Raw genomic sequence first — 72,089 nt, 5'->3', positions numbered from 1 at the left:
AGAACCAAATTGTTTTCTGAATATATTTTTAATATATTGGTTTCTGGTATCCTACAATTTTCACAATTCTTCAGTTTTCTGAAGATAAATAGTGCCCATACCAAAAAAAAAAAAAAAAAAAATCCTAACAGGATGAGATTGAAGCAAGAACCATTTACCAGTTTCTTTACAAATGACCTTTCCACTAGCTTAGTTATCATCTGTGGTGGGCATTACATAAACACAATTCCCCATCTCTTCTTCAGAAATACCAGAGTTCCTAACCTTCCAATACTCTTTTAACATCCTTGCCCTAATTGGGTTTTATCCTATGAATGATTTGTCATTTCAAGTTTTCTCTCACCCAGGCACCCTGCACATTATTCTCAAACCCATAAAGCTTAGTGGTATTCTCTTTCAGTGTATTCTGATTCATTTATTAAGGCAGGAATGAAATTTTGAGCTGCAGAATCTGTAAAATAAGTGCTTCTGTAAAAGTTTTTAACAGCATCAATCTTCTTTAATTTTTCCTGTAAGTTTCTGGGTACCCAACCAAAATACTGTCTATATTATAGTCACAGATTTCTTTCCAGGGTGCTGTCCTTAAACAAGGATTAGCATCAATGCCTTTAGCAAATAGTCAGCATAGAATTCCATTATATAGCTCTATACTATGGAAATTTGGAGTGAAGATGGCATAAATTTTAGATTTGAGAGATTGCCAAGTAAAAATGCCTTATATTTATGCTGTATGCAAAATAAACTTTCGTGAGAAATTCTGTGCAACTGAACTAATTGGCAATATTGCATTTATAACCCATGCACGTATAGCATGATTATTAAAAGTGTATCATATACAACATGAAGGCCTCTAAATGTAGTATCAGATTTTTAATGATTCCAAATCTACTTTCTCAACTTGTTGGACTTCATTGACTTGAAACTTGGAGAAGAATGGCAGAAACTGGTTTTGAGTCAATAGATTATACCAACTAGAAGTGCTGATTCAGTAAAAATTAAACTCTAAAATAAAATTCCTGACTAGTTAGTTGTCCAGTGAGCACTAAGACAATACAGTTTTAGAAATGCCAGGGTAGGGCCTCACAGATGGCACAGAGGTTAAAATCTTAGCGCTGAGTCTCATCAGCTCTTTGTAGATGTTTGTGATCAGTCCTTTATCATTAGTGTTGTATGCAAAAATTTTCTCCCAATCCGTAGGGTGTCTCTTTGTTTTGATTACTATCTCTTTTGCTGTACAGAAGCTCTTTATGTTTGCCTTTGCTATCACTGCATTGGGTGATGTGTCTTTAAAGATGTTACTGAGGTATATGTCATGTAATGTTTTGCTTATATTTCCTTCTATATATTTTATGGTTTCAGGTCTTATGTCTAGTTCTTTAATCCATTTTGAGTTGGCTTTTGCGCATGGTGTGAGTTAGTAGTCAGCAATCAAAAAAGATAAACTCATTCAGTTTGCAGCAACATGGATGGAACAAGAAGGAATCATGCTCAGTGAAATAAGCCAGAGAGAAAAAGAAAAATACCGGATGGTCTCACTCATAGCAGGAATTTAGAAAACCTAAATAAGGGACTGGGAAAAAACCTAATTATAATAAAAATAAAGTAAAAATCAAAATCAACAAGCAACTATAGACCAGAGACACACGGGGGGGGGGGGAAGGAAGAGGGGGAAGGATCAAAACAAGGGGGGTGGGAATTGTATGGGGACTATAACCAATGTGAAAATGCATACATTTTATACATTGTGCAAAAATGAAAAATGATAAAAAAATGTATAAAATAATATAAAATAAAATATCTCAACACTGTTAAGCTATCACCAGCCACTGTGCTTATGAGTTCAATTTCCAGCCAGGGAGCTGACCCACATGGCAAAGCAGACCTCTCCTGTCTCACCTGTTCTGCTCCTCACTCTGTCCCTGGTGAATCCTCTACCCCCTGCACCTCTGGCTTAGCCACCAGTTCTTGTATGCATAAATAAATAAAACAAATCTCTCAAATAAAAGAAGGAAAGAAATGCCAGGGTAGGAAAAGTTCATATCAATAAAATCATAAAAAATTATTGATGTCTTTTGCTATCAAGTTTTCTACCAAAAGTTATGTCTACCAATATGCAAATTAAGTATTCCAGGTAATAAGCTGAATATTTGCAGGTATTTTAATTAGACAGTGATTCTACTTAGAATTTCCTTGGCTTTGTCTCCAAATTTTTAAATGTTAATAAAAGCTATTTCAATCAACTTATTAACAGAACATTTGAAACTCAAGTTTTAATTAAATATTAAATTCTAACTTAAGGGGAAAGAGCTGGTGATATCTGACCCTTACTGTGATCTATGAATGGAAATTTAGAGCATTAATTTTATTCCTTCCTCCCCTCCTTCCCACACACTGTCCTTTTAATCCTTTCTCCCTTTGTGTGGTTTAAACAATGAATTTTTATTTTCTCCCAGTACTGGCAGCTAGAAGACTAAGATGAAGATGTGGGCACTTTGGTCTCTCCTGGAGGCTAGCCCCCTTCTCTGTGGCTGTGTCCTCAAATAGCTCTTTCTCTGTGTTGCCCTGGTATCTCCTCCTCTTCTCAAAAGTACATCTGTCTGATTGAATTAGGGTCCCACAATTATTAGTTTTTTAACCTTAATTATCTCTTTAAGGCCTGCCTCCAAATAACCATATTCAGGGATAGGACATCAAAATATAAATTTTGGGGCCTCCCCTGGTGGCGCAGCGGTTGAGCACTGGGCTTCGAAGCTGCCCACAGCCTCTGCAGCGCCGGTTTGATCCCTGGCCAGCAGCAAGGGTCCCACATGGCGCACAAACCTCTCCTGCTGTGCCCACTGCTCCGCTCAGCAGTGTATTTCGTCAGTCTGCCTGTTCTGTTCCCTGTTCTGGCTCTGGTGAATTCTCTCACCCTCCTGAGCTTCTGCCTATACCCAGTGCTCACATAAATAAATAAACCTTTAAAAATATCTCTATATATAAATTTTGGAGTGAACATAATTCAGTTCAGAGCATAGATGTAAACAGGATTTTGTTTTATTGATAAGGTTTTCTATTCCCTGTGATTACATAATATTTTTTCACAAATTACAAAATTGAAGAAATTAATGCAACAGAATTCATACTAAAGAAAAATATCAACATTCTAGATTACATGCATTGCCATGTTCATTAGATTCTGTCTTAGCAAATTTGTGACTTAAGTTTGTTTCCAAATTTCATTCGCCTTTGAATCTTCTTTTAACATTGTTCTCTCCAGCTAACTTTTTTCTGCTGATTTTGTATTTTGTCCTTTACTCAACCATCTTGACTTAACTATTGAGGACCTAACTTGTCTCCACCTTCTACAGAGTGCTCACCTTTCTTGTTTCAAATCCAGTTGGAGGAATAAGTTTCTCTGTTATTTAACCACTTAGTTCTGTTTGACATGGTTGACCACTCTCTTTCCTTTTACCAGCTTTATTTTCCCTACTTATTCTGAAAACTTTGCAAATCTTTATTTTTTTATATATTTTACATCATTTTTCATTTTTGCATAATGTATGCATTTTCATCTTGGTTATATTACCCATACAATTCCCACCACCCTTATTTTGACCCTAATCCTTCCTCCTCCCGCCCCCCAGTTGTGTGTGTCTGGTTTATAGTTGCTTATTCATTTTGATTTTTACTTTATTATAATTAGTCTTTTTCCTGTTCCAAACTTTACAAATCTTTTAGTTTGAAGTTTAAACCTCTACTGAAACTCCAGACACACATAACAATTTGACTATCAGACATTTCCATGTGGATATCCCACAAATATTTCAGATGCCACATGTTCAAAGTGAGATCATTATTTCTCATGCTTCCTCTACCAAATCTTCACATTTCTGTCTTAGTAACTTACTAATTTCTTATTCAATTCTCCAGTTATATCTTTGATTTCTCTCTTCCTTCCCTAACAGTCTACTGTATTTTACTGATTGCACAATGTATATTTTCCCCCACATTATTTTAAAAATTATTATTATTATTTTTTTAAGATTTATTTATACAAGCACTGGGTATAGTCAGAAGCACGGGAGGGTGAGAGAATTCACCAGAGCCAGAGCAGGGAGTGGAGCAGGCAGAAGGACTGAAGAACACTGCTGAGGGGAGCAGCGGGCGGCAGGAGAGGTCTGCGTGCCATGTGGAACCCACCTCTGGTGGCCGGGGAGCAGCCGGGGATCGAACCAGTGCTGCAGAGGCTGCGGGCAACTTTGCAACCCAGCGCTCAACCGCTGCGCCACCGGGGAGGCCCTTCCCCCACATTTTACATCTCTAAAATTGTAGTGCTTCAAACAATCAATCTTATTATCTGTATCATATCTTATTAACTGGCAGGCTTTTTCTCTCCCAGTACTATATAAAATGATACATTTAAATCAATGGAGTTTTAGAATTCATGAAATAGAATATCATCCAATCTGGTAGGTTATACAACTATATGTCTTTGAATGAAGCCCACTTTTCTCCATTTCCTATGCCACCTTTCAAGGCCATAGTACTATTGTTTCCTGAGGATTATTGGAATCATAATCGGCTCTTCCACTTGGGTTCACTAGACACCAGAGTTACCCTCCACCACAATCAAGATGAAGAAGTTGCCACTTTGAAACTAAAATGATCTTTTAAATTGAAATAATGATTTTGTCTTTCCCAGACTTAAAACATTTCAGTGATTTTTTTTTTTGTGTGTGTGTGTGACTCACATAGTAAAAACCAGATGCTTTATTATGACTAACAAACATCAGCATCAACCTAATCTATGTGTAGTTCTTCAGCTCATCTTGTAATCATGAAGCCAAGGGTTACTGGGAGCCTCAAACTGATAAGGGGAGAAACCCATTTTGCATCTTCAACTATCTATGTGCACAAATACAAGAAAGCAGATTCTTACTTTGAAAGATCTTTAATTGGTGTGAAAATTTCCTATCTTCTTGTGGGCAAATGCCCAAAGAGGGTTCTACCCAAAGAAGGTGCCTGAGGGCTAAATGCATGCCACAAGTCTAAGACAACTTTTAGTGTGGAAGCACAATAAAGGGGTTAGGCAGGTGACAGAAAACTGGGACAGAGGGAGAGATTTGAAATTCAAAATCTACCACATAACCCACCACAAGGTCAAGATAATGGCTGGCATTGTCACTGCTAAAGATTAGGAGCAACCTCTTTTCACTCACTTCTCTTGTCCCAGTGTATTTCCTCCACATCTCTCCCCAACTTGTTTATCCAAATTGTTCCTTCTCCACGATCCCTCCTCACCTCCATTTAGGAAGTTTGGTTCATGGCATACTAGGGGTTGCAATCAAGGAGGCTGCAAGTAAGTGGGGATGGGGAAAATGATATCTGTTCATGGTGCAGTGATGTGCCTCCCCCTTTCATGGAGATGCATTCTGTAACAATCTCTCAATACTTTCTTTATCCCCTTTACAACCTGTAAATGTAATGAATTCATTTCAGTTTTCCAAATATGGCTTTTATGTCTCCTCAGAGACTTTACACATTAGAACCCCACCCTGCTTCATTTTCCCTGGCTAACTCTTATTCATCTCTTGGGTTTCAGCTCAGACATTAGTTTTTCCATGAAATTCTGCCCATTTCTGTATTAAAGACATCTCTTCCATAATATTTGCTAATTTTCTAATAGCATTTAACTCTGCATGAATTACCTATTAGCTATGAAATAGGTTAAATTGTATATTTATTAGTATGATTTGTATTTCTTCCAGTTCCTTTCCCTTCTCCCAGTAAAAAGCTAGATCCTTTGCATAATCTTTGCCTTGGGGACTTTTGCAGGGCTGAAAGACATTAACTTTTTCAAAGCCTAAACTCACTGAAGAGATTAAGATAGAAATTGAGATAGGCATGAAAATTAAGGAGTTTTCTCTGTGGATTCTGCAAGAAGTGAGACTTATCCCTTATTCTCTGAAATCATCCACAAGAAATGCCAAGAAAAGAGGTTTGTACTATTTTTCCTAGGGAATCTGTTTCCTAGATCCAGAGACCACCTGCTTCATCCAAAATTGCAAGAACCTAAGGATGATAGGCAGAGATCCATGAGTGGATGAAATGAGGAGGGGGACAACATGGAATGAGCCAACGAAACCTAATATGTGTGGTTAAATTAAAGAGAAAGAGGAGGCCTCTCTGGTGGTGCAGTCACTAGCCACTGCAGCATGAGTTCAATCCCAGGCCAGGGAGCTAACCCACATGGTATAGCAGACCTCTCCTATCTCACCTGCAATGAATGTCTCACACTCAGCAGTGCATTTCAGTAGATCCACCTGTTCTGCTCCCTGCTCTGTCTCTGTTGATTCCTCTTACTACCCACTTCTGGCTTACACCCCAGTTCTTGAATGCACAAATAAAAATAAATCATTAAAAAAATAAAAAGCAAGTGTAGTACCTCTGAAGATGGGGTGGGGGACTAATCATCTTACCAGACTGGTAAAGAAAGAGCTAAAAAACAGATTAGACTGATGTAGGGTAAGGAAAAAGTATCAGGCTTTTCTGCCCTCCCACCATTAGGATAGATGACAGAACCCTGTGGTCCTGAATGCATGCCTGATGGCGGGCACCTGAAGTGGGTACATCTGGGCTAAGACTGGGCTTTTAAGGGCGGCAGCGCAGGGACGCCAGCAGAAGCCAAGAACAAACGGAAGCCAAGAGAAGAAGAGAAGCAGAGAGAATGCCAGAGAGACCAGATAGAGTGAGGATTTGCTGGGGGCTGGTAGGACTGCCAGCCTCCCGGCCCCCCAGCACCCCTGCCTGCCATATGCTGGGTAAATCTAATAAAAGGCCTGCAAAAACCACTGAGGACTCTGACTCCTCCTTTACCCGGTCTGCTGGATCATAGAAAACCTGCTCTGTGTCCTGTCCTGACCCTACAACTGACTAAAGAAAATTAAGAAACGTTGTATGTTGTGCATGGTCCAATTTGTTGACTGGATTCAAACTCATAATATCTACATCCCTCACCACATTTTCAGAGATGTTTCCCCCCTACTCCTCTACCTTGATATTATAATATATATATATATTTCTTTTTGTCAAATGTCTTTCTGACATCCTTTTTTTTTTAAAGATTTATTTATTTATACAAGAACCAGGGTACAGTCCAGATGCTTGGGAGGGCAAGAAGATTCACCAGAGACAGAGCAGGGGAACAGAAAAGGCAGACTGACGAAATACACTGCTGAGGGGAGCAGCGAGTGAGTCAGGAGAGATCTAAGGCGCCAGGTGGGACCTTTGCGGGCGGAGCCGGATTGAATCGGCACTGCAGAGGCTGTGGACAGCTTCACAGCGCGTTGCTCAACTGTATGGGCCAAAAGGGGAGGCCCTCCTTTCTGACATCCTTTTATATTAACATGTAATTTTTTCACTTTTAGTCTATTGATGTGATGGATAACATATTACACTATTAGTTGATTTTTGAATGTTAAACTACAGTACATGACTAGAAAAAATCCTACCTGTTTTGGGTATATAATTTTTTTTAAAAGATTTTATTTATTTATATAAGCACTGGGTACAGTCAGAAGCGCGGGAGGATGAGAGAATTCACCAGAGCCAGAGTGGGGAACAGAATAGGCAGACTGACGAAATACACTGCTGAGGGAGCAGTGGGCACGGCAGGAGAGGTCTGCTGCGCCATGTGGGACCCTCGCTGGTAGCCGGGGAACAAACCGGCTCTGCCGAGGATGCTGGCAGCTTTGCAGTCCAGCGCTCAACCGCTGCACCACCAGTGGAGGCCCAGTTTTTGGTATATAATTTGTTGTACAATTCATCTTAAACTTTTTTTGGATTCTATTTGCTAATGTTTGTTGAATATTTTTGTATTTATGTTCATGAGAAATGTCCATAGTTTTTTTTCTTATCCTTTGTTTTGTTTTGGTAATTAGGATGATATTAATCTCATGGAATGAGTTAGGAAGTAGTCTCTCTGCTTGTATGCTCAAATAGAGATTGTGGAGAATTAATGTGATTTCTTCACTAAATGTATGAAAGAATTCACCAATGAAACCAGGTAGGGTCTGGTGCTTTTTGTTTGGAAGATGACAATGATAGAATCTCTTTAATAGATATGGGCCTATTCAGGTTGTCTATTTCTTTTCAAGTCTTGGCAGAGTGTGTCTTTTAAGTGATCTAAGTTATCAAATGTGTGGTCCAGTTGGCTTATAATGTTCGTCTTCAGGTCAATGACGTTCTGCTTCTGTTTTTTCAATAGTTTATTTCCTGTGTTTCACTATGCGTAATTTACATTCCTATATATTTTCAAGTTTCCTAATTATTTCTTTTGTAATCTCTACTATGCATAATCTCATCTAGTTTTGTTTTAATATTACTCTTTTAGAGAAGTTTAAAGTTTACAGTAAAATTGAGCATAAAGCATAGAGTTCCTGCATTCCCCCCCTCCCCACACAATGCCCCACCATCAATGTCTCTCACTAGTGTAGTATATTTTTACATTCAATGAACTACTCCTACTGTTATAATGACAGTACACCATTGTCAACTGAAGTCAATTATAGTTTACATTATATCTCATTGTTTGTTTTACACTGTCTATGATTTTTGCCAAATGTATAATGACGTGTATCCACTCTTACAATATCATATTGAATAGTTTCACGTCCTTAAAAATTCCCTGTGCTGGGCCTCCCCGGTGGCACAGGTGGTTGAGCACAGTGCTGTGAAGCTATCTGCAGCCTCTGCAGTGCTGGTTTGATCCCAACTGGCCAGCGAGAGTCCCACATGGAGGGCCAGACCTCTCCTGTCATGCCCACTGCTCCCTTCAGCAGTGTATTTCAGTCAGTCTGCCTGTTCTGTTCCTCACTCTGTCTCTGGTGAATCCTCTCACCCTCTACACCTCTAGCCTGTACCCCAGTTCCTGTATACATAAATAAATACATTTTTTTAAAAAAATTCCCTGTACTCCACTTTTTCTTCTCTTTCATTTCTTTCTGTCCCCCACCAAATTTTGGGCAACCACTAATTTTTTTTTTATTGAGATATCATTGACATATAACATTGAATACATTTTTTATGTACAATGTATTTATTTGATATGTGTATATGTTACAAAATGATCACAATAAACTTCATTAACATCTATCACCACACAGTTATAAATTTTATTTCTCCTGTGATGAGAACTTTTAAAATCTATTCTCTTAGTAACTTTCAAATAGACAGCACAGTACTTTCAAGTATAATCACCATGCTGTACTTTGTATTCCCAGGACTTATTTATTTTAAAACTAAAAGTTTGTACCTTTCAGCAACCTTTACCCATTTCACCCACCCATTATCTTCTCCTTCCTGCCTCTGGCAACGACCAGTCTCTTCTCTGTATCTATGAGCTTTGTCTCCTCCTTTTTAAAAAATGCATACATAAGTGAGGTCATACAATATTTGTCTTTCTTATTTCATTTACAATTAGCTTCTCTATCTTGAGGGCTTTTTTTCCCTTTCCCCCTCCTTCCTTTCTATCTCAAAGAATATTTTAATTTTTAATCTATCAGTTTAAAAATATTTTAAAAGATTGAAGAAATGTCTCAGTAAACTGCCTGATCCCACACATCAAATACTCGACTAGATTTGATGTTGGAACAGAAAAGGGACATTTGTGGCAAAACTGGTGAAATAAGATCTGTACTTCAGTTACTTGTATTATACCAATCTTAACAGATGCTGTCAAGAGTAGCTCTCTTTACCACTCTGGCTCGCACTAAAGTTTTCTCTCCAATTGACTTTTGTACGTGGAAGGGCAGCAATGTTAACTATACCAACTTAAAAGGGATAAAATTTGAATGGCACCTCTTTATAAATAATCTAACTGGAATTTTTTAGTTTTCTCTCACTGATATACCACACTCTCTTTTTTTTAATATGTCGTTAAAGGGAATACTTTAATCAATTCATATAACAATTGTCCTTGGAATTGAATGCTGACTGTCCCCCCCATGCAATTTATTTCTCCTCATGCAAAAATCAAATAACAAAGAGGTTCACAGCAGAATTCTAATTAGCAGGAAGAAATAACTGCTTATATAGAATGGGAAAAGGGTAAAGTTTGTTCAGTTCCAGTGCATTTTCTGTGACATTTTCTACTTTTACCAAGCCCAGGAAATGAAATGCTATCACAGCAATCATAAGCAAGCAGTCTATCAAAGCTCACATGTTTTTGAAATCAAAATTTGAGTTATTCCACAAAAGGACATTGCTGGGCTTAGAAACTATGGAATGAAATGTGAAGTGAGAAATGAAGAATAAAAGTAATGAAAGTTAATAAAAGTAATTAAAAAATAACTAATACAAATATTCCAAATAATAGGAACCAATAATATACATAGGGCATTTGACATTTAGAGCAGATGATTTTTCAAAATTTGCCATATGGTAGAAATCCTCTAAAATGGTGCCCTGCAGCAGGTCATCTGCCTGCCTGTGACTAGCCAGTGTTTTTTTTTTTTTTTTTCCATGAACCTTCTCCCTTTGCAAAGCTGCAGGGCATCTCCCCTCCAAGGCTGCCTGCCTGTGACTATGCAGGCCTCTTAGCAAACCTGTTCCTTTTGGGGGCAGCTCCTTCTGCCCCTCCTTGTGTCTTACTCTTGTCTCCCTTTTTATAATAAACCTGCCCTTTTGGATATAAAAAATAGGTAGGTAGGTAGATAGATAGATAGATAGACAGATAGATAGACAAATAAAACTGTGCCCAACAATTGTTGCCTCCTGATATTCACACTATTGTGGTTGGTATGTATGGCCAATAGAACGTGGCAGAAATGATGACATGTAGTTCCAAGTTTATATTGTTTTAAGATAAAAAGCATGTGGTTTCCATTTTGGTCAGTCTCTGTTATAGATCCCTTGCACCCTGAGGAGAGGTAAACCCCCTGGAAAGAAATCAGAGCCTTCTGTTACCAATGCTTTGAGTGGTTCTAGGGTCAGATTCCTCAGAGCCATTCAAGTGACCAGAAACTAGGTCAATCCCACAGTTTCACTGCAAACTCCTAAAAAAAACACAAACCAGAGTTACCTAACAGTTAAGCTGGGCCTAGGTTGTCAACTCTCAGAAAGTTTGTGAGCTAATAATAACAGCATGGTTGTTAAATTGTCCATCTATCTGTAAGAACCTGTTATGCCAAAAGCCCTGTTCTAAGATATGACATATGTATTAGATCTAAGATAGAGATAGAAGATAAGCATTAGTCCTCTTCTGAGGAAATATGCTGGGTGGGGAAGGCATCTTTAGATCTATTATCCTGGAAAATAAGCAAATGTCTCTGGAGAAAGAATATTCAACCTTTACTATTCAGGAATATCACAAAAAATATTATTATTATTATTATTTTTAAATCTTAAATCTCCCCAGGAGAAAACAGTATCTCTATCTTCCAAGGCTGTTTTGCTGTTAAGGCACTGAAACTGCAGAAACATGGGAATTCATGGAGAATTGTGTCCCAATAGGGGTCTGATCCATACCCCAAGTACATTGATATGGTTCTCTGGATCCTTTCTTCCTTGTCACTAATTACTATTCCAATATCTTGATTGCTCCTGGAGGTCTGTCACCCTTCTCACTTTCTGCTTCTTATACTTGTTTAAAACCTTAAGCCTCAAAAAGAGTTACTTTTGAATGCTGATGGAGTGTTGCAAAAAAATACATCCTAATTCAGCAATCAAAAAAGATAAACTCATGTCATTTGCAGCAACATGGATGGAGCTAGAAGGAATTATGCTCAGTGAAATAAGCCAGAAGGAAAAAGAAAAATATTGGATGGTTTAATTTATAAGAGGACTATAGGGGAACCAAATAAGACATCACTGTAAAAAAATAATAATAGTACAAAACACAACAAAGCAAAATCAGACAATTACAAATCAGAGACATCCTTCAGGGGAGGAGGAGGGAGAGGGATCAGAGGGAGGAAGGGAGCACAGGAGACTGTGGTGATGGTGTAAGAGTGCCTTGTGGAAGGAAATTCTATGGTGACTCAACCTGAGGAGCTGGGGGGAAGAAATATTGTTTAAAAAAAATAAATAAAAAAGAATCAGTTTGAAACTCAAAAAAAAAAAAGAAATCCTAAAAGGATGTATATAACATGAACTCCTTTCCCTTACTGTCTTTGACCTTAGAATTGAAGGAAAAAATAATTTTTTAGGGCTGTCCCTGCTTTTTCAGAAAATGAAATTGCGTACCTAACTTCTACTTGCATTTATCTCCTAATTTAATTTTTTTTTAATTTGTGCCATGTCCTTTTTGTCAGAAAGTGTTCTTAATGTAAGGCATATGAGGGGTTTCTTTCTTTAGGTTCTAATTCTATGCATATTTCTAATGATTCTTTGGGATATGGGATAAGAATTGAAGGAATTTAGAGACAAGTTATCAGCTCATCTTCTTAGCAAGGACTCTTTCAAATGTTGTAGAAATTGTTTCTAAAGAAAAAATTAACTAATCCATTTAGCGGAAAATATCATTTTTTTTTTTCTGACCACAATTCTGTTTTCGTTTTCTTTGAGAAAACAGACCCATGAATGGTTCTCAGTAGGCTATGCCCATGGAGATTGGATTAAATTCAATAGTTACTGATTTTTTCAAAGATTTATTTATTTATGCATACAAGAACTGGGGTGTAAGCCAGATGCGTGGGGGATGAGAGGATTCACTAGAGAGAGGGGGGAGTAGAACAAGTGGATCTACTGAAGTACATTGCTAAGGGGAGCAGCAGACGAGACAGGAGAGGTCTGCTGCACCATGTGGGTTAGCTCCCTGGCAAGCCAGGGATTTAATTCCTGCTGCAGTGGCTGGCCATAGCTTAATAGCACTGTCTTTAACCCATGTGCCAGTAGGGAGGCCCAATCATTGATTATTTACTACATCTAGGTAATTAGAGACTCTATACATGTAAGCACTTATAATCTGTTTCTTATATGCTTATAAGGAATACATGATAGCAAATTAAAAAACTAAATAATTCCATAAAGTTTGAAAACTCTTTTTCCTAGTGGGGAAAAAAAAATACTAGAAAGCAAGCTAAAGTTACCAACACTTCAGATCTTGAGCAAATGAAGATAAAACTCAGACCATTTAACATGAAGTACTTAAGTGGAAATTTTAGGATAGTACTTCTTTCTGGAGCAAGAAATTTAGTCTTTGATTTATTTAACAGCAACCTATGTCTATTACACAATAATAAATTCACACATGAGAATATCCACATATCTAAAAGCATATTTATGTATAAACTATAAGAGATTGTTATCACAGGATACTGTAACTATATTAGTAGCATGCAATATGATGCAGAATACAAACATCCAAGATATCATTAATGTATAATTTGAAGAGAAATTGTAACTTATAAATGTTCATATTTCTTTAGTAGTGACAATTATAGGTGTTAATGCTAAAATAATGCTCTCATTTTAGAAGATTCAGTTTCTTGCAAAGCTCTCAATAATCTTACTATTTTACTTCTTCTAAGATGTATTTGCACTTTAAGTCCAATGTTTAAAAATTATTTTCCTATAAAATCACAATAGCCTCTGAACAAGGCTGTATAAAATTCTATGATCTAATTGGCAATTAAATCCTAACATATTTACCATGGTAGTAACAAAGTGCATCAATATAACAAAAAGGCTTTATACACCGGATTATACAATTGGGAATTCTTGTGTAGGCTCATTGGAAAGTAATTTGGCTCAATTTCTTTTTTTCTCTCACAAGGACAAAACTGCATATTTTAGCATTTAATAAAATGTTCAACAAGTTAACTATATTTTTTACACAAAAACAATTCAAATGATAACAATGGCTATAGGTATCATCATATTAATGAGATATTTTCATCAAATTTAATAAATTTAGTGGATTGTATCTAAACACCCCTAGTCCTCAATTTTCTTACTTAATAGTACAGAGACTGAGAAGAAAACTAGAAAGTTACAGAAAGAATTCCTCAATTTTTTTTATATATATTTCTACAGAAAGAAGCAAAGATAACTGAACTTTATCTGTGCTTAGTAGATCCAGTGCCATCTCCAAGGATTTGCATATGGGATCTCATTTAATCCTCCACTGTGTCTACATTATTATCCAGTCTTACAGAGTAGGAAACTGAGGCTCAAAGAGGTTAATCAGTCCTGTTAACCTAGAAAATAGAAGTGATTCCTGATTTCTCCTGCAACCCTTATCCACATCCAGTTAACACTGATCTATTTTTATCTTCCCAATATACTTTTAATCCTTATTGTTCTTGTTATCTCTATATTCTTCTACTTAAGTTTTTAATCTTCCTTTGGTGTAACGCAATAGCTTCTGTCTAGTCTCCTGGGTTCATCTTCATACTTAAAACAACCACTGTAAGCATCAACAGAACACTGAATTTAAAATGGAAGTCAGAAAATGCCATATCCTGAAACAACCATGTAGTATCAAGTCCAAATCTCTGGGACTTGCATGCAAAGGCATCCACATGGTGCCTAAAGGCTTCCATATACCAGTTATGGTGTTTGTCAGGATTCCTTCTGGGTTCATTAAAGTTAGGCCTCTGGTTAACTTCTGACTACACAAATAAAAATGTCAGAAATTATAAAAGTTAACAAATCCTTAGTTCCTTTACAGAAAGGATAATCCAAGTTATTTTAACTATTAAAATTATGGGAAAATATACAAATTTTCATAAAATATTGAAAATATCTTTGATTCTTCAAATATTTATTTTTAAATTATACTTATGGTAAAACTGAACATCTAGAGAGGAATCAAAAAATCTTTTTTTTTATTATTGGGGCTGGGATTGGGAGTTATCAGCTCCCCTTTTCTTCTATGCTGTTAATAAAGAAGTCTCGGGGAACCACAGGACTCTACAAACATGTTTGAAAGTAACTGATTTATTGCAGCCATATCACTTTCTCCTTAAATCATAATACACTTCAAAATAAATTTATTCTTATTTTTCAAGCTGTCCTTGATTTTTATAATAGTTTGGCATATGACTTGTGTAAATTCATTTGAAAAATGTTTGGAAGTGATGTCAGCAAGATGGTAGGCTAGGAGGTTCCAGGTCATATACCTTCATGGAGATACCAAACAAAGAACAATAAATAGACCAAAATTTGTGAGAACTTTAGAAACCATTTTAAGAGTTATTGCAACCAAATAAAACCCTAATCAAGAAAAAACTGCACTAAAAACAATAGAGAATTCGAGCCTATTCAGCATTTGGCTCATCTTTGCCACATCCATCCCTAGCATAGGATATCTCACTTTAGCTCTAAGGACATACATAGACTGCATGTGAAAGGATATAAAGAGAGATTTCATGCAAATAGTAACAGAAAAGAGCAGATATGACTATATTAAGATGAGATAAAAGAGACTTCCAGTTAAAAACTGATATAGAATATATGAGGACATTATAAAATAACACAAGGGACAATAGACTGAGAAGATGCAGCAATTACAACTACATGTCCATGAAATATCAGATCTCCTAAATATATGAGGCAAACATTGGCATAATTGTTGGGAGAAATAGACAGCAACAGAAAAATAGTATAAACCTCATTACCTTCAATTGGTGATAGAAAAACCAGACAGAAGATCAATAAGGAAAGACAGACATTGAGTGATACTATGGGTCAATTGAAATTAATGGGCATATACAGAATGTTTCACCAAATAAGAGCAGAATACAGTCTGCTTCTCAAGTGTTCATGAAATATACTTTAGGATAGACAACTTGTTAAGCTTAAAAAGGTCTTGGGGGCTCCCTGGTAGTGCAAGGGGTTAAGACACAACCTATGAAGCTCATTGCATCAACTGCAGCACAGGTTCAATTCCCAGCCAGGGAGCTATCCACATGGCACAGCAGACCTCTCCTGACCTGTCCACTGCTCCCCTCAGCAGTGTATTTCAGTCTATCTGCCTGTTCTGGTCCCCACTCTGTCTCTGGTGTATCCTCTCACCCCCCACAACTCTGGCCTGTACCCCAGTCCTCGTAGGGTATGTATAAATAAAATAAATCTTTAAAAAAAAGAAAAAAAGCTTAAGAAGGCCTTAATGGAAAAAAAAAAAAACTGGACTCATACAAAGCAGAAAGAAAACTTATGAGTGGGTGGAAATTAAACATCCTATTCCCAAATCATTATTGGGTCAAAGAAGAAATTACAAAGAAAATTTAAATGTATCTTAAGAAAATAAAAAGGAAAACATATCAAAACTAATGGAACACAATGAAAACAATGCCAAGACGATAAATTTATGGTTCTAAATGCTGACATTAAAAAATGTGAAATCAGTAACTTAAATTCCCACCTTAAGGAATTAGTAAAATATGAACAAACTAAGCACAAAGCTAGTAGAGGGAATGGATAATACAGATTAAAGCAGGGATAAATAAGACATAATAACAATAAAGATAATCAATAAAAGCAAGAGTTAATACAAGTGTATTTGTTAAAGTTTCTGTCTACTTTTATTTATCTGAAGTTGTCTTTGTTTCATATTCATTTAAAGATGTTTGTTAGTATAGAATTTTAAGCTTGCAATCATTTTATTACACCAGTGTTAAAAAATATATTGTTTTCTGCTTTATTTTACTCAAGGAGGAAACTAGTAGATTTTTTTTTTTTTAAGATTTATTTATTTATACAAGCACTGGGTACAGTCAGAAGTGTGGGAGGGTGAGAGAATGCACCAGAGCTAGAGCAGAGAGCCGAAAAGGCAGACTGATGTAGTATACTGCTGAGGGGAGCAACGGGCATGGCAGGAGAGGGCTGCGCACCATGTGGGGCCGGGGATCAAACCAGCACCGCAGAGGCTGCAGGCAGCTTCACAACCCAGCGCTCAACCGCTGCGCCACCACGGAGGCCCAGCAGTTTTATTTCTATGCAAGTTTTGTTTCTCTTTCATTTATTTCCAGCATTTTTATTATATATTTCTAACAGGTTGAATAATAACTCCTTCTAAATACATATCCACCCAAAATTTCAGCATTTACAAATATGGTCGTTGCAAGTATTAGTTGGGGGCAAGGATGAAGATTCAACCTCAATGATTAGGCTAGACTTCTAGATCCAATGTCAATATCCTTATAGGTACCAGAATGGGACATATAGAACCAGAGAAATGGTCATGTAAAGACAGAAGCAGAAATTGTAGTGACAGCGGCTACAGATTATCAAGAATTGTTGGCAGTCGTCAGAATTCAATGAATGGAAAGAAAAGCCTCCTCCCTAGAGTCTTTAGAGGGAGAATAGTCAGACTGACACCTTGATTTCAGCCTGCAGGTCTCCATAACAGAGAAAGAATAAATACATGTTATTTGAAGTCACTAAATTTGTGGTAATTTTATATGACAGTTTGAAGAAAAAGCAGTGCTTGGGTAGTTTTAAAATATATAATTTATGTAAATATATATTCTACTTTAGATATGTAGCCCATCTTGAAATTATAGTTTAATGACTTGACAGATAAGATACATTCTATATTAGTCTCTTCAAATATGTCAGATCCTTTATCATTCTTCTCAATCTGGGACTGTATTATCACACACACAAGACATTTCACCATAGCCACATATGACGCCAAAACACTCTCTATATTTTGTATCATTTCTACTCTGTTTCAATTTAAATATTTTAATCAATATTCCATTTAATCAAATCTCTCTTCAGTTAATCTCTTAAACCCATTCATGAGGTTTTAATTTCAATGTTTTACATTTTTCAGTATTGAATTCACACTTGGGTTCATTTTATAGTTTTTATAGCTTTAGTGCTCTGTTTATATACCTAATCATTTATTTTAATCTCTTGTTCAGAATTCTTTCTAAATGTTTATGAGATCTCTTTTTTTTCTGGATTCCCGTGGGTGTGTTTCTATATTGTGTTGTTTTGTTTGGCTTTCTCTTACATGATCTTGTCTTCTCATATGCCTGATATTTTGTTTGAGTGCTGGACATGGATTAGTTAAGAAAAAAATTATAGAGATAATTTGAGATTCTAGATGATGTTTTCTCCAGAGACAAATAATTTTTACTTCTGATTGGCTATTATTTAAGAAATAGTTGACTATTTAAGAAATAGATGGCACTAAAGAAAAAAAAGTGATGATGATCCATTTTTTAGTCCTTGTATTCTATAGGTCTTTTGAAACTTAAGTCAACCTTTCCTTTCTGTGCCTGCTTCATATTCAGCAAAATAGCTGGAAGAATAGCAATACTAAGTGTGGAGTAAATTTCCCTGGTTCCCTGTTTTCCTTCTGCGTGATGTGTTCAAATATGTTGTATTGTTTGATCTGGTTTTCTTGTTTTTGCCAATAAGAAGGTTGACCTGAACCACTTTGTCCATGTTTAAAATGAAATGTCACCCTTTTAATTTCCATAGAAAGTCATTTTTGCCTGAGTGCCCATTTGACCAAAGGTTTTAATTTATATTGCAAAAAATTATTAATGTTCTCTATTTTTAAGAAGAAATAAAGCTAACTATTTAAAACTTTACTTTTTGGCAGCATTAAGATTCTGATGATTCAGGTTCTTTTTATCACACCATTTCCGTAAAAATACAAGGAGACAGAGCTTTATTTTTTTTTTTTTCAATTCATAAGAACTATGCCTTCCACACAGGAAGCAAAAGGAACTACAATTTGTTACTTTTGTTGATAATAGGGCAACCAATTATTCCCCCCCACACACACACACACACATACACACCTACTCAATCAATGGTACATTAATCAAGGGTAGGGTTGTACATATTAGCCATAAAGTAAGTATAAAGTAAGTAAATGTTGATTGGATAAACAAATGAAATAAAAACTACCTGAGTTATATACTGTGAATATCATTGAAAGACTATCTTAATGGATTGTGGAGCACAAGCAATTGAGGCTTACTTGATTATCTTTGTTATTTTAAAATCTTCAATCAGAATTTGGATTTGTTGACAGGATTAGGGATAAAATCATAAAACATGATAGTATTTAGCTAAATGACACAGTACCTCATTTAAGCTTAGGTTTAGATATATTAAGTTAGTTATTAAAGCTTGATTTATGATAAGTATACCTCCCCCCAAAACCTGAATTATCTAATGGTATCTTCAGCTTTTATTTTCTTTTTTTTAACTCTGATACATAAGCTGAAGTTTATCAAGTGACAAGAAGAATGCAATGAGAGAAAACCAATGTATGTGGTAGCATGGTGTGAATGAAAGAGTATCTGAAATTTTCTCTAAGATTACTTCTAATTTATATGTGAGACTTGAAGCAAAGAACAAGTCTTTGGGTATTAGCTACCCCATATTAAAATTAATGATAAGGGGCCTCCCTGGTGGTGCAAGGGGTTAAGCACCACGCTCTGAAGCAATCCACAGCCTCTGCAGCACAAGTTTGATCCCGGCCAGCCAGGGAGCAACCCACATGGCGCAGCAGACCTCTCCTGTCTTGCCCGCTGCTCCCCTCAGCAGTGTATTTGTCAGTCTGCCTGTTCTGCTCCCCACTCTGTCTCTGGTGAATTCTCTCACCACCTGAATCTCTGGCCTGTACCCCAACTCTTGTATGCACAAATAAATAAATAAATCTTTTTAAAAGATAAATAAAATGAATGATAAACCAGGAGACATTATTGTCCTCTCCAGTTTTACTGTTCTAATATCCAATTCTATTACCTACCAAAAAGTCTCCCCCCTTAAATTTTAGAAACATTTCTTTTACTTTTAACTCCAAACTAATCATGTTTTACAAAATTTTATAAAAAGAAGACACCTAATTTGTTGATCTTATTTTGGTTATTTTTAATTTCATGAGTAAAAAATACAAATCAACTAAATGAGAATCTGTATCTAAACTTCACATCTATGCTATTTAACTTGGGTCAAATGAATTCATCTATATTGTCAATATTTGTCTTACCTTATTAATAAAAACATCAAATGCATGTAGAAACATTAACATTTCTTTTCATAATAGGCTGGTAAGTGTGTTTTGTTTGAAATGTTGATATGAATCAGATATATAACATTGAATACAGGTATAAGAGATTGAAAAAAAGTCATTTGAGTATCACCATATGGAGACCAGAACAGTAATGGGGATTATATAAAATAGGAACTTATTTAAGTAATTTTCCATTTGATTTTAAAATGCACAAATATATTTTTTTTCAGCAAAACTATTTTCTTTTACATATAAACCATGCAATTTTCAAATCAACTGACAGAAGATAAAAAAAATTGGGTCCTCCCTGGTGGCGCAAGAGATGAAGACACAACCTATGAAGCTAACAGCAGCCACTACAGCACGAATTTGAGCCCCAGCCAGGGAGGAGACCCACATGGTGCAGCAGACCTTTCCTGACTTGCCCGCTGCTCTCCTTAGCAGTGTATTTCAGTCAATCTGCCTGTTCTGTTCTCCACTCTGTGTCTGGTGAATCCCCTCACCCTTCACACCTCTGTCCTGTACCGCAGTTCTTGTATGAATAAATAAATAAAAATATTTTAAAAAAAGAAGATAAAAAAATCTGGAAGCATAAAAGTTGCTAAATGAAATTGGTTTAGAACTTTGCTTAATTTCATAGGAAATTATTTTATATAGCGTTATTAAGAGTAAAATCAGTGGCAAAATTTGCTGGAAAGTAATCGGAAGACCTGTTTAAGACCTTTTTATTTGAAAAATAAACTCTTTTACTTACATCTGTACAAATAGCAACAAAAGATTGAAGGAAAAATCTTCTAGTTCGTTTCATCAAGGCCAGATCTCTGAAGTCCCACTTTTGAATGACTGTGTAGTATTTGGGAAAATAGTTACCGTCTTCATCTCTCAAAGAAAAGAAATGTCATATAAAGTCTGCTTATCAAATTTATTTAGCCTTTGAACTTCCCCTAGAAGGAATCCACACTTTAAAAAAAATCATTATCAAGCAACTAAAGGGTCTCAAGAGACTCAAGGCGAACTCTAGAGATTGTAAGGTGAAGAAAAGAAAAGCTCTGGTATAATTGGGAGCACTTGCTTTAGAATTGGACAAACAAGACAGTTTAATACCAGAATTGCCACTTTCTAGCAATGTGACCTTGGAAAATATTTAACTTGTCTGACCTTTAATTTCTTTGTCGTAGATAGCCTTCAAAAAGGGGTGCTAACAATATCTACTATCTCTTTACACACGTGCTGCTTATCCTATTAAACGGTGAAGTCTGTTTCCCTTCCCTTTAAAGCCAAGTCAGTTTGTGAATTGCAAGGTTAATAGAATATGACAGAATGTATACAGTGCCAGTTCTGGAACCAAGTCTTAGGAGTTCAGACACAGTCTGCCTTTACTCTGAGTCCTGAGGCACCATGTAAAAAGTCTAATTACCTTGCTGGAGATAGAGGCCCATCCTGCTCCTATTGTTTTTAGCCATACCGCTTGAGACGCAGATACATTAATGAAGTTCTCTGGGATGAGTCATGTGGGTGAACCCAGCTTTCACCATATTGAATAGAAGAGCCACTGGGCTGAGTCCAGCTAACACATAGAATTATGAAAATACATTATTATTCATTTAAGCGCCAAAGTTTTGCGGTGTTTTATTATATAGCAATAGGTAGAGAGAATTTTGTGCCTGTAAACTTGAGATAATTATGACTATTTTTTTGGATTTATTTATGCATAGAAGAACTAGGGTACAGGCCAGCGGTGTGAGGCGTGAGAGGATTCACCAGAGACAGAGTGGGGAACAGAACAGGCAGATAGACTGAAATATACTGCTGAGGGGGAAGGCGGGAGAGACAGGAGAGGTCTGCTGCACCATGTGGTTAGCTCCCAGGCCAGGGATCAAACTCATTGTAGTGGCTGCAGATAGCTTCATAGGTTGCATCTTAACCCCTTGCACCACCAGGGAGGCTCTAATTATGACTAATTTTTAATGATGTAAGCATTTGAATTTTATACATACTGGTCAGTGCAGGTATTTAATTCTTCTCACCCTTCCCCCTTTATTCCTTCCCTCCCTTTCTCCCTCCCACTCTCTTTCTCTCTTTTTCCTTCTTTCAATTATTCTTTTCCCTTATCACCTAAACTCCAATGCCTAAGATGTTGACAAAAATGTGATTTTTTTATAGGTAAAACACTACATGACATACATCTCAGTAACATCTTTTAAGGCTCATCCCCCAAAGCAAAGAAAGTGAAGGAAAAGATAAACAGCTGGAATTACATCACTAAAAAGGTTTTGAACAGCAGAAGAAACATTAACCAAAACAGACACCCTACTGATTGGGAGAAAATAGTTGCACACAATGCTACTGATAAGGAACTGATCACAAAGATCTACAAAGTAAACAATCCAGTAAAAAAAAAAAAATGGGCAGAAGAGCTAAAAATGACACTTCTCCAAAGAGAAAATGCAAATGGCCAACCGGTATATGAAAAAAATGTTAAACATCACTAATAATTAGGGAAATGTAAATCAAAACCACAATGAGATATCACCTTACACCAGGGAGAATGGCACATATGAAAAAAACTAGCAACAATAAATGTTGGCGAGGATATGGAGAAAAAGGAACTCTCCTGCACTGCTGGTGGGAGTGCAAACTGATCAAATCACTAGGGAGAGCTGTGTGGATTTTCCTCAAACTACTTAAAATGGAGCTACCATATGACCCAGCAATTCCACTCCTAGGAATCTACCCAAAGAACAAAAGCATTAATTCAAAAGGATACCTACACCCCTATGTTAATTGCACCAATATTTACAAGGTAAGCTAAGGGAATAAATCAAATACCCAAAAATAGATGACTGGATCAAGAAAAGATGGTATCTATACACAATGGAATACTATCCAGCAATAAAAACGATAAATTCATACTTTTTGCAGCAACATTAATTAGAAGGGATCATGCTCAGTGAAATAAACCACAAGGAAAAAGTAAAAAATATTGGACTGTTTCACTTCTAGGAGGAATATAGGCAAACCAAATAAGGCATCAGGGAAAAATAATAATAAATTAGAAACCAAAATTAACAGGCAACTATAAATCTGAAATATTCGGCAGGGGAGGGGGACAGAGAGGAATCAAAACAGGGGAGGGAAGAGCAGGAAGGACTGTGGTGATGGTGCACAGGTGAATTGGTGGTGGGAATTTTATCGGGACTATACCTGAAAGGAGAACGCAAACACTGAACAAAAATGAACAATAATGTAAAAGACAGACAGACAGACAGACAGATAGATAAACAAATAAATATTTTTACAAACGAGAACATGTTTGATTCAAAAGGGAATACACACACATACACACACACACATTGGGAGAGAAGAAAACCTAGACAAAATTAGTACTTTTCTTTTCTATACGTACTTTCGTCTAACTTACAAAGCATCAGAAATCTCAACTGCAGGATAATAAATCATTCTCATTCAAGTAGTGTGGTGTCTGAAATGTTCCAGAGATAGTATATCATTTTATCACATTTGTTCTGAGCAACTTGAGAAAATAAACAATGGAGTTGATAGTGAGTCATCAGGCTAGCCCTACAATTGCTAGTTGAAAATAATGGAGATTTTAACGGGGTGTAGAACCAAAAAACCACTACACACTGAATCCCACACCTATTCCACTAGCTGTGGGTACAGCTGTTTCAGTAGAGCTCTCTGTAAGTGGAAGGACCTCATGGTTAAATTGAACTAAGTAGTGCCCCCCGGATTGAGTACGTGGAGAGGCAGAGAGAAGTCAGAAGTACCACTCATAGCTTTGTCTGCGTGTTGGAGGAATTGTCTCAGGAGTATTAAGGAAACTTCTCTCTTTAATAATCATTTCTGTCCTGCTCTAGATTTCTGATTCCACAACCATGTAGTATTATTTTGGATACATAATGCTTGTGAATTCTTTTTCACTTTGTGCTTGTTTCCATAAACTCCACTTTCATAGTATGTAAGGTTGATTAAGTACCTGTACATATATATTTAATTTTTTCTGTTTTTTTTTTAATAATAATCCAGAAAATAGCCTGCTAAGGTGCAGTTTTAAAAAGTAATGCTTCATTGGAAGCAATTATTTTTTTAAAAACAACTCTGTCCTCTAAAATGTGCTTTGCCAAAATGTCCTCGTAGTCCTTTTAGACAGCCTCTACATTTGCTTAGCTTGCAAGATTTGCTTTTACACACTAAAACATTAATGATATACAGTAAATTTCCACTCATTTGCAAGCCTTTCTAGTAAGTAATAATGTATTTGCTCTGTGATTTTAATTGCAAATTGTGCCCTTAGAACCCTTCCGTAAATATTTTCCTAGTAAAGTACTGCATGAGCATATGCATCTATTATGCCAGTTACTAAAATATTTGCATTTAAGTAATATTACATGTGATGGATGCAAATAAATTTCTGCATTGAAATTTTCATTTATTCTCACCACTTTTCTTAGGGATACAAGTCTGGTGTGCAGTTTCAATAATTTAACTCAGTGAGATACCACTGCTTTCATGAAAAAAAAAAAAAAAGACCTATTCCAGATTTGATATATGACTGAGTGAATAGATACTTTGGTTTGCTCAGAGCAGTTGTGTTGGCATAATTATTGCTCTCTTTCATTCATAAAAATGTCTAGGGCTTGCACAATAAATAAGGTCACCCTATATATTCCTGTAATATTGAATCAAGATTAATTACAAACCATATATGAAGGTCTGTGTTCATAAGTAATGAGATTCCAGGCTTAAATCATAGTAAATTTATCAAAGTGAGCATTCCTTGGGAGAAAGTCCTTGTAAACCATATATCTGATAAGGGATCAATAATCAATAGCAAAATAACACCATATAGGAGAGGAGTGACTCAGCAGATCTGAATGGACAAATGGTCAACAGGAATATGAAAATATATTCAACATGACTGTCAAAGAAATACAAATCAAAATTAATGAAATATCACCTCACTTCTTTTAGGATCATAGATATCTATTATAAAAAAAAGAGAAGTATTAATGAGGAAGTGGAGAAAAGAGAACCATTTTGCATGGTTCCTGGGAATGTAAATTGGTATGTTATGGAAAACAGTATGGAGATTCCTCCAAAAATTAAAAGTAGGACAACAAATGATCTGGCATATCACTTCTTTGTATATATCAAAGAAAATGAAACCAGGGCTTGAAGCAATATCTGTACTCCCATGTTCTTTGCAGCATTATTTATTGCAGACAAGACAAAGAAACAACATAAGAAAGACATATAAACAGATGAATGGAAAGAAAGTATATCTGTATTCATAAACATATATATATTTATAAATGTATTCTGAATAGTCAATCTTGAAAAAAGAACAAAGTTGAAGGACTCATATCTAAGTTACAATAGTTTTATATATACATATATCAAGTACAAAATATATATGAAATGTTATAACAGATTTAAATGTTATATATGTAACATTCCAATATAATGTGTTATATTTCAATAGCTATTATATATATTTTAGATATAATGGAATTTTGCATGTCATATACAATATGTATAATATATTAGATTTATGTATTTATTTAGAAAAGTTGGTAATTTTCTTTACTAACTCTGATGGTATGTTTATGGTTAGGAAATCCTACATAGAAGATCATATCTTGGGATGATTTTACTTCTTCTTTTCCTATTTGGTTGTCTTCTATATGCCTAAATTCTCTAGTTAGGACTTCTAATGCTGTACTAAATGTAGTATTAGTGGTGTGTCCTTGTCTTGCTCCTGGTCTTAGGGTCCTTCATTATTGAGTATGACATTAGTTAGTTGGATATTAATTTTAAAAATTAATTGTATAGTTTGCTCATGAAAAAAGAATTTTATTACATTTCAAATGAAGTTGAAATATTATTCATAGCTTGGTTGAGAATTCTTATTGTAGAACTGTCTAAATTTATCAAGGAAAATAAAAATTAAGTTTTGTTGTCCAGAAGACACACTGGACAAATGGTACCTGCATAGATACTTGTTTGTGTCTGAGACATGATCAGCTAACTTGACGTTGGATAACTTGGACCTCAGGGACCTTTCCAGTTAACACTTGCAGAAAAATTAACCTGTGAATGGAATTAGGATGAAGGATGAATTTTTTAAAAGATGTATTTATTTGTGCATACAAGAACTGGGGTGTAAGCCGGGGGTGTGGGGGGTGACAGGATTCACCAGAGTGGGGAGCAGAACAGGCAGATGTACTGAAATACACTGCTGAGGGGAATCAGTGGGTGAGACAGGAGAGGTCTGCTGTGCCATGTGGATCACCTCCCTGGCTGGCAGGGGAATGAATTTGTACTGCAGTGCCTGGCAATAGCTAGATAGTGCTATCTTTAACCCCTCCACCACCAGGGAGGCCCCAAAGATGAATTTTTGAAACTAAATATAGCAAACACACACACAGACACAGGCCTGTGCACATGTGTGCATAGACACACACACGCATAGACACATACACACACACACAAATCCTTGCTGTACTAAAACACATTTTAATAAAAGTTTTCTTAGAAGTTTTTGGAGAGTTCTGATAATAAGAGTGACAAATAGTTTAATAGATTTTGATGTGTTAAATGAGTTGGTTTTATAGGTTTAGCAAGTTGATAGCATCCTCATTTCAGTATTCTACCATGCTACACTCTTTATCTGGGTTTGATCATCTTGTAGCACAGGCAAGTAATTTGTCAAGCAGTGAACAGTTAAAATATTTTCTGTATGCCTTTGGATTGTCATAAAGCAAAACCAAAATCAGTCGTTTCTTGAGGAAATGAAAGAAATCGGCCACCGAACTTTTCAATATTTAAAAAAGTTTAATTTTTTGGCCTTATTTAAGAAAATATAAAATTAAGCAGGCATTTTTAACATGAGTTGATCTTTATTAGATAAATGTGTCATAAAGAAAGCATATCATTGTATTACCACAAAGTTAAAGGACCTACTTTTTTATATGTCTCCAGTTAAATTTTTTTCAGCTTGATATATGCAGTGAAAAGATTGAATAATTACATACACTTTATGAAGTAAGAATAAATTCAAGCTTAAAAAAATTCATGATTAAAATGTTTGTATGTTGAAGAATGATTTATCACTGTGTGGAATGTTAAACCAAATGACCTAGCTAAACCATTCTAATTCTGCAATTTAATAAAATGCCATTATGTTTAACTATTTGGTAAAATCCAATTAGGCATCCTGTCAAGACCTTTGTGAACCCAGCAGAAATTATGCAAACTTGCAGTGAGAGTTAACAAGGAGCTGGGTAACTCCCTTATCTGGCATGAGGACAGTCATTTTAATAGCACTATGGTAATGCAATTGCCTTAAATTTCTAGAGCAAAGTCATTTAGAATTAACCAACTGCATACGAACACATATGGCATTGCACAAAAATAAAGACAAAGTATATCCTAGATTTACATTACTCATAGCAGGTTAAATTAAGAACATCAGTTTCATGGATTTGTTGCTAAATTTACAGTCTGTCAAAAAGTAGAATTGAAATAATTCCACCTTTAGTGAAATATGATGCTAGGTTCTCTACTTTATACAACCCAACATTTCCCTGACACACAATTGTATGTATATATGCATGCATGTATGTGAATCAATTTATTGCATTTATGCATACATGTATAGTTGTTATAATACACATGCATAATTTAGTCATAAATTTCTAAAAACTCATTAGTATATCCATTGATTTAGATAGTTATCATATCAGATTTGGTATAATGAAATAATACTTTGTCAAAATCTGGATAATCCATTAAAAATAAATGTCAAAGTTTCTCTTATACAAAAGCTCAAAATTTACTTGAAATCAAGAAAAAATATAGAAAGATTAAAGAAAAGCAACATATGGCATTGAGATAGTTTAAATTATTGTATCATTATAATTTTTTATTTTTATTTACCACACATGAGTAGGACAGAGCTGTGGGGTGCCATTTTGCATGTTGATTTTGATCAGATGATGGTGATAACTGTGGTAATGACAGTCGGTCAAAGATCTAAGTATTTGGTGAAATAAGAATAAATCAAGAAACTGCTTACAAATGAGTTTGACCTTGGTCTAGACATAAAATAATTGGTATAATTTGGATAATTGATGAAAAATTTAGAAATCTTAATATTATGAATGGATTAAATACAATTTTAAAAATGTTTTTATTTTTCAAGTGGAAATAACCAAATTCCTTATCTAATCTCAAAAATAAAATTATATAAGAATGATAATGGGTGGTCAAGCTTTGAGTTTGGTGTGTGTGTGTCTGTGATCTAGAAAAATACAAATTTTACATTTAATTCCTGTTATACTTCAACTTTGCTTTGATGGCTATCAAATAATTATTAGCCAATTGGAAAATAATACATGGGCAATCTTATTAAAATTCAGTCTTTTTTTTAATATAAACAAGGTTAATTCAGCCTGTTCTAAGACTATTTCTCAGCTTGGTGCTGTGGAATCAGAACAGAGGATACTTTCCCCAGACACTTCTGGGAGTCTTGTGGCAAATTTTAGACAAGCTTTAAATAAGTATCCTAAAATGAACAAAAGGCAAATATAATATTTGCCTTTTGTTCATGTACACACACACACACATATACACACTAATATATATATATATATTAGTGTATATACACACACACACATATATATATATACACACTAATAACGTGGTACTTGTTCTTTTACTTTTTTCTCTTTATACATACTGATATATAAACTTTCTACTACTCACTTATACAGGATTATAAACAAAGTGGATAAAAGTATATATAGTTATATTACTAAATATCTTTAAATTACCTTAATATAGGAAGGTCATGTTTCCAGATTAAAATATAAAGTTCTCCATCATAATTCAAAATCTACCTTTGAACTTCTGATCTTGGTTTAATTCATAACCATCTGATCTGCATGTGCAGAAAGTGTTTGGAGAAAATACAACCATGGGCAGTGCTTTAAATGAATGCTTGTAAGTCTCAGGTAGGTACACCTGGCAAGCAAAATTATATTTCCTTAGTTATTGTTCAGCTTTGTTGACAACTATTTTACATATTCTCCTTTCTCCAGTTTCATCCATATCTCTCTAGAAATGATTTAAGAACTTCCTTTTCCTTCTGTCACAGATTTCCAGACTTGTAACTGTAAGTCCAAAAATACAGCTATAAGTTGTTTCAGCTATATACATTAAAACAGCTACAACTGTTTCCTCACTTATCATAATGGGTCATTATTAAACTCATCAATTGTTGCTGCACAGATTTTATGTTATCATAACTTTTCAGTTCCATTAGGCAAATACCAAAGACCATGATTGCTGGATCACATGGTAAGAGAACGTGTAGTTTTGTAAGAAACAGCCAAAAGGTCTTGCAAAGTGTCTGCCTTCCCATCTGAATTAATGAGTGTCCCCTTTGCTCCAAATCCTTCCCATCATCTGGTATTGTCAGAGCTCCAAATTTTGGCCATCTAATGTATGTGTAGTGTACCTTACTGTTGTTTTAGTTTACATTATCTTGATGACTTATGAATGGAACATCTTTTCATACATTCAGTTGCCATCTGTCAACTGTAATTCATATTTGATGAGGTATCTGTTAAGGTCTTTAGTCCATATTTTAGTCATTTTTTACAGTGGAGTTTTAAGAGTTTTTAATATATTTTGGATGATAGTCCTTTATGAAGTGTGTTTTTAAATATATATATATATATTCTAATGTTTTGTTGCTATTATTATTTTGAACAAACTATTACCTGTTAGAAAAATTAAAAATAAAAAGTTTTATTTTATTAATTTTCTACTTCTTTGAAGCTTTTCCTATATTTTTTATTATTTTGAAATTTAAAAATGTTTTCTCCCAGTCTGTGATTAAAAAATGAATGCTAACTGATAGAAGGTTTTGTTGTTATTGTTAGTATTATTATTTGTTTATTTCTCTATCTGGGGTTGGTATATCTTACATTGAGGAAAATCAAATCAATTTTTTTTCAAAAATTTCTTCCGTTCCTGTCTTTCTTCTCCCTCTGATATTTCTATTACATGCGCGTTATACTTTTTGTAGCTTTTTCACAATACTTGGGTATTCTGTTCTGTTCTTTTAAGTCTGTGTTCTCTTCATTTTTCATCTTTCAGATATTCTAGTGGTATATCCTTTAGCTCAGAGATTCTTTTCTCACTGTTTTCAGTCCACTAACAAGACCATAAAATCGTCCTTATTTCTGTTGTAGTTTTTGTTATATATATTTCTAGCATTTCTTTTTTGTTCTTTCTGTTCTTGCACACTACCTAGTTTATCCATGAATCAGGCCCTTAGCATATTAATCTCAGTTAATTGAAATTCCTCATCTGATAATTTCAGCATTCTTGTTGTCTGGTTCTGATACTTGCTCTGTCCCTTCAAAGTGGTATTATGCTTTTGTTTTTGTTTTTTGTCCTTTTGTATATTTCAATTTTTTTTTTCTTGATGGCTGGACATGGTGCAATAGGTAAAGGGAACTGCTATAAACAGGTCTTTAGTACTGTGGTGGTGAGGTGCATGAGAAAGGGAAACTTTCTGTAATCCTATAATCATATCAGTTTTTCAGTGAGCTCTGGATTGTATATATTACAAGTCAGATATTTTATCTCCCCTTTGGTGAGTCAGAATAACTAGAGTCATTGGAGTTAGATGCTGTCCTTCCCCAGCTCAGTTAGGCTCTGATTCTACCTCAACAGATTAGACTCTGGTTTCCCTAAGGGCAGACCTAGTTAAGTTGAACTCCTTCTTAAAATGTGCTATTTGAAAATCCTTCCTTTTCCCCTACTAGAAGCTGGAGGGGATTTTTCTCCAGTAGATAGATTATCTCAACACTAGGAAGAGTTGAAGAATCTGAAAATAGAATAGCTGCTTTTAGAGATAGGAAATGGAAGAGATTTTAAAAGCAGGCATCAAATAGGAAATAGGATTAGATGCTTTCTAACATTCAAATTCTGAGAATCTGTGAAGTTTAGGACTAGTAGATAATCTGGTACATATGCTTTTAGTGAAAGTGAGTATTAAAACAAGTGGTTGACATTATTTTCTTTATCCACATCCATATTAGCAGTTAGTAAGATTATCACAATATTGCCCTATTACTGTGATTTATTATCATGCTCGAACAATGATTTGGCAAAAAATCATGTTCTATGTCTCAGAGGGAGAGGAGAGTGAGGACAGAAATGCAAGTATTGTTTGGAAGGATACACTGTCAGGAAAGGCAGCTATAATTGGGTCATTTAATAAAGAATGCAAATTCCTTTTAATCTCATTCTCTCCTGCCTTTTCCTTTATTATTATTATTATTATACATTATATTTTTCCTACTCTGTTTTATCCTATTTCCAATAATGCAGTAGAATTGCAGGAACATATTTTTTCCTCATTATTTAGCCATTCTTGTCTTGATGTTTTATTCAACAAATTTGCATGGGGCACCTATGGGTCTAGAAGTCTACAAGGAATTTAGGATACAATAATGAATGAAGCAGACAAATATTTGGTCATTTTTATACTGAATGGTTGGGAAGGGGAGGGCATACACAACATAAACATAATTAAAAGATATACTATTGTATATGTGTGTGTATGTGTGTGTATGTATATATATATATATATATATTATATATATATATATATATATATATGAAAGTGATAAGAAAAAGTTAAAACAGAGTAAAGGCTGTCAGTAAGACGAACAGGTAGTTTTGGGCTGATTGGCTGGGCAGACATTCAGAGCAGATTTCATGAGAAGGTCAGATACAAGCAGAGGAGGAGAATGAATTAACCAAGTAGATATCTAAGAGAAGAATTTCCCAAGTAGAGGAAACATTTTAAATATTTTGAGTGAGAATTCTCTGCAGTGTTCTAGAGGAAGAGCTAATAGGCCAATATGGCTAAAAACAACCTACAAGGAGGCATAGCAGTAGGGGATTAAATTTGTGAGGACAAATCAGGCAAGGCCTTGCCATCAATGTGTCTTTTTTTTTTTTTTTTTTAATAGAGGCATGTTTCATTTATTTATTTATTTATTTGTTTGTTTTGTTTATACATGCACTGGGTACAGTCAGAAGCACGGGAGGGTGAGAGAATTCACCAGAGCCAGAGCGGGGAGCAGAGCAGGCAGAAGGACTGAAGTACACTGCTGAGGGGAGCAGCGGGCGGCAGGAGAGGTCTGCGCACCATGTGGGACCCTCCTCAGGTGGCCGGGGAGCAGCCAGGGATCGAACCAGCGCCGCAGAGGCCGCCGGCAGCTTCGCAACCCAGCGCTCAACCGCTGCGCCACCGGGGAGGCCCGCCATCAATGTGTCTTATAAGTTATTGTAAAGTTTCAAGCAGACCCATGACATGCTTTGAGTTATATTTCAAAATAATCTTTCAGGTTGTGCTGAGAATAGATTTGAGATTATAAGTATGAAAGGAAATAATCCTATAGTTACCTGAAATCACTTTAAATTTTGGCCACTTTTATCAGATTTTTCTACATATTTTTGTCTTGCTAAGGTTATTCTTTTTAAAAAAATTCATACATAAAATTAAAAATAATATGATTTGAAATCTATTTTGGGAAGGGCTAACTTTATTTACATCAATTTTTCTAGTTGACATTAAAATATATATATATATTTAAAGATTTATTTATTTATTTATACAAACACTGGGTACAGTCAGAAGTGTGGGAGAGTGAGAGAATTCACCAGAGTCAGAGCGGAGCGCAGAGCAGGCAGACTGACAAAGTACACTGCTGAGGGGAGCAGCGGGCACTGCCGGAGAGGTCTGTCACGCCATGTGGGACCCTCACCCAGTGGTGGCCGGGGAACGAACTGGCGCTGCAGAGGCTGGGGGCAGCTTCACAACCCAGCGCTCAACTATTGTACCACCAGGGAGGCCCAACATATATTTATACTCATTTTATAAGCTAATTCAGCTTTGGTTTCTTAGCTGACCATTGTACCCTTGTTTCAATATTTAAAATTATCACATTTATTTACTTTAAAAGAAATTCAATTTTAAAGCCCAGTCCTCAGTTTTAACCTAGTACTAAAAGATTCAGTCATCCTTTACCCCCATGTCATTAAGCCTTATTAATATGCATTCATTGCTTTATGCAATTACTTAGTCAACATAATTTAGTTGAGTTGTATTATCACTCATTATCACTTGTTTTAGCAAATAAGAAAAATAAATATAGTAAAACATAGGATCTACTGTATATTTGATGACAGTCAATGCCATACTAGCTAACGGCCCATGGGTATGCCTTGATGGGTATCTCAAAGGGATGCCTTTCTAAAAAGATATGGTCTGCACACTGCAATCAGAGTCAATGTTTCTTCAATAATCAGCCTAAGTTGCGATGAATATTAGTATCTTTACAATCAGTTTGTAAGATGTATGTTGTAATTTTTTCATAACTAGGTGCATTATCTCAGAATATGACTCATGATAGTTTACAGTAATTGTTAAGCAATGACACAATATAATAACTAGTATTATAAATGTATGTATTTATTTATTTTGTATCATAACTTTAAGTTCTTTTTTTAATGACTACTTTGTTTTATTGCCTCCTCCAAACTACTGTGCTCATCCCCATATGCCTCTGTGCCCCATTCCCTCCACATTTTCCCCTATTCTCTCTGGTAACTGCCATCTCCTTTCCTACTGAAAATTTTTATTTTGACAAATTTTTATTTCTTCTATTGTTTGCATGTAATTTTTTATATTCACATTCTGCAAATGAGGGAATCCATCTGAAATCTGTCTTTCAATTTTTGGCTGATTTCACTCATCATGATCACATCAAGGTCCATCCATTTTGTCTTAAATGCCACCATTTCATGTTTCTTTACAGTTAAGTAATATTCAATGGAATATATGCTCCAGTTTCTCTATCCATTCATCTGTTGAAGAACTCTTGGGCTGGTTCCACTATTTGGCAATAGTAAGCAGTGCTGTTATATACATAAGTACAAAGAGATTTTTTATGTTAAAATTTTCATGTTATTTGGACAGACACTTAACAGCAGTATTTCTGGGACAAATGGGATTTTCATTTTTATTTTTTTGAGACAACTCCATACTGCTTTTCACAAGGACTGTACCAGTTTTCATTACCACCAGCAGTGGCTGAGAGTTCCTTTTTCATTGCCACCTTGCCAACATTTGTTAATTATGTTATTTTTTATACAGGGCATTCTTACCGGAGTGAGGTGGTATTTCAGTGTGGTTTTAATTTGCATTTCTCTTATCATTAGTGATGTTGAACATTTTTTCATATGTCTATAGGACATGTGACTATCTTCTTTAGAAAGGTGTCTATTGTGGTCATACGTGCCTAAAAATGGGTCATTTGTTTCTTTGTTGTTGAATTGTATAAATGCTTTATAAATTTTGGAGATTAATCCTTTACCAGATGGTTTGAAAATATTTTGTTTCCCATTATGTAGGTTGCCTTTTTGTTTTGTGATAGTTTCTTTTAAGGTACAAAGCTTTTAAGATTAATGTAATTCCACTTGTTCATTTTTGCTTTTGTTCCTCTGCTTTGTTAATGACAAATACTTTACTTATACTGGGATAAACAAAGTCACAGTCAACTTCATGAATGTAGGGAAAACCGTGGATTTTGTCTAAGTATAATAGATACATGTACATTCACAAAAAATGGTGTATAAGATTTGGAGTATTAATAGTCTTCCTGAAGTTCATTTAAAGATTTGAAGATAAAGGTCAAGAACCTTTCATAAGAAATCTTGCTCTGGAAGAAAATGATTCAATTATATATTTTCCAGTGTATTTATGTTATATTTGTTCAATAAATACATTTTTTTTGGTTTGTTTTTGCAATGTCTCTATTCCATGGTATCTGTTGCATGTTTCTGTTGAAAATAATACATTAGTCTCCGGGAGGACAAATTGATTCCATTTTGTGATTTTTTTTTTTTTTTTGACTTCTCAGAGATTGAACGCCTCACTCACTGTTTAACTTGAGATGTATTCTAAGGCACCTGTGGGCACAAAAGGGAAAGGTCTGCTACGGAACGTTGCCCACCAGTTGCAACAAAACACTGGATAGGAATGTATGAGATGACACCTCTTGTTCATAAAAGCAACACTATCATTGGTGGTTTACTTATGCAGAGTTTATGAGGAGATGATGCTCATTTAGGCTATGGCCAGAGTACTAGAGACTTGTCCAATTAGATGTTTATTTTCCCTTCGGATCTATACTTACATATTAAAAAAAAAAATCACAGAATTATTAGAGAACATAATTTCTGCCTTTCAAATAACCATATTTGAAATTATAAATTTAATGTCCATAAAATTTAAAATAAAATATAGAACAAATGATTCAAATCCCCAAAAGGAGAGTAGCAAGAGATCTCTGACTTTGCAGGATATGGCAATCAGGAAGTTTGTCTTAAGCTAATTGCCAACATTATCAACTATTATTATATTCTGTTAAATTTTTAACTTTATCTTAATCTGGTAGATGGCTCCTCCCTCTGATCCCTGGCTTGTGTGGTTAATGTTCACTGTTTTTTACAAAGATGAATGAATTTACAGATACCAGAATAAAGAGGAGTTACTCAGGGGCAGATAAGTCATTAGAAACGTAGTTAAAGGAATGATCAGACTTAATCATAGTGAATATGTTGTCAAATGGGCACTGTAAATAAATATAGGAGGAAAAGCACTAAATATATAATTCTGAGTATATCTGGCATGCACAGATATAACACAAAATCCTATGAGCTATACAACGGAAAGAAAAAAAAAACTATAATGAATAAATCACAGTTAAGAAAACTAGCACGAGGATTGAGTACAATAAAATAGTAATATTGAATTTAAATATAATGTGGTAATCTCTTTTATTATGTCTTGAATTTTACGACAAATAAGGACCATGAAAAGGTTACTATGGTTTGTATTTCATCCACATATAGTTGGATTAAATTCTTATCTTTCCATTCTAATTTTCTCAGAGGCTACATTTTATAGCTTTGCAGTTGAGTGCCAAAATGGTGATTAAAATTCCACTAATGAAAAAAGAAAAAAGTTATGGTGATTTGGTCTGAAGAAAAAAGGTTGAGGGAAGATTTGGTTGCTCTTAATCAGATAATGGGAACTACACTATTTCTATTTTTTTAATATAACAAGTTGAAGCCTATACATTTTTCTATAAGAGTTTAAAAATATTCATTTTGTGCCTAATATATTTTCAGATACTAGTTGGGGTAGAGTTTATTAAAAGTTGGGTGTTGTGGAGTTTATTAAGTGGTCTCTTAATATACCTTTCATACCTGTAATATACAGTAGCTTTTCTTAAACATTTTTAAAATGATACTGATGATTTTTCAGATATATTAGGTATATCATTTATTAGGTATATATATTCAGATATATATTATTAGGTATATATATTCAGATATATATTATTAGGTATATATATTCAGATATATCATTTTTCAATGATACTGATCAGTTTTTCAGATATATTATTTTTGGTGAAGTTATTTTCTCACTCATGCCACTTTAAAATTGAAATGTCCGATATTGAGGTTAAATTCTATCACTTAAAAATATTAATATGTCAGTATTAAGGTTTCAGAATTACTTCTCTAATTAAATTTTATAAGGGAGCTGAAGATTGTTCCAACTTGTACCAAGTCAGTAGGTTTAGAGGACAAGTCTTAGAAATTAATTATCTCAAAAATAGCTATTTTCAATAATACAGATTTGAGAGAGAACAAGAGGGCAACAGGAGTATTTCCTTGCTTTGCTTCCATGCTTTGTTAGAAGATTATTTAACAGTTAATCAGAGGGAGATTATACCCAAAGAGTGCCAAAGCTTGGGGTGAAACTAAAACACCCCTTGGGTATCAGAGATTATTACAGATGGAAACATCTGTGACAGAGGATGGTGACAGAGGAGGCAAAGAATAGGAGATGAGTGGAGAGAAACTCTCGGGGGATGTCAGGGTAGGAGAAAGAGATGGCAGGGCTGCTGGCTCTGCAAGTGCTCTGAGGAGGGGAGATAAACTATGTGGAGGCACATACCATTGGCTAAAGGAAAACACCATGCAGCGTGACTGCTCCCCACAGGTCATGCCCACACTAAAAAGAATAAAGCCAGTGAGATGGACTGAAATCCTGCTTCCATGTCTGTCAGGATGGTACTGAACTTGAGTGCACTGACAACACACAGACAGCAGTGTCTTAGCTATGAGACTCCAGAGAAGTGGTACATGGGGGTGCCAGTCCTCCCAGCTCCCAGCACATTTGCACTAGCAGCTGGACTCTTTCAGGCACCTTCCCCACCATCTGACTCAGCAACTACAAAAACACGCCTCAGTCCCTATAGACACCAGCAAAACCAAAAAATACATATTCAAATTAAATAAAACCACAGTGTCACCTGCAAGAAAAGAAAAATTAATTCAAATCTAAGTTGCTAGTACAAATATCTTTTAAAAATAAGGAAAGTTAAAGCTGCAAAGACAGATGAAAAACATAGTAGATGGCACCTTGAGTCTTCCAGGGAATATGACATGACAAGGAGAGACCAACTCTCCAGAATCCAGCCATTAAGAAAGAGAAGATTTTATCTACATATTAGATAAAGAATTCAACATTACTATAAAGAAATCACAGAGACAAATTCACAAAGGCAAGTCAAAGTAATATAAGAAAACTTAAAAAAAGTTCATCAAAGAGACACAACCAAATTCAGAAATATGAATGAACAGAAAATACAAACTAAAGCTTTAAACAAGAAATTATCAGAAATTCATTTTGTGAAGCCTCTGTAGATGCATTAACAATTCTAGAGAAAGCTATGAAGCGAGGACAGACCAACTGGAGGACTGAATCAGTGATATTTATGCACAAAGGACCCAGGTAGAAAAAGAGAGAGAAGTACAGTACAAAAACAATGATGGAAGAACTTGGAGAACTGTTCTGAGAAGCTAAAAGAATACCTGTTATCTAAATACAATAAAACCTGGGCCTCCCTGGTGGCACAGGCAGTTGAGCGCAGCGCTGTGAAGCTGTCCACAGCCTCTGCGGCATGGGGTGGAGCCCAGCCAGCCGGGGAGAAACCCACATGGCACAGCAGACCATTCCTGTCTTGCCCACTGCTCCCCTCACAGCAGTGTATTTCATCAGTCTGCCTGTTCTGTGTCCCGATCTGTCTCTGGTGAATCTTACCCTTCCACACATCTGGCCTGTACCCTGGTTCTTGTATAAATAAATCTTTATAAAAAAGTAGATATTTAGTAAATAAATAAAATAAAACCTACACCCAAAGCAGTGAAATTATCATGAATTCAAGACAAAAAAAAAAAAAAAAGGAGAGAGAGCATTAAAGGCGGCAAGAGGAAAAAAGCAGTTAACTTATAAAGGTATGCCTATCAGACTTTCATCAGATTTTGCAGCAGATATACTGCCAACAAGAAGAAAATGGAATGACATGTTCAAAATACTCAAAGATAAAATTAAGAAAAAGTAAGAATACTGTATCTTGCAAGACTCTTTTTTTCAGATATAAGGAAGAAATAAAGCCTTTACTTCCCCTATAAGAATTGTTGAAAGGAATTCTCCTGTCCAAATCAAAGAGCAGAAAAACAAATAATTGAACAAGAAAATAGAACCAGAAAAAAACCTGAAGATAAAATGACAGTAGCAAGCCTCCATATATCAATAATCATCCAAAATGTAAATAGTCTGAAATCACAAATAAAAATGCAGAGAGTGGATCAAAAACAAAACCCAAAGTTCTGTTCCCCTCAGCACACGCATCTGATCTCCAAAGATAAACATAGGTTATTGTACAAGCAAATGATAACCCAAAAATGTCAGGGACAGTCTTTTTTCATCAGATAACTTAGACTTCCAGCTACAAGAGACAAGATATAAGGCTGGGTGTTACGTAATGGTTAAGGGATCAATCCATTAGGATCGTTCATCAATGTCTATATGTACCATACAAAGGAGCATCAAAATATCTAAGACAACTATTAACAAATGTAAAATCAGACATTGTCAGCAAGACAATAGTAGCAGGGGTCTTTATTTTTTCTGAATTATTTTCAGGAAGAGTTAGAAAGTGACAGTCTTTATATAATTTTGTCTTTATACCAAAATTCTCCTATTATTTGTGATTAAGTACAAGAGATTTTATTGACTACAAGACAAACTAAAGCATGGAGAAGAAACAATCATTTAAAAACACCAGACTCTTAACAGAGAAAAGACTAAGAAATAAATTAAGACTTCTGATATGGACCTCCCTGGTGGCGCAAGGGATTAAGCACCGCGCTATGAAGCAGTCACAGCCTCTGAAGCATGAGTTCTATCCCCGGCCAGCCAGGGAGCATCCCACATGGTGCAGCAGACCTCTCCTGTCTCACCCCATGCACCCCTCGGCAGTGTATTTCAGGTCAGTCTGCCTGTTCTGTTCCCCACTCTGTCTCTGGTGAATCCTCTCACCCCCCTGCATCTCTGGCCTGTACCCCAGCTCTTGTATGCATAAATAAATCTTTTAAAAAAAAATAGGCCTCATTTGCTTCAATCCTTGGGTTCTTGGAATTTCTACTGGATGTAGTAAAAGACTTGTCTCTTGGTATCTACTAGCTGGAGTTCTTCAACAACTTCAGTGACTACAAAAGGACAGACCTGTATTCTGTGATTATGAAAAACTTTTCGAGGGCATGAAACTTTCATTCTAGTTATGAAAATATATCTGTCAGTTAAACAGAGAAAATCATACTAATAGTGATCCTTGGGTATCTACCTGATGTCAGTCCTCATGGGTGGATATAACTATTCATCATTTTTACTGTAAAGCTTGCAAATACTCTTCTTAGGCATTGACAAGTCCTGGTCCAAGTTCAAATGGATCAGAAAATTGTTTTTTAACAGGGGAATTTGATACATACAAAACAATTTGTTCTTCTTCAATTATTCTTTGTTATTCTCACATTGTGTTACTCCTGTCTTATCAATGTTCATACAAGTATAGACTAATGTTCAGTGATTTTGTTGATTTTTGCAAAGTGATACTTATATTTTCTAAGATTATGGATTACCTATTTATAGCAACATATTCTTGTTTCATGGATATGATATCCGTTTACTTTATTTTCCTTTTACTGGTAGTAAATTTAAGTTCTTTCCACATTTAGTTTCCATAGGTTCAGTCTTTTTCCTAGTTTTCCTATTACTTTCTCATCAAATAGCTGTGAGTCTTTGATGTGTGTTCAAGTATGAACAAATAAGGACTTGGCTGATGATTATTGAGTGTTCATTTATTTAAGTAAAGTTTTCTTATCTTTGTCAAAGATGCCACAAAAATTATGATACTCCAGCGTTAAGCACATTGAGGTGTCTAGGAATATGCTACTTGTGAAATATATTTTTGGAGGGAAGGAGGAGCATACTTTCTATAATTACCTTGCATCATTATGTATCATGGAAAGTAGGAATTATTTAAGACTTATTTTTGTATATCACTATAGTCCTCAAGGTCAGTGTGAGATTTCCCTAATAAACAGTTTAGTTTAAGGACAAATGCTGGATCCAACTGCACTGGTAGTAGGTACTCATAATCCTTAACTCATTTTACCAACCAACTTGGTCCAGTTCCCTCTGATCAGGAATGAATTGCAATATCTGTTGAGGTAGTTCTTTTGTTCCTCTATATTGGATGAAAGTCTGAGGAGCACTGCATGATTCTATCTTACAGAAATTTGTCAATTTTAAAATAAAGTTCCTTCCAATTTTCTAGTACTTTACATTAATTTTTTTCCATCATTTCAAAGGGATTTTATTTCCAGTGCACTTCATCTATTTCTAGATCCACATTTTTATCTTCTGTCAGTTTACTTGGGCCTGAAGGATTTCCTTAAATATTTCTTATAGTGAAGTCTGCTAGTGATGAGTTCTTTCAGCTTTTGTATATCTGAAAATATCTTCTTAAAATTTTATTTTAAGGAATCTATGTTCACTGGGGCTTAGAATTTTAGGTTGATTTTTTTTTCCTTCCAGCACTTTAAATATGTTGCTCTATTCTTTATTTGTTTGTATTTTTACCAGCATGAAATCTATGTTATCATTATCTTTCTTTCTTTTTTGAAAATTTATTTATTTATGCATATAAGAGCTGGGGTGTAGGCCAGAAGTGCAGGGTTCAGGAGGAAAGGATTCACCAGAGACAGAGAGGGTAGCAGAATAGCAGATCTACTGAAATATACTGCTGAGGGGAGCAGTGGGTGAGACAGGAGAGATCTGCTGTGCCATGTGGGTCACCTCCCTGGCCGGGGATCGAACTTGTGCAGCAGTAGCTGTGGATAGCTTCATAGTACTGCCACCTAGCCTCTTGCGCCACCAGGGAGACCCTATCTTTCATTTATTTATATGCTTTTGAGAGTTTTGGTTTTGCATAATTTGATTATGATACATCTTGGTGTGTTTCCTTCCAGTTTCTTTTGCTTGGGGTGTGTTGTACTTCTTACATCTGTCAGCACAGGGTAATTTTTACTTTATATCAATAAGAATGACCTTGGGAGGAGCACAAGGTAGAAAATTTGCTTGATTCTAGAAAATTAATGATAGGAGAACTCACAAGATAAGAGTGTTAACTCTAAGTTACTAAACCACTGCATGTAGGACGTGATAAAATAGGAGATTCATTTGAGAAACAATTCTCACTATAATGGACAGAAAGTGAACCCAAATGAAATAACACACTATTTATGGACTAAAACTTATTCTAGATGATTCTGGACATTCATGAATGCATGAAGAAAATATATCAGGTGGAGAAAAGCACTCCTGAGAAAAGAAGAACATGATAACTCCTGTAATAAGGGGACAAATGCAGTTTGGAAAATAATCACCATAGTATTTCATGACAAAACATCAAGAAAAAACTTGACATCCTAAGATGCAATAATACATGGTTTTTATTAAATAAAAGGAGAAAATTTGAAGGCAGTCTCAAATGTAAAAATAAAATCTACAAATAAAAAACAAACAAGTTGAAAAACTGGTAAAAACAACTCACAATATGTAATGCAGTCAGAGTGTCATGTTAGATGAAAAGAATACAAAGATACTAAGAGGGAGGAGACAGCATTAAGACAGAATTCCAGATCCAACAACTGATGTGTTTATTTTTATGAAAAGCAGATGAGAAAAAGTAGGGGGAAATGACAATAAATTTAAGAGAATAATTTCTTCAATTAGATTAAAAGGATTTGTTTTTAAAAATGCATATATAAAATAATTTTTAAGAAATGTCTCATTTCTATACCTTGGCTATTATAAATAAAGGTGCAATGAACATAGAGGTACATATATATATATATATATATATATATATATTTAATTAGAATTTCCTTATTCTTCAGTTTGATATCCGGAATTGGCACAGTTGAATTATAGGGTAATATTACTCTTAATATTTTGAGAAATGGCCATGTGTTTTTCTTAGTGGCTACACCAATTTTACATTCCTACCTATGGATCAATAAAGATGTAGAATGGAATGCCATTACAATGGAGTATTTATCAGCTGTATATAAAAAAAAAAAGATGAAATCTTGCCTTTTGTGAAACAAAGGGAGGTCCCTGAGGGATTATGCTAGGTGAATTAAGTCAGGTGGAGAAAGCAAATAACTGTATGATTTCTCTTGTATACGAAAGAAACAAACTAGAGAACAGAAAGACAAACAGAATTTGGTGGTTACCAGAGGGGATAGGGCTTGGGAGTTGGGCTGTAAAATAGGTAAAGTGGGTCAATTGCATGGTGGTAGAGACTAGACTTTTGGTGATCATTACAATGTAAAAATGCAGATATAGAAGTGTAAAGTTGTACACCTGAAACTTATGGTATGTTATAAAACAATATTATCTCAATGAGCAAAAGAACTCTTGAATTACAAGGATAGAAACATCTAAACAGAGTACCTGGTCACCACAAATTATGTACGTTTGGAATTTTAGCTGATTTTTCTTTTTTCTTTTTTCTTTTTTAAAGCTGTGTCATTATTATTATTTTTTTAAAGATTTATTTATTTATTTATACAAGCACTGGGTACAGTCAGAAGTGTGGGAGGGTGAGAGAATTCACCAGAACCAGAGGGGAGAGCAGAGCAGGCAGACTGACGAAGTACACTGCTGAGGGGAGCAGTGAGCGGCAGGAGAGGTCTGTGCGCCATGTGGGACCCTCGCCCGGCAGCCTGGGATGGAACCAGCACTGCAGAGGCTGTGGGCAGCTTCGCAACCCAGCACTCAACTGCTGCACCACTGGGGAGGCCCATCTTTTTTTTTTTTTTTTTTTGCATAGGATTTTGTTCTTAAAAATTCCGGCAATTGTATGGGGAATATAAAAATAAAATTTTTTATTTAAAAAAAAAAAATTAAAAAAATCAAACTAAAAAAAAAAAATTCCGAAAAGAAACAAGCATTCCTTTTATGATAAAAATATGTATTACTTTAAAAAATGTGTTGGGGGGGGTTGCAATTGTATGGGGAATATAAAAATAAAATTTATTATTTAAAAAAAAAAAAACAGTGTTTTTCAGTTAGTCCACCCGTTCTGTTTCCCACTCTGTCTCTGGTGAATTCTTTCACCCTCCACATCTCTGGCCTGTACCCCAGTTCTTGTATGAATAAATAAATCTTAAAAAAAAAACAAAAAAAAAAGGGTAACTTGCAACAAGTTTCCCTGAGAGACTGTAAGGGACCCAATTCCCACAAAAAAAAAAAAATGTGTTGAAAAAGAAATGTCAAAATTATAAGCAGTTCTATGTAAATACTGAAGAAAATTCTAGAAAACTGCATTTGTATTTTAGGTTTTGTTCTGTGAAGAAAAATATTTGCTTCAGTTGAGAGTTATAGTTTGGTGACTGTGGATATCTCCCTTTTTAAAATAGAAGTAACAGGACAAGTTATTAAGTGGTGAAGTGGATATCATCAAATAGTCTGTGAAAAGAACTCTTAGAATTATATGGGAAAGTATCTTTACTTAATAGAAATTTTAGCACTTCCTGGATCATTTATTGTTTGGAAGTGCACCAAAGTTTGCTTCATTCTATCGAATATCAAGGTCAACACTATTATTTTCAGTTAAATCCTACAGAGTTCTCATTGAACATTAAATAAAAGTCTCTTTATACAGTATAGTGGTGTTTCATGGTGCTGTTAAGGAAGGTGGAAACGTCTAAACCTGAATCATTTTAAAAGGTTGGTTTATTTTACTGCATCGGCTACAAAATAGTGCTATTTCCAGATTTAGGGTTATTGGAAAACAGAAATGAAAATCACATACAAATAAGTATTTTTTTGCAAATATCAGAATGGTGCCCTCCTCAGAAAGGAACTCTTTAGAAAAGCATTACAAAGATTAAATGAGGAAAATGCTTTTGCATTATTTAAAACAGAATAGAAATTATGTTGGAGGAGAGGAGTCTATCAAGATTAGTTGGAAAACATTTATCTCTGAAAAAAGTCAAGTATTTTCAGTAAAGGACTAAAAATAGAATGCGCCATCAGAATTGCATGCTGTTAGTGGATAAACTATATGACCTAAAGTACTTTTTCACATCTAGTTGTCATCTCTCATAAGATTCTTTTATTTACAAAAATGACAAGAGCACAGGTTTTTCCTACAATTGTTACAATGGTTCTAATCTATGATTTTATTCTATAATTGAGAAATAACTATGCAAAACATTTTTTGTAGAAGGAATTTAGAAAGGTTTCTATATTGTCATAACACCTTAGACCTACAAATCCTTTTCAGTTAAGAATGTGTCAGAACATTGTATTAGAAGGGTTTGGGGATTCTCACCTGCCATTTGCTGGAATGTCAGTTTTAATGTTGGCTGACTGCCTTTCTCCTGAGATGTTCAATTTTTTTTTTAAAACGGTTATATAATCTCGTTAATTTTCTCAAAATCCCTATGAGCTGTGATACTGATATTATTCTCTCGAAAATGAAAGAATTTGAGGCAGAGAGACAAAATGACTGATGATGAAGCAGCAAAGAAAAACTGCTTATACAACCTCAGACAATTGGTCTAGGCACTCTCAATTAACATAATTCAACTTGCTCTTCTTTTTGAATGAGTCCCCTGGTGCTATTGCCAGTCTATTCTAAAGGTCTCTGGGATTGTGGAGAAACAAGCAATAATGGGAGATGTAGGTCATTCCAGAAAAGGAAATGTTAGTTGCCTGATTCCCTCTCTCTATATGCCTATGAAACTCTTTGATATTCCTATTTTTTAGCATTCTAGAATTTACAGATGAGAGTGAAAGACAAAAAAAAGGTGTTTATAAATGGGCAATATATAGATGTGCAACAAGAAAGCTACTTTAGGAATTGATTTTTGTCTTATTTTAGATATAAAGCTACTGGTCTCAGAAGTAGATGCTTTCCTTATTGGATCCCATGTCCTAGTAGACAGAATCTCAGATGAGGGTCAGCAGATGAGCTGTAGCTTGAAGGAAGCTGCCTGGATTAGTGAAACCAGAAAAAAATGAAAAGAAAAAAAGGAGTGTGATCTAATTCTCACAGCATAATTAATGAAATCCTATTTAGAAATATTTTCCTATTTTTAGTGGAACCCATGTCTAACAAATAATAGCTAGTGTTCATTAAACATTAAATGACAAGGCTATTTTAAGAGTTTGACTTGTGTTAACTCACATAATCTGTATAAATCCCATGAGGCAGACCATATCATTTCCCCCATTTCATAGATGAGGAAACTGAATGAGGTGTGATTATGTGTCTTGCCTGAAGATGTATGTGTTGCTACATAGGTAGTCTTGCTCCAGGGCTTGCACACTTAACAGCTCTGAAATATTTCCTTTCTAATGTTAAAATGTTATTTATTTCTTTTGATATGAATACTACTTCTAATTATGTGGAAGATGCATCTGCCACACTGAAATATTTTCTCTAACAGTTCATGGGATTAAAATATAGTTTGGCAAAAATCAAGGTATATCCTCAGGTGGTATCAGAGTGTGGCTAGACTCAACTCCTCTACACAGTGATGAAGAAGGGGATCCAGAAGCATCTGGCCCATAGTAAGTCATCAGTCATTTGGGGACTGCTGGCAGGCTTGAGATAGTTTGATGTAGAATGGTTTATCAGCTGTGTGGACATGAGACTTAATGGTCAATAGAGAGATGATGGACTGATAATAGATGGGACAGACCCTGCCAAATAAATTTGGCTGGCATTCACATGACCAGAACTCTCAAACTTATTGTCTTTTCTGACTTGAGCATGCTTTACTTTATCGACTCATTCAGTACATTTCCCAAGACATAGTCCTTCATTCTGATGAAATAGTATTTGAACAAAACAAGGGTTACACTGCTCCTAGAGCTACGCAGACATATAGCGGCTGTTCATACTGGGAGATCAGACAGAACAGGTCTGCCTTGTAGTTGCTCTAGATGTGGTATTGAAAGCTGTGCTTTGGTGGCCTTTTTGTCCAGGTTTCTTGGGCCTCACTAGAGTTACTTCTACCTTTGTTCACTGTACTTTGTGGTCTCTTGCTTATTTCTGAGCTTCTACTTTCCTCTTTAATTTATTCCTCTTTATTTTCAGTCTTTATGATTGCCAGCCCTCAGAAATTTAACCATATAGCCATTTTTTTTTAACCATCACTCAATTACTCCTTGCGTTTTTGTGATGATGAAAAAGACCTTAGTGTGTACCTCTTTGCCAAATCAAGTGAAAATTTGCTATTGCCAATTTTGAAAAATATTTTTTAAAGCACTGCTTTGAAATTGTTTTCACACCCTGAAATATATTTCTTAGAATTTGTCAGTATACTCATTTTTATCACCCTTTGAATTTGCCACAAGGAATTTGAAGTTAATTCAGAGTAAAATAAGTGATTAAAGAGACTCAAAACAAGTTTGGCAAAAAAATAATGCTAGCAAGTGACTTGGCTGTAAAGTTAAGAAACTGATTTATCTTTCTGAAGCAGAGTTAATGCTCAGCATATCAGAGTCATCACTTATCTATTTGCTCATTATTCTATTTGTTCAATAAATATTTATTTTGTGCCAAATATTTGCCATGTATTCTTTAGTCACTCCCAACATGTTCACCAATCATTTTGGAAAAATATCACAATTTAATATAGAATCCCAAACAAAGAGTATTTAAATGGACCTAGTATTTGCAGATGACAGCTATCTTCCAGCACCACCTGCACACAAAGATAGTTATCAGCTGTAATATTATCTCTAGACAAATTACAATGAAACATTTGTATATTAACCTATTATTAACAAAGTTACTCTCACAAAGGTATAATGAAAAATACTTTCTATAATACAGAGAGACGGGTTTTCATGTTAGAGCTACTAAAAACCTCAATCAAATTCAGATATAATAATTACACAAATCTTGTTCTTTGGCTAAATGTTAAACTGTTAAACTACTTATTCATCATTGATAAATTCAACAATTTATCATTGTTAAATTGCAATTGTATGTTTTTCTTTACCTCATGTAATGTCTTTATTAGTGAATCTGACAAATACAGAGCTCAGTTCTTGTGTTAAAATGGCATCTGTGACTCCAATAGCCTCAAATTCTGATATCTGAGATTTCTTTTCTTTCTCCAAGAAATAACCGCCCTGCTAGAAATGTTTCTTACTTCACACCAGATATGGAAATTAGCTGCAAAATGTAGAAAAGAAATAACATTGTTTTAATAAGTTGCTGTTTAAGGAAAACTAATTATGACAGTATTGTCCTCTTAAAATATTTCATAAATTACTTTCCTAGTCATATTTCAAGTGATATGGCAACATATTTATGAATGCATGCATAAGTAATGAATATGTTTGAGTTATTATTCTCATTTGATAGAGTGATTTCTTCAAAATGATAATCCACAACTTTAACCACATATTTACAGGAAATGCAAAGGAAAGAAATTCAGTGTTACCTATCAATATCACAAGTAGAGTTAAATAATGCAAAAGTCAAAAATATAGGTAATTCATGTCTACATGTACTTTCACAGTTGAAAAAGTATTTAGTGGCACATTTGGACAACTACAGTAATTCTCTACATGGCCAGGACTCAGCAGTCTTTAGCTTTCAGCTAATTCTTACATGTTGTTATCTTGAAAATTCCAAAGACATCACATACTTTAAGTTTGACCACTTATATTCATAGTTTCAATTTAAATTTGAATGTACTAATCTATTTTATATTAACTATTATTATTTGAATATTCCTTTGATCTTGTTGGTTTGGATTACTTTGTAATTTGTCTGCCATATAAACAATTTTTAATGTTTCCTGTATAAAATGACAATAGTATAAGAGTGGCATCTCCCTTGCTTATATGCAGCTATCAAACTATAACAAAATCCAGTGAACAATTTCAAGGAACTATATATAACAGGATGTTCTACTTGAATTCTTTGGTGTTTCTAATCTTTATTGGACAGGACAAAGATTTAGAGGGTTTTTGAGAAAAAAGTTATTAAATTTTCTTGGGCTGAGTTGAAAGACTCCAGCACTAGATCCCAGCTTCCCACTAGGGCTGAGACAGGTTATATGGGAATAGTGGAGTGACATCTTTTACCATTTAGTCAAGGAGAAGAACAAGGAACAAGGAGAGAGGGAAATGTTCGAGAAAAGCCTATCTCCTTTACCTCCCTTATGTAGGAGGTGACAAAAGGCATGCTCACTTGGTATTCTTCTCTAAAACGAAGGGAGTAGGACTTCAAAAGAGCCATACTCAGTTTGGCTATGCCCCCAAGAGGAACTGGCTGCTTTCTCGGCTGGGGAAATTGTTAGAAAAATAACATGACTTAACAACATTTATACCCTAAATATTGCTGCTATTTTTATGTGTAGACTACAGAGCTGGGAGTATACAAGACTATCCCAGAGTATACGATAAATAAATACTGTCAAGGAAATGAATCCTCATAGTTTATTAAACAAATTAAATATTTTGTTTAAATGCAGTTACTAGAAAGTGTCAAAATAAACATGTGAGTAGTATTTTTTTTAATTATTACTGTAGTTATCCTAATGGGTATGAAGCAAGTTTTTTTTTTAAGATTTATTTATTTATACAAGAACTGGGGTATAGGCCAGATGTGTGGGAGGGTGAGAGGATTCGCCAGAGACAGAACAGGGAACAGAACAGGCAGACTGACGAAATACATTGCTGAGGGGAGCAGCAGGCGAGACAGGAGAGATCTGCTGTGCCATGTGGGTTTCTCCCCAGCCAGAATGGATCGAACCCATGCTGCAGAAGCTGCGGACATCTTCACAGTTCAGCACTCAACTGCCTGCGCCACCAGGGAGGCCCAACATGTGAGTAGTATTACTTGATTCTCAACATAGTACTTTTGCCCCTTAAAGTGAAGTTGCATCTAAATTTGCATATGGACTCTGTGTAGCCTAATTTTTAGTTCTGAACTAAATTATTATTTTGAAGATCTGAGCTATGGGCACCTTTTAAGTAGCAAAGACTTCAGAATTTGTTCAATCATTTGCTAACTTGCATAGGTTAGTTAGAAAAATGAAGGGAGCACATTTTTTAATATTTTTCTGAAGAAAACCTTGGGTTTCATTCAACACTTCTCCAACTCTGATTTGTGTCTGATTAATGTTTTTTTTTTACATTTTAAAAGGACACATTTTTTAGGAAAAAAAAGGAGAAAAAGAGATGCACCTGCATAGTCACAGGTGGGCAGGACAGCTGCCTGACTGATGTTTTCCTAAGAAATATATCTAATGATGACAATGTGAAGATGCAGAATATTTTAGAAGTTTCAAGTTTGGAAACACAAGCATTAAGAGTTTCCAAATATCCTTCATGGGAAATTCTTGTCAAATTCAAAGCTCATAGAGTGCAAAATGTTTTCCATATCAGGGGGAAAAAGCATTTTTTGCAGAAGAAAAGTAAAAAAAAAAAATAAATTGGTACTTTTATATTATCCTGTTGGTAAAGAGAGCAGGATACAAAGACAACAATGTAACTTAACTGAACTCTCCCTCATGATATTAGTGAAAATGTTTGGCAAAATAAACATGCAGGACTCTCGAGACACTGATGATGAAAGATTAATGGACACTTGTCAAAATATTTCACTCCATACTTTTATTTTTGTAAAAAAAAAACACGTCCACAGACACTACAAACTACTTATATGAACATTGACAATATTTCCAGCAAAATAAATGCTGTGATATGCCATGATCACTGCCCATACCAGCTTTCTTATTTCTAGGATTTCATGATTTGGCAAATTAGAAATCATGGCATATTGTGTGATCTTCTTAGCACTCCATCTGTTGACAATAACCTGTGCAGATGTCTATGTGCCATTCTCTTTTCAATGGTGACTTGGTTGAAATTGTAACAAAGGTTATGTAGCGAGTAACTGTCATTGTGATGCACACATTTAGGGATTTTATAGATTAAATTTTATAGGTTATGAAGTGTACAAATAAAAGTAAAATGGGGGTAAATTTCAATAATAGATAATTCAGAGATTTCAAATACTTTGGTAAACAGATTTAATTGCAAATACCCCAAAGCTATTCATAAATCTATGTTATGTAAGATCACGGAAGCAATTACTCCAACTGAAAATAACAGTATTTTCTTTATAAATAGAAACCCTCAGAAGGAAAAATTGATTTGAAAATAAATTTATAAAACGATAATATAAAATCAAATTTCATACAGTTTGCTCCTTTCTCTGATTTAAAGACTTTGAGTTCCAATCCAACCATTTTATTTATGAGCCTTCTGTTTTATGGAGAACCCAGAAGGCAACAGATGTTGTTTAGGAAAAAGGAGAAACAATTTTGTGTAGAAAGACAAAGCTCTCTCCAGTCCCACGAAATTCTGTCTTATAAAATTTTGGTCTAGGAATTCTATTCCTATTTCTTTGAACTTTAAGTGTACAGAATAAGGAATGACCTCATTGCTAGTTATATATCTGAGATCAGTATCCAAAGATATATATCCTTGTGAATAGCTTGCAAATATTTATCAGAAGTACAAAGTAGTAAGAAAATATAATTTATCTGTACCATATATATATATATATTAATATTGGTGGTTCCTTCCTTTTCACAAAGTGGTAGGAAAGCCACAGGTAATTTAGGGACAAAAATACGACTCTTCATTATGAAGTAAGTATAAATTATCATTATTAGGATGGCTATGGAGCACTTTCAAGATGAAGATACATTTACTGAACAGTAAACATGGTAGCCAATATTTTGAAAGTTGTACCATACAAAAAGCAATAGTAGTGAATGAGTAAATTAAAAAAAATTGAGGGGTTAAGTTTGCATACAGAAGCAAACACATATTTTCTCCCTTGGTGCCATAGTCAAGATAAAATATTGGTCCAAATAAGATGTATTTTTAATATTCTTTTGTCACTATGTTGACAAATTCATGTTTATTAATTTTACTCACCTGTTCATTTACTTGATACTGAATGCATTTTTATATAGAGATATTTTATTAGGTGTTAGTGATAAAGTGATTGGTATGTCAAAGTTTACAATCTAGTGTATGAGGTAGAAAATATGCAAATAAACTATTAAGTGGCAAGTACTTAGAAGGGTTATGCAGATAAATAACAATGTAATGAAGTACATAGCAATCTGAGGCAACTTTTAAACACGGAGTTGTTATGTTACTGAAGTACATTTAAACGGAGATCTGATTAGAAAAGAGGAAAAGCTATGAGAAGGCCTTCCTGGCAGAGGGAATGGGCAGTACATAAACCATTATATGAGAAGATGTTAGAAGCATTTAGTATATGAAGAAGGGCAACGTGACTTGTCAGCAGTGGGCAAGAAAGAGAACGGTCACAACTGAGGCTTTAGGAGAACCATGTCATCAGGAGAACCATGTGAGACAGATATATGTGACCTGGTAAGGAATTTGGATCTTATTTTAAGTTCATTGGCATTTACTGCAGAGCTTTAGTCCAAGGAGAAACAAATTCTGATTTATGTGGGTTTTTTTTTAATTTTTAATAGTTATTTTCTTACATCATTGTTAATTTGGGGGCAGTATTTTATTTCTCCCCTCAAGTGTAGTCCTTGTGGTTCTCCCACCTGTGATCCATCACCACAGTTCTTTGTGCTCCCTATACCCTCCCATCCCCCATTTTGACTCCTCTCCCCTGCTATATGACTCAGATCTTGGTCAGCTTGCAAGTTTTGTCTTTTTCCTGACCCTTTGTTTGGTTTCTTTATATTCCACATATACTTAAAACTGTCTGAGTATTTATCTTTCTCCACCTGACTTATTTTGTGTTTTAAAAAGATTGTTTTGGTTGCTGTGTGGAGAATATTTGGGGGGAGTAAACAGGAAATCAGAATCAAAAGGGATTCTATTGTTGCTGTCCAATTGAAAAATGAGGTAGGAGTGGCAGTGGAGTGTGTTCAGAGTTGAACAGGTTCTGGGAAGAGAGTGGACCAGATTTATTGATGGACTAAATAGGGGTCACTGAGAGTAGATGGAAGTATGAAGGATAATTCCTAGGTTCTTGGCTTGAGCAGCTTGGGGATGGCTGTGATGATTAGTGTAATAGGAAATCCTGGGAAGCAGCAGGCTCACTGCGTTAGGTTTTGAAATGCCATCCAGCTGGAGATCTTGGATATGCAGCTGAATATGTAAATAGTGAAGTTAAGAGGTGATGAATGAGTGGGAGAAATAATTTTAGGAATTATGCACAAATAGATGCTATGCAAAGCCTTAACACTGAATATAACCTAAAGAGAATGTGATGGAGGAAAAAAGATGTCACTTGGAACACATCAAAATTTAGTGATTAAGCACAAGTGGATGCAGCTAGTGAAATTGATGAGGAGTATCACCTCTTCTCTCCACTGTGATCGTTAACATAATGACATCACTATGGGTCTTGGTCCAGGAATTGGAAGATCCCTTCTGATCATGGTATCAACCTTTCAGCTCACTTATATGATTACTTCTGCTGAATTTTTCACTACCATCATAATTTTGTAAGTCCTTTGTTCATTATCAAAGTTGGTCATGTCACCTAAGATAAAATAGGTGTTTGTTTTTTTAAATAGGTTTTTAAAATAGGTTTTTATTTGTTTCCCTACCTTCCCTGGGCATCACTGCAATGCCTTTATCAGAACTGTACAATTCCTGTGTTCCCTGAGTTTCTCTTCTATAGCCATACCTCTGCCTGGGTTTTATCGCTTGATTTTGCTAATCCTTGTCCTAAATATGGCTACAGTAATTCACAAAGCAATGGAACATCCACTACAAATGTTTAGTATCCGAACATGGACAGACTTGAGATGTTAGCTCTTTCAATCTCTACGTAGTTTCTAATTTTAATTGATTGTCAGTCATACCAGTCATACTCATTTTCCACAAATGCAACCCACTATTTTGAAGCTCCATCTCAATTATATATCCTTTCATTTTTCAGAAGATATTGCTTCAATTTTTCTCTGATCACAGCAACCTTTTTGCTGAACCCTTATACCTTTATATTATTTAATTATATTATTATATAATTTATATAATTTAACTATTAATTTTTATAAATAATTAATTTATAATTTATATTATTTTATTATTTATCCTGTTCAGATAGTTTCATTCTTTCTTGTATTCTTTCCTTTTGAAAAGTTCTAGCCCATGTGCTCCATGTTTCAGCTCCCTTATTGTCTCTTAGCAAACTATTTTATGAGTTACTTTCTTCAACTCTTTTCAAAAATACATTTCTTTTCACATAATACTATTTTAATATATATTTCATTTTATATATCTTACCTCTGCTTGCACACATAGGTATACAGTTCTCCCCTCTCTTAAAACAATGTGTCCCTTAACTTATTCTTTACCTCTTTTCTTTCCTGCTACACATCTTGAAAAAGCAGTTTACACTTGCATCAACACCTTTCTGACTCTGGACATTTTAATTCTTAGTTCTCTACCAAAATGTTCCCTTACTGATTCTATTCTAACTCTCCAAGTTTTCCTCCTCCTTCTGTGTATATGGTGACCACCTCCACCTTCCTTTTCAGCTCATTTTTCCACTTATTTTAAACCTTTTTCTCTTTTGTGTTTATTCTTCTTACTTTCCCCTATTCACTGTATTTTTCTTGTTTGCTTAATTTTTACTGATATCATCATCATTATCATCATCATCATCATCATTATCTCCTTTTTTCCAGTATTCACAATCTGTTCTTCCTCAAGGTCTCCCCTTTCCAGACTTGTTCTCTACAGAGTGCTTATCTTGTATTTCCTGCTGCCAGATCTATTTTGATAGTCTGCTGTATTTTTTTACTAGTACCTTAAACTTAATAGATATAAAAGTGAACTCATTCTATTTTCCCCAAGCCAGCTCTTTCTCCAGACTTTGAAATTTTGATTTATGAAAGCATCATTCTTTTAGTCACTTGAGCCAGAAACTGTCAGAGAAATAGTTGTGTGTTTGCTGTTACTCATACTTCCCAAAAGTAGCCACATTTCTTGATATAGAATCCTTTCCATTTTAACTCTGGATTTCATCTTTCCTGTCTTTTCTCTTTGTTGACTACTTGTTTAGCTTAAACTGGTACACAACTCTGTAGATATCTTTAATATTCATATTTCTTCCAGTATAAATTATGTATACATTCTAATTTTCTCTGTGTTACTTCCATATTCATCATTTAATTCTCCAAAACAGAATTATTTTACATTGTCTTAAAAGATTAACTTTTTAGGGCCTCCCCAGTGGTGCAGCAGTTGAGCTCTGGGTTGCGAAGCTGCCCGCAGCCCCTGCAGCACCAGTTCAATCCCCGGCTGCTCCTCGGCCACCGGAGGAGGGTCCCACATGGCGCGCAGACCTCTCCTGCCACCTGCTGCTCCCCTCAGCAGTGTACTTCGGTCCTTCTGCCTGTTCTGCTCCCCACTCTGGCTCTGGTGAATTCTCTCACCCTCCCACGCTTCTGACTGTACCCAGTGCTTGTATAAATAAATAAATAAACAAATCTTAAAAAAAATAAAAAAAGATTAACCTTTTATGTGAACATTTCCTGACTTCTGAAATTTAAAGTGATTGCCTTTGAAAAAGTCACATCTTAATTAAAGACAAGATATAAACCAGAGAACTGCCAACTGGTAAACTGGGTGGGTAAACCTGGAAGGGTCATGGCAAAGTTAAATACTGGGTTTCTTAAAGACAGGACACTAAACACTAAGTGGTGTCAGTTAATTCTACTGCTTTAGAATATGAGAAAATAGTAAACTGAATAGTATAGTAGATGTGATGGTCTTATCTTGAATTCTAGTTAACTGTGCCTTTCTTGTTTTCATTCCCCACTCCCTTTACACTAACACATTCAACAATTTTGATATCCCCATCCATTATATTGACTAATTATGGCAGGGATTCTCATTGATTGAGACAGGAGTGGGTCAGTAGTACTGTCACTGTAGGGACTATATTAGAATCTCAGTGGAGGTGTCATGCTTAGATTTAAATAAATGCCTTAGAGATCATGAATCACTATTTCCATATGTAACTTTCCTCCCTGACCAAGATAATCACTAATATATACAATTGCCTACTTATTCTATCCCCTAGATTATGTAATATAGTGCATGGTACAAAACTGGGACTAAATCAGTCTTTGTTATGATTGAATGAGTAGGCAGTTTAGATTTTAAAAATTCCACATAGTTTTCTAATAACAGAATTAGGGTAATTTTTCCTACTTGAATATAATGTAATATCCTCTTCATTTATAAGCCTTGAGGGCAGATATTATGATTTCATACTTCCTTCTTAGAATTATTTAACAAAATATCTGATTCTACTCTCTTACCAATTAGAATATTGATGCCTGGAAAATCATAATTTTAATCACTGACAATGGAATGTAGTTTTAATCCAGACCCCAGAGTCTTCTAATCCTGAAATTACTTTTTGTGTGTGTGAATATAATTAGACCTTAAAGAGGGAACAAAAAAAATATGAATGAGTAAAACTGATTGCTTAAAATTCTTATTAAAGGGTGAAGGGAAATTTATACCCCATTCAGATTATTATGTTAAGAGATAAAATGTAATATTTCACAAAATATCTCAACCAATATTTCATTTTCTTTTCAAAAACAAGTTGACACCCCTCAAATGATAAGTGTAGGGAATATATAAAATGATCTTAGAGTAAATGACATTTTAAGAAAATACTAATTTTTAAAAGTCTATGAATTTATATCAAGTCAAATTTCATATTATTTCTAATTTCATTTTGGATGTATGTTAAAGAGTAATAGTAAAGAGAATTTATAATAACTATTGAGAGTCTACTCTGTAGCAGACATTTTTAGTTATCATATACGCTGTATTTGTTGCTATAAGATTAATGCTACCAAATGTTTTGCATATATTATCTCAATAACCTTGCAAAGAAAGCATTGCTATTTTCAAAAGACATAATGAGAAACTACATATTGATGCCAGACTAAATATAGATGAAGGTGAACCTCCTCCAAAGATTTTATGTAGTCACACAAAGAATACTGTCCAATCATACTGCAATATTTGATGTCTAATGCCATGAGAAGTTTTGTATAGTTTATCTCCTCTTGATTTCCTCTGTGATTAGCTATGTGAAGTAAAACTAGGGTAAACTAGAAATGACCCATTATCCACCAATGAGGAGAGTTTCTGTGTGAATAATTCTCTTGCTGTACCATTACATACCACTTTGGATAGACTAATTTTAACAAAATGCTTTATGCAGAAGAATTGGTATGCTCTCTCTAAGACTCCCCCCCTCTACACACACACAAATTATTTGTTCTGTATAGTTAGAATCCTAAGAATAGGGACAATTAAACTGGAAATTAGTTTTTCTTAAAGAGTCATAAGTAAAATACAGACATTATTTTCTTAATATTGGGGGGGGTGGAAAGAAGTAGAACTCTTCTATAAAAAAAAAAACCCCTCAAGATCAAAAAAATTCAAAAAGCTTCTAATCCCTCTAACCCCCTCTATGAAAGCACTTGCTATTTATTGTTGCTTCATGCACTGTGTCTGAGTGAGTCCATCTGTTATTAACAGATGCTTAGATGCCAATGAGAGGAATTTTGTTTCATGCTTTATGGTAAAATGATATTAAATAATGTAGTCCTTTATGTCATCATTTCTTAACTGATAGTAGATAACCACAGGATATATTGTGACTCCTCAGGAGATTTCATTATGAATCAATAATGCAGATGTTTATAGGGTCTGTCAAAAGAAAACAAGGGTTTTTTTTTTTTTTTTTTAGGTTTTCAGGTCAAGAGAAGTCATTTAAGTAGAAATAGGTTGTTAATTAAATGTCTGTTAACCAGTGTTTTTATGGTGGCCTCATAAAAATGAAATGAAATATTGGGGTTCTTTTATTAGACCCCTCTCTTTGGTAGAGACCTAAAATTAGAGGACCCACTGCTCATATATTGTAGGATGGTCCTGGGGGGATCAGCTCACAAGAATGGATCTTGCAACCCTATTTTCCCTCATTAGATTTTAGCACTAAATCTGTCACTATGTCCCTATCTTAGACAACTTGGGATGTTGTAAAAAAAAAAATCACTATAAATTCAGTGGCTTACAAGCAACAAGAAATTTATTTCTCACAGTTCTGGAGAATGAGAAGTTCAAGGCAACAGATTTGGTATGTGGTGAGGACCTCCTTCTCACTATAATTTCACATGGCAGAAGAGGTAAGAGATCTTTCTAGGTATATTTTAAATGGGCACTAATTCCATTCATTTGGGATCTCCAAATCCAGAAACAACACAAATGTTCTTCAACAGGTAAATGCATAAACATTGTGGTACATTCATACAATAGAATCAACTATAAAAAGAACTAACTATTGAGATATACAATTTGGATACGTTCTAAAGTCTATAAGAGTGAAACAAGTTAGTTCCCAAAGGTTCCATGCAATATGTTTCCCACTATATAGCATTCTTGAAAATATGGAATTGTAAAGATGGTAAACAGTGGTTGCCAGGATTTAGGGTATAGGGATGATTTGTGTTTAACTCTAAAGTTTGGGAGATAAAACTCTGAAATAAGAACACTCAGGTCAAAGTCCATCTTGGTCCCTTCTTAGCTATGTAACCGCAGGAAGTGAAATAACTTCTGCATCTTTTCCCAGTTGTGAAATGAGGATGATAGCAATAACTGTTTCAGAGGATGCCAATGAAACTTTAATGTAAAATGACATTGAAATTTAAATGGGGTTTCTAAAACCAGTAGAAGAAAAGAAATAATAAAAACCAAAGCAGAGGGCCTCCCCGGTGGCGCAGCGGTTGAGCGCTGGGTTGCGAAGCTGCCGGCGACCTCTGCGGCGCCGGTTCGATCCCTGGCTGCTCCCCGGCCACCAGAGGAGGGTCCCACATGGCGCACAGACCTCTCCTGCCGCCCGCTGCTCCCCTCAGCAGTGTACTTTGGTCCTTCTGCCTGCTCTGCTCCCCGCTCTGGCTCTGGTGAATTCTCTCACCCTCCCGCGCTTCTGACTGTACCCAGTGCATGTATAAAACAAAACAAATAAATAAAAAATAAATAAATAAATAAATTATCTATCCCTCTAAGATCTTTAAAAAAAAAAAAAAAAAAACCAAAGCAGAAATAAATGAAATTGAAGCTAAAAAAAAAAAAAAATCCAAAAGATCAATGAAACCAAGAGCTGGTTCTTCAAAAAATTCAATAAAATAGACAACCCCCTAGCCAGGCTCACAAAGGAAAAAAGGGAGAAAGCACAAATAAACAGGATCATAAATGAAAGAGGTGAAATCACAACGGACACAGCAGAAATCAAAAGAATAATCAGTAACTACTATGAACAGTTATATGGAAACAAGTTCAACAATCTAGAGGAGATGGACAAATTCCTACAACTCTACAATCACCCAAAGCTAGATAAAGAAGAAGTAGAACACCTAAACAGAATAATTACGAGCAGCGAAATTGAAATGGTCATCAAAAACCTCCCCTGATGGATTTACAAATGAATTCTACCAAACATTCAGAGATGAATTAGTGCCTATCCTTCACAAAATCTTCCAAAAAATTGAGAAGGAAGGGACAATACCAAACACGTTCTATGAAGCCAACATTACACTAATACCAAAACTGAACAAGGACAACAAAAAAGGAAAACTACAGGCCAATCTCTCTAATGAACACTGATGCAAAAATCCTCAATAAAATTTTAGCTATCAGAATCCAACAATGTATCCATAAGATAATTCACCATGACCAAGTAGGATTCATTCCAGGGACCCAAGGATGGTTCAACATCCAAAAATCAATCAATGTTATCCAACACATCAACAAAAATAAATATAAAAACCATATGATAATATCAATAGATGCTGAGAAAGCTTTCGACAAAGTGCAACACCCATTCATGATAAAAGCCCTTGAAATTCTTGGGATACAAGGAACATACCTCAACATCATAATGGCCATCTATGACAAGCCAACAGCCAGTATCATTCTCAATGGTGAAAAGCTGAAAGCAATTCCATTAAGATCTGGAACAAGACAAGGATGTCCACTCTCACCACTGCTTTACAATATAATACTGGAAGACCTAGCCAGAGCAATAAGACAAGAGAAAGACATCCAAGGAATCCAAATAGGAAAAGAAGAAGTCAAACTATCACTGTTTGCAGATGATATGATGATATACATAGAGAACCCCAAAAACTCCACAGAAAAACTAATTCAACTCATCAATCAGTTCAGTAAAGTGGCAGGATACAAAATCAACATGCAAAAGTCAGTAGCCTTCCTATACACAAACAATAAATCTGAAGAAGAATAAAAAAAAAAAATCCCTTTTATTATCAAAACAAAAAAAATCAAATATTTGGGAATAAATCTTACAAAAGAGGTAAAGGACCTATACAAAGAAAACTATAAAACACTGTTAAAAGTAATAGAAGAAGAAACAAAGAAATGGAAATATATCCCCTGCTCATGGATTGGAAGAATAAACATTATTAAAATGGCCATCCTACCAAAAGCAATATACAGATTCAATGCTATTCCAATAAAAATTTCAATGTCATTCTTCAAAGAAATAGAACAATTATTGATGAAATTCATATGGAATCACAAAAAACCCCAAATAGCCAAAGTTCTCCTGAAAAAAAAGAAGGGAACGGAGGCATCACACTCCCAGACTTCAAACTATACTACAAAGCCATAATCATCAAAACTGCATGGTATTGGAACAAGAACAGACATACAGACCAATGGAATTGAAAAGAAATCCAGAAATAAACCCACAGATTTATGGTCAACTAATCTTTGACAAAGGAGCAAAGACTATGCATTGGAGCAAAGAAACTTTGTTCAATAAATGGTGCTGGGAAAACTGGGTCGCTACATACAAAAGAAAGAAGCTTGTCCACTACCTCACACCATACACAAAAATCAACTCAAAATGGATTAAAGAACTAGACATAAGATCTGAAACCATAAAATACATAGAAGGAAATATAGGCGAAACACTACATGACATGCACATCAAAGACATCTTTACAGACACATCACCCAAAGCAGTGATAGTGAAGGCAAAGATAAACAGCTGGGACTACATCAAATTAAAGAGCTTCTGCACAGCAGGAGAGACAATAACAAAAACAGAGAAACCCCACCAACTGGGAGAACATTTTTGCACACAACACTAATGATAAAGGACTGATCACAAAAATCTGCAAAGAACTGATGAGACTCAACAACAACAAAGAAAATAATCCAGTGAAAAAATGGGCAGAAGAGTTAAAAAGAAACTTCTCTGAAGAGGAAATGCAAAGGGCCAACAGGCATATGAAAAAATGTTCAACATCACTTGTAATCAGGGAAATGCAAATCAAAACTACCATGAGATACTATCTTACACCAGTGAGAATGGCACATATTAATAAAACTAGCAACAACAAATGTTGGTGAGGGTGTGGAGAAAAAGGAACCCTTCTGCACTGTTGGTGGGAGTGCAAACTGGTCCAACCACTATGGAGAGCTGTGTGGAGATTTCTGGACCTACTAAACATAGAGCTTGCATATGATCCAGCAATTCCACTCCTAGGTATTTACCCAAAGGACACAGAAACATCAATTCCAAAGAACACCTGCACCCCTATATTTATAGAAGCTCTATTTACAATAGCTAAGCTTTGGAAACAGCCCAAATGCCCAAAAATAGATGACTGGATCAAGAAGATGTGGTACATATATACCATGGAATATTACTCAGCATTCAAAAAAGATAAACACATGCAATTTGCAGCAACATGGATGGCGCTGGAAGGGATCATGCTCAGCAAAATAAGCCAGAAAGAAAAAGAAAAATACCGGATGGTCTCACTCATAGCAGGAATCTAGAATACTTAAATAAGGGACCAGGAAAATGAATAACTATGAGAAAGTGAAAATCAAAATCAACAAAAAACTATGAACCAGAGACACTCTATTGGGGGTAGGGAGCAGGGAGGGGAGGGATTGGAGTCAAAATAAGGGGGTTACAATTGTATGGGCAATATAAAAATAAATTTTTTTTTAAAAAATAAGATATTCTGAGTATCAAAACACAACTCTCATATATAACTTTTTAATTCAAAATAAAAGATTTATATTTAAAAAAAAAGAAATTTAAATGGGGTTTAAATAGTACCTGACAGAGGAACTGTTATGTGTCCTATTTGGAGGTAGTTAAAGGAATGCACACACTAATTAAAATTTATGGTATAGTGCACACAAAAAAATTCTCTTTTACTGTATGTTACCTTAGGACAAAAAATAAAGCAAATGCTAATTTGGGTTATCAACCTCTCAGAATGTGGTATACAGAGTTTCACACAGGTATTTGGTCGCTAAATTTATCTTTGTTTTTACTAAGCATATGGAAATACTACAACATAAGCACTTTTGGAAATACCTCTAGAGAAAATATTGTAAACTTTCATGAATAGTCTGAAAACTCATCAATTAATTTAAATACTTGAAAAGTAAAATGAATCCAAAGAGTTACTTAAAAAATGGCATTACTGCAAGTGTTAAAATATGATTAAAGAAAACAAGTTAGGTGTTACAAACTTTAACACTTCATGAAATGGTCAATCTCCTGCAAAATCAGATGAAAGGCAGGAAACTTTTGTAGGATAAAAAATAGATGACAAGGAAGAGATAGAAATAGCGACCATCTAGGAGGCTGGTACCACACAGCAGTGAAAAAGCCCAGGGTGTGCTCAATTCTTTGAAACTTTGATCCTTGAAACTTTTCCTTAGCTAAGACTTGGGTCTTACAAAGTCTTAGTAATCCCCAAGACGAATGTGACTCTGGGCTGGGAGTTTTATGTTACTTTATAATATACCTCATGGCCTGGTAATTTTCCTGCAATTGATGGGTATCCTAGTCAATTTAACCTGTTCAATGGCCAACTTATCCTACACCAAATCTTATAATTAGGTGGCATGTACTCTAGCAGCTTTTAAACTCTCCACTATGCCCATCAATTTTGTAGTTTTAACTTCAAGATTTCCATTTTCAAGACATCTGTTATTCCCTTAATGAGATTTCTTTATAATGATGGATGCCTGATGGTTTTTAGTAGTTTGAATTGTGCCTAGTTAGATTTTTATTTTGCTGCTCAGAACAGTCTTAGTTCATGTCTTATTTTCTCACGTTCCCCTAGCGATTTATACTCTAAACTTAACTTCCAGGCTTTTGAGTCCCCTAATGGCTGCAAACCATTTTGAACTCCCAGAAACTTTCCAGGACTCCAGAAACTTTCTGGGAATTCTAACAACTCCCTTTACATATATAAAGTTTGTTTGGATTGGAACACTATATGCAAGGGAAGAAAGCTCAAATCTGAGAGTGACCAATGACTTAACTTCAGCCTCCTAACCACGAGAGGCTCTAAATTCACAAGCTTCATGGGATGCCTTGCTTGTCTATCCATCTTGATTGTCCATATTATCTTAGCAGTGACAAGAAATAAGAAACAGAATAGAATTATTTTAGTCTGAGTAGCTCAAACAGAGTCAGAAGGTTACTGAGAATCAGGTCTAACATACATGTCCACAGGGAAGTACTGGGGCAAAGACAACCAGCCACTTTCTGGATCAAAGAACTGCAACATGCCCAGAGGCTAATACTGTAACTAATTGCCACTTGAAAAACATCACTCTGATACCCATGCCAGTCATAATATTTGACCAACATTTCACCTAATTTACATATCACAAATTTTCATCTAATATGCACCAGCTTTGAATTCTATTTCTCCTTGCAAGAAACCAAATAATGAAAACAAGTTTTATTTAATACTTACTTAAACTGGAGATAAACATAATTACTTTATTTATTTATTTATTTATTTATTTAAAGATTTATTCATGCATACAAGAACCAGAGTACAGGTCAGATGCACTGGAGGGTGAGAGGATTCACCAGAGACAGAGCGGGGAACAGAACAGGCAGACTGAAGAAATACACTGTTGAGAGGAGTGGTGGGCAAGAGAGGAGTGGTCTGCCGCACCATGTGGGATTCTCACCAGCCTGCCTGGGATAGAACCAGCTTCACAACATTGAGCTCAACTTCCTGCACCACCAGGGGAAGCTCTACTTTATTATTTAATACTTCCAAAAGTGGATAGTCTCCTGTGAAGAACTGCCCAATGGTTGTGAAGGCAGAACGGTTTGAGGGGAGAAGACCAGGACTTGGATTGGCATTTGGGGATGGACTGACTACATATACTGCACTTCTAGTCACCTGGAGAATTTACAAGGACACAGTGTTATCTAAGTTTCAGTTTGCTGGGGAGGCACCCTGGGCAGGAATGGCTCCATTGTGGGCCTAGAAGTTTATTTCAAGTGAAGTAAATTGTCATAATCTCATCTGAAATGTGTGCTGAAGCTGTCAGATAACTTAGTCATCTGTTATTCTAGGTGAATAAGGGTTAAAAGTGGAATTCAGCATTTCTTTGGGCATTAGTTTTACTGTCCATAAATAACAGAAAGACAATTTAGAAAAGGGAGGCCATGAGTGAGAAATAAATCTCAAGTTGGCTTTTTGCCTAGGACTAATGAAGGAAAAGAAAGTGGGCCAAAATGAACAATAATTCAAAAGAGGCAACTGTATATCCTTTAATTGATTTTATTTATAGAGTTCATAACCCTGAGATATCAGAACTTGTGACCAAAATTGGGATTTGTCAAGTCCACAGAGAGGTGTCACCTTGGGCGCTCTGCACATCAGAAATTCAGGTAGCAAATAAATTACACAAACTCACAAAGGCAGTAACTTCTTGACAGTAGCACTGGCTTATTGCAGCAGTGCACTTGTCTTTTACTAGCACATTGGCCCAAGAGTGACACTTTAAGGCTAATTGTACTTTGCTTTTTGGTATATGAGTCACAGCAGGGAAAAAAAAGCCATTTGGATATCTATAGAATTTTTCTTGATATTTATACATAGCTACTTCTATTAAATTCTGAAAAATTTCAAAAAGCAGTGGCAACTAATTGTATTTACCAATTTAATTAATTTTCTTCACTTTTAATTCAAGAAATGTCATTCTTAGTAACTTCCATAATCTCCTAAAATGTGAATATGTTAAAGAAATACAAAAAACCTAGATGTATATTTGTAAGAGCAGAATTGCAATTAGGTGCCATAATGGTAGTTTTGTGAAAGACATTATGAGCATATTTTCACTAAGAAAGACATTTAAATATTTTAACTTTTTTTTTCTTTTGTTTATGGGAAAATTTTTAACTGTTTTTCCTAAATTCATCACATATACCACTTTGTGCTTATTTTCTTTCACAGTACTCCGCTCCACAGATGCTTCCTTCTATTTAGATAACATTGCATAAAAGCAGGCATCTAGGGGATTCAGGCTTCATCCCTGGTGTGTATGCTAATAAATGCTTTATCCTTTCAGAACATCAGTTTCCTTACCTACATAGTAGGCATAATACTTGTCCATAATACCAACATCAACAATTTATTTTAAATAGTCAATGAAATTATAGCCCTAGGTCGACTGAGGTACTATGAAAGTATTAATTCATATTGTTTGGCAGTTAGGACAGGGAGGGCGATACCTAAAGAAATTTAATTACTAACTATATCCAGGAAACACTTGCTAAAACAGATAAACCCAGGGGAGAGCCAAGAAATGCTCTGAGAGAGAAGGAGTTCCCCCACCCTGACTTATAGGCAGGCAGGGACCATAAAGTGTAAAAGCAGGAAGTGCCAAGAGGGAGAGAGGCAGACCCCTTGCCCCAACCTGCTACTGGAGCTAATGAAGCTATATTCTGGAAGCACAGAAGAGGGAGCACTTAGAAAGTTCTCTTGGGACTGATGAGCTAACACCCCAGGAACACTTGCACAATAAAACCCAGAAAGGGACAGAGTGAACATCCCCTTGAACCCCATTTAATCCAGGAGGCCCCCGCCATTCCATGTAGTTTTTCTTACTTGGAATCTGCCCACTCAGAAGTCTCCTGAGTGTACTCTTACTAAATAAACTTTGCTTGTTTTGTCTAGATGTAGTTTTGAATTCTTTCATGGGCCATAGGCAAGAACTGAGGAACCCAAAAATGGAGAAAATATATCATTTTCTTGATTGTTACCTTTTTCATATTCTCCACCAATCATGCCTGTCAAAATACCATCTAAATACTATCAACAAATAGGCACTAATTGAAATTTATAGAACACTTTACCCAACATCAACAGAAAACAAATTCTTCTCAAGATTAAATAGAAATGAAAAAAAGTGGAAAGGGAAAAATAATAGAGAAATCAATGAAACAAAGATGGTTCTTTGAAAATATCGATAAAAGTGTCAAAACTCTAACAAGACTGATAAAGAAAAAAGAGATAAATTACCAGCATTGGGAATGTGTCATTCTGATAGGGCATCACTGCAGATACCAAAGACATTAAAAGGAGAATAAGGACAATATACAAACAATGCTGGCCACATACATTTGAAAACTTAGAAAAAAATGGAATATCTTGAAAAAATGAAAATTCCCATTACTCACCCAACATATTGATAAAATAAAGAATTGAATACCCATGTAACTATTAAGGAAAATGAATTCATTATTTTAAAAACACACCAGTAAACAAAAAAAAATCTTCAAGCCTATATGGTTTCACTAGGAAAATTGTATCAAATGTTTAAAGAATAATTAACACCAATTTTATACAATATCATCCAAAGCACAAAGGGAGAACACTTTGCAATTCATTTTATGAGGACAATATTTTCCATCTACCCAAAGAAAACAAAACCGGGGCCTCCCTGGTGGCACAAGGGGTTAAGAACCAGTCTGTGAAGCTGTCTGCAGCATGAGTTCCAACACCCCGGCCAGGGAGTAACCCACATGGCGCAGCAGAGCTCTCCTGACTCGCCTGCTGCTCCCCCTTAGCATTGTACTTTGGTCAATATGACTGTTCTGTTCCCCACTCTGTCTCTGGTGAATCCTGTCACCCACCACACCTCAGGCCTATACCCCAGCTCTTGTATGCATTAAGTTAAAAAAAAATAAACAACTTTCATTTGTTTTTGCTGCCTCAGTGTAGTTAGGAGACAGGCCCTAGAGCAAAACTACCTGGTAATACATTGCAATATGGTCATTTCCTAGGTATGTAGCTTTGAACAAGGCACTTGACCTTCTCTGCATCTCTATCTTGTCAGCTATAAAATTAGAATGATATCAGCATCTACTTTATAAGATTATTGTGAAATTTAAAGCATGTGAAATGCTTAAAAGACAATGTAAGGACTTGATAAGCATTTGTTGCTGTTATGTGGATTATGAAAACACATAGCAAGATTGTGCATAATTTGGCCACTATTTCATTAATTGTTATTATTACACAACTTCTACTCCTCCAAACCTTTACACACATATACATACATGCATGAACACACATATTTTGTTAGTTCAACTATATCTGCCATCATTAAATTTTTACAGCATGGAATTTGGCTGATTTTATCCTATCTTAAAGCATTCATATGTGCTTTCTCATCTACTTGGAATGGTCTTCCCACTTCTAATTCCTATTTTTCTTTTAGAGCTCAAGTAAAATAGCACTTTCCTAAGAGTGTCTTCTTTAATCTATAAAATTGGGTCAAATCTCCTTGTTAATCATTAGCATAACTCCCTGTGCTTCTTTGTTCAGAGTGCTTATCACAATCATCATGAAATAATTTTGCTATTCATCACTTACTGTCTGTTGTATTAAAACTCTATCTTCTTTACTTCTCTATTCCTAGAAAGTATCAGTGTCCAAAAATATTTGTGGATTGATTATGTAAATAGAAGAATCATATTACTTCAGTAATCTCAAAGACTCAACATTAAATGATAAAAGAGGCACACATTACAATATATCAGAGAACTGTAGAGTATATTTAAATTGCAAATACATGAAAAAGTACTTTGCACCTAGTTAGTACTACATGAAGTTGAACATTATATGGTTATTAATACCTAGTACCATTCAATTCCTTTAGAAAAAAATATTTAAATCCACAACTTGTAAAATTTCCTGTAAAATGTGTGCCAATCCCCCCCCCCCCCCCGCTCCGGAATTACTGAAGTTAGGGAAAAGACTACCATGACTGTTATCCATGTACAAGCATAGTTTCAAAAAATGAACAGGTTGCTCAGAATATTTCTATAGCAGATTTTGGAACAAGGCATATTGCATAAATATTAAATACCCTGTCTTTAGTCTAAATTAGACTTGAATAAACTGATCAACTTCCCATTCAAGGCAGGACTTTGAACAGGTTTTCATTAACATCTGGTATTTCCCAACTCACTTTTCTCATTATTAAAGCCAATAAATGACTTGAGCTGAAATTATTCTCAAAGGGTCTTTAGAGAAAGTTGACCAAATCTGTTTATTACTTTGCTTTCCAAATGTTGCCCAAAATATCCTTTGGTAATCAATGCATGACTAGCATTCTAGAACCTATTAAGAACAAAGAATTTGGAATCTGCTATGCTCTAGGCTTTACTCCTAGTAGAAACTCTGTTAATTAATTTGCTAAGAAACCTTTTATATAAGGGACCTATTTAAAATATTCATCCCTCCTTGAAATTCAGTTAAAATAAAAAGTTTGCCCTTGAAGATAAACTTGTGTATTTTCTCTGATTAATCATGAATTCTATATAATTCAAAAATATTTCCATCTGTTCTTTTTCTTTTGATATATTCTTGATTGACTGCAGCAAATATTTCCATCTGTTCTTTTTCTTTTGATATATTCTTGATTGACTGCAGCAAATAATTTGCTCTCATTTTCCATGAGCATCCATATATTTATCATTTACTCATATTTCTGTTTTATGCACAATGTAATTTAATTGCCCTGTATAATATACTGTCAAATCTTGTAAAAGGCTTTAAAATAAAACCAACTTATGAAAATTCTAATTTAAAAACAAGGAAAAAAAAGAAGATGATATTTACTCTGTACAATGTCATTTCAACATGGGTGATTACTCCAAGCTCTAGATATTCTGCAGTGTTACTTGATGCTTATAAAGTTTTAAGGAACCAGATTAGTTATTTCCTTTTCCCCTCTTTAATTAACTGTTTAGATAAAATATGTATGTTGTTTTTTGAAGTATGAAGAAAAGGACATCATTGTGATATGTTAGTTCTTAATTCTAGTACGGTACCACTTTGTCCTTTTTTACATTGATTTGTTTTGAAGAACATGACCCATTTCCAAATTGCATTGATTACAACCAACCAACCAGCTAGCAAATGACACAGCAGAGCCAGGTAGATGCTGTCTTAAGGGGAACCAGTGCTGTTTACTCTTTTCATTTCTTAGTTATCAAAAAAGGTTGTATGAGTTCCTGGTAGAACAGTATGATACCAGTCAGCTAGTGGTAGGTTTGCACCCTAATTACTCCATCAACTACCTTGAAGTCTGCCAGGTTATTTAATGTCTCTGTGCCTCAACATTTTCTTCTCATGTTAAGTCTTTGTAATGCTTTAATGTGCATTGCATGAAGTCATATATATATATATATATATATATATATATATATATATATGAAAAGTCAGAGAGTGTTTCCAAGTATTGCTGCTAGTGCTATTGACACTAATAAGAGCATTGATCATTTCTGCATGACCACTCCTTCCTTAGGTGAAATGGATAAATGGGTGATTTTGAGGATCCAAGAAAGAACTAACTAAAATAAAATCCTAATTCAAACTAACCAATAAACCAACCAGTGAGAAACCTAATACTTTTAATTTATATACATGCAATAAATTCATTAGTCATGTTGATAATGTATGGAAGCTTCTTTCAACAGAGTAATCTTCAACAGAGTAATCTCAAGTCTCTCTTCCCTCAGGTCAGTGTCCTCATTGTGCTCCCTGAATCCTTAGAATCTTCCCTGAATTCTTTCCTCTACTGTTTCTGCCTCCTAAGGCTAGTTCCCATAATCTTCCTCTACTACCCATTCTCTCTATACAAGTCTCTGTTAAGTTTACAAACTCACTTTTAATATAGCATTAATGGCTGACAATGACTTTCTGGAGTAACCCTTCTAGGTGACATTTGTATTTAAGTAGGAATTGTGTCAGTTGGCATGGGCAGTATATTGCAATATGGGTTCTTTTTGGTTTCACTTTGGCAGCAGTTATCAAAAAACTTTAAAAGTTGAGTACTAATTATAAAAGATGCTGATACAATCAGGAAAGAAAGTGATTCAAGTATATTGTGGAAATACTAGGTTAAACAAAACTCCGCAGATTCATTTATTATACTACTACTTAGAGCCCTGAATAGGTAGTGTGTATTGTACAGAAGGAGACACTGGGATTATGGAATATCATTCATTCAACAAGCATTTATTAAGCACTTCCTATGTACCAGGAACTGTTTTAAATGTTGATGAAAGAGGGCTCAGTAAGACAGATAAGGTTCTTGTTATGAAACTGATAATTCATTGCCAAACCTTATGAAGATGGGAGAGGTGAGACATAAAGAGAAAAGCAAATGCTAAGTTACTTTGATTTGTTAAATTTTAAGAAAAAAATACAATATGTTAACTGGGATTAATGAGATTAACTGGGGAGAAAAAGCTACATTAGTGCTAGCATTTGTGGTATGTCTTTCAGTCTATTTCTAGTTTTTATGGATTTTAATAGGGATAGACTTTTATGATCACCTGTTGGAGTGATTATAGAACTGATACCAGCAAGGGGCAACAGGTAAAAGGGGAACCAGGGCAGGGGGCACCAAAAGGTCATGTCTAGTAAGTGTTGGGGATTCAAGTTTCCAACTCTACTGAGGGTAACAGAGCTGCGTGTTGGGGATCCACAGCGATCCCATCTCTAGGCCAGCACCTTGGCTAAGATCTCATACAGTCTCTTGCCAGCATCCACCTCTAGGCTTATTTGTGAGCACTAGATGAGGTGTTGGGCACCAATGTTGTTGAAAGGAGTTCACAAGTCAGGTGTTGTTTCCTTTCCTTTCTAGCATAAAGCCTTATCCGGGGGTGTTTGCACCTACTGTTAAAAGTTACTTGAAATCTGGTGAAAGAAAGTATGCTTTTGTTATCTTGATATTATTTCTGAGATGGAGGATGGCAGGTGCTTTGCATATCCCAGTCTCAGGCTGCAAGTAGCAGCCTCCTCTATGAGGAGACACAGGTGATCTGACCTGGTTCTCCTGCCAGGGATCCAGAGGATCTATATTGGAAGCCTCAGGCTCATACATCATTGTCACACTGCACCCCTGCTCCTATAGTTCTCCAGTAATGTATCCTCTGTCGCTGAATGTCAACTCTGTGTACCTCCTTATTCAGTATAGTGCCAGTTCTCCAGGGTCACGAATGGAGATTTCTGATTCAGCAATTGAGGGGGATTTCCATACAGCAGTGGGCCCTCCCTCTTGCAATTACACTGCTGTAGGGTAAGTGATTATCAGGATTTTCTGCCCTCCCACCATTAGCATTAATGATGGATCCCTGCAGTCCTGGTCCTAATGCCTTATGGCGGGCACCTGGAGTGGGGTGTGTGCCTATATAGGTGGGTACACCTGGGCTGAGACTGGGCTTATAAGGGCAGTGTCACAGGGACCAGAATGAGCAGGAGAATAAGAAGAATGAAGGAAACAGAAGAGAGAGAATGAGACCACGAGAGAACGCCGGAGAGCCCTGCCAGCCTCCTGGAGCCCCAGCACCACTGCCTGCTGTGTACCTGGTAAAATGGCAATAAAAGCCTGAAAATCCACTGAGGGCTCCAGGACCCTCCTTTACCTATCTGCTGGGATCATAGAGATCCTGCTCTGTGCCCTTCCTGCCCCTACAACTGCCCAGATATCAACGTAAACAGAGTTCAATTAAAGTTTTTCCTACCTCTTTCCATTGCCCTGAGGCTCCAGGTATGTAATGTAGTTATCTATTTTTCCTTCAGGGTATGTTGTCTTTGCTCCATTGCAATCTGCTTGTGAGTACATGGAGGAGGTGATCCTGGTGTCTTCACTCTGCCACCATCATGCTGGACTCCTAGAGAAAAGGCTAACTTAGAAAAGGTGTTCTGGAAACTTTCCTGAGAAGAAGAGCCCTACAGAGTTCTGACATAAATAGGAAATTGCCAGAAGAGGAAGAGGGGCTTAAGAAGAGTGTTAAGAAGACAATGATGAGCTTGGCATTGTTCACTATCACACAAGTTATTTTCTTTCCCTGACCTTCTGTAGGGGCAGGATGGGCCAGAGCAGGATCTCTATGATCTGAGCAGATGGGTGAAGGAGGAGTCCTGGAGTCCTCAGTGGCTTTTTCAGGATTTTATTGAGTTTACCAGGTTCATGGCAGGCAGGGGTGTCGGGGGCCCAGGAGGCTGGCTGGCCTCCCAGCCCCAGGCGAGCCTTGACTATTTCTGGGCTCTCCGGCGT

This window comes from Talpa europaea (genome assembly GCF_964194135.1).
Source record: "Talpa europaea genome assembly, chromosome: 4".
In the NCBI taxonomy this organism is placed as follows: domain Eukaryota; kingdom Metazoa; phylum Chordata; class Mammalia; order Eulipotyphla; family Talpidae; genus Talpa; species Talpa europaea.
The sequence above is the reverse complement of the archived record's forward strand: the minus strand, read 5'-3'. Positions refer to the sequence as shown.